We start from the raw sequence: 72089 nt of genomic DNA, 5'->3' as shown, positions 1-72089 counted from the left end.
TGGGAAGGAGATATTGAAAAAAAAAAAAAAAAAGCATTTGCTGGGAGGAGAAACAAAATTTTTTCTGCACATCCTATTTATTTAAGAAGGTCTATGAGCTTAGGAGGACTCCGGGAGACAACATAGGCAACTAGGCCACCTAAAACAGGATCTAGGGTAGGAACATTGGCTCAACTGGTCACTAAAGCCACATCTTGCTGATCTAGGATGACTGACCATCCAGCTCACCCAAGATTAAGGGGTCTCCTGGGGTATAGAACTTTCAGTGATAAAACTGAGTAAGTCCCAGGGAACACCGACACTGATTTCTTTTTTTTTCCTTCCTCCCCTCCCCTCCCCTTCCTTCCTTCCTTCCTTCCTTCCTTCCTTCCTTCCTTCCTTCCTTCCTTTTCTTTCCCCAAGTGTTTCCCCTTGCAAGAGACCCTCTTAAGGTGGGTACACATTGAGTGCCTGCTCTAGTCCATCCACTATTCTGTTCCCAGGAACTCATAGTCTATTGGAAGAAACCAATCAAATTATTATTATTATTATTATACCAGGGATTGAACTCAGGGGCACTCAACCACTGAGCCACATCCCCAGCCCTATTTTGTATTTTATTTAGAGATGAGTCTCACTGAATTGCTTAGCCCCTTACCATGGCTGAGGCTGGCTTTGAATTCACAATCCTCCTATCTCAGCCTCCCAGGTCGCTGGGATTACAGGTGTGTGCCATCATGCCCGGCCCCCAAATTATTACACAATGGGTTGGATGCTGGTACAGAGTTTCTTGCACCCAACATTTGTTCCACCTCTTTTTTAAAAAAATTATTTTTAGATATTGTGCCACATCTTCTGATTTTAGTTGGGAACCTTTGTGAAAAACAAACAAAAAACACCAGTATCTGTGAACTTCTCCTATTAAGGTTGAGTGTAACATTATGAGGGGGGAGGGTTTGTTCCATTGGTTGTTTGATTTTGTTTTTAAACTGTCAGTACTCATATTTCATCCAAACCTGGCGTGGAACCAGATATATATATATACATAGATAGATAGATAGATAGATAGATATAGATATAGATATAGATATAGATATAGATATATAGATAGATATATGGTTTTTTAAAAAATATTTTGTTTATAAATATGGCAGGTATATCTTTAACAATGTCTATTTTTATAAAATAATCATTATAGCTGTGCATGGTGGTGCACATTTGTAATCCCAGCAACTCAGGAAGCTAAGGCAGTAGGATCAGAAGTTTAACCTGGGCACCTTAGCAAAACCCTGTCTCAAAAACAAACAAAAAACAAACACTGTGGTAATAGTACTCCCGAGTTCAATCCCCAACACCACAAAAATAATAATTATTTTTAAAAATAATCATCACTCAATACATAATTCATTCTTTATTACCTATTACCATCTTCCACTAGACCATATTCAAATTTCCCCAATTGTCTCAAAATGTCTACAGTGGATTTGTTAAAATAAGAAACCAAACAAACTCCATTATATTTGGTTAGTTTGTTTCTTAAAATATTTTAAAATATATAATATTTTTAAATGTATAATTACTCCTCTCCTCTTCCTTCCCCCACCCCCATTTTCATTTTGTTGAAGAAACTGGGTTATTTGTTTCATACCGTCTTCCATGTTCTCTGGGTTTGGTTTACATCTCTTGGCATTAACAATGGTGTTTCTCAAGCTTTAACATGCATAAGAATTACCTAGCAATTTTGTTAAACCCTAGGTCCTATTCAGTAAGTCTGTGATGAAGCCTGAGAAACAGCATATCATCTCTAACAAGCTTTCAGATAGTGCTGATACTGCTGATCCAGGGACTATTCTTCAAGCACTTTTCTATCTTCCAAGTATCCTAAAAACTGGCATTAGATTCTAAGGCTTGTTCAGACTCAAGTTCTGGTAGTTCTCATTCAAGGCTACTTGACAAAGAGAGCTATGTACTTCCTACTATATCAAATCAGAAGGCACATGACACCTCATGATGATACTTTGGTGATGTTAAGACTGATCGGTTTGTTATATTATCAGCTTGATCCATTCATTTTAAAGTTTCCTTTTAACCTTTAACCTAACAGTTGGACATTTAATTTTTAAAAAGCTATGTGATTCTAATATATAACCAGGGGTTGAGAACTAGAATAGCCCATACTCAAGCCACATCCACATGAATTAAATCAGAATCTAATAAAAAGCAGGGTGGGGATGTAGCTCAATGGTGGAGTGTCCCAGGATTCAATCTCCAGTACCACAAAAGTAAATATAACAAAGCACTTCAGGTGTTTCATTGTGTGGTCAAGGCTGTAAGCCACTGCCCTAAAACCTAGAGCACTCTCAATTTTAGAAGAAAAAAGCTCCAAGCAAGAGGCAAGCCAAAGTCTTGGCAGGGAAGCAACTATGCAGTACATTCCATGAGAACTGGGCCATATTAGTGTACAGTATTTCCTTTAATTTTTAGCCCTGAAACTGATAAAACCTTGTTAAATATGACAGTTAAGATTTAGCTGGTCCACGTAATTAAAGGTCCAAAATCCTAGCTTGAAGTTGGAATTGGATAGAGGAGAAAAGAGCCTCCTAAAGTTAACTGATGGTGGCTCAGTACTGAAGAAGCTAGAATCCTAGGAGGTGGCAACAGAAATATGAATGCCAACAGGCTGCAAAGCTGGTCTGTGGGCAAAAGTGTCAGTGAAAGATGACAGCTATTCCCCCTCTCCTCAATGAGTCCTTATTACTCTGAGGTTTGCTTATTTGAAGCTAAAATATACTTTATGAATTTATTAATATAACAGATGGTAGTTTAATTCAATATGTTCACTTGCCAAAAGAAAAGGTTGAAAAATCTGTACTGGCCTCCAAAAATAATACAGTGATAGGATCAAACCCAGGACCTCACACAGGCCAGGCAAATGCTCTATCAATTAGCCTCATCCCCAGGCTTCCAAAAAATAGTTTCAGATTTACTGCCTGGGAAATCCCAACATATTGTTGGTGGGATGATTAAATGATTTATTCTCTAAAGAATGCCATAAAAACACCAAGGATGCAATTCTTTAACCATAAATTTCACTTCTAGGAATTATCCTACAAATATCATGCACATGTGTCTAAAGACAAGCATGTTATATATGCAGCATTGCTTATGACAGAAAAATAAAAGGAAGCTATAAACTGTTCATCAGTAGGGAACTAATTAAACAATAATAGTCTATTCATACCATGACATTGGGCAGAGGTAGGGGAAGATCTCTATTGATAAAGAACAATCTCTAAGATGTAAGTGAAAAAGCAAAACAATGGCCATTGTATATCATGCTACAAGGTTTTTTGTTTTGTTTTGTTTTTTAAGAAGGAAATCAAGAGAATACAACAAGCTACCAACTGGAAGAAAATATTTGCAAAAGTCCTCTCTGATACTGGATAATTATACAAAATATACAAAGAAGTCTTAAACTCTTGATGATAAAACAAACAACCCAATTAACAAATGGGTAAAAAGGTGGGTACAGTGGCACATACCTGTAATCTCAGCTGCTGGGAGGCTGAGGCTAGAGGATTGAAATTTCAAGGCAAGCCTGGGCAACTCAGTGAGATCCTGTCTCAAAATAAAATTTAAAAATATTGGGGATGGGGGCTGGGGATGTGGCTCAAGCAGTAGTGTGCTCGCCTGGCATGTGTGCGGCCCGGGTTCGATCCTCAGCACCACATACCAACAAAGATGTTGTGTCCACCGAGAACTAAAAAATAAATATTAAAAATTCTCTCTCTCTCTCTCTCTCCTCTCTCACTCTCTCTTTAAAAAAAAATAAATAAAAAATAAAGATAAAAAAAATATTGGGGATGGGGTTGCGGCTCAGCAGTAGAGCACCCGCCTAGCATGTGTGGGGCCCTGGGTTCAAATCTCAGCACCACATAAAAATAAATGAATAAAGGTATTCTGTCCAGCTACAACTAAGAAAATATTTTTTTTTAAATTTTAAAGGTTTGGGGATGTAGTTCAGTGGTACAGTGTGAAACCAACCAACAAAACTAAAACAAAACTAAAACTACAACTTTCTTATATTTGATAAAGGGGCTAAAAGCATGCAATGGAGGAAGGATAGCATCTTCAACAAATGGTGCTAGGAAAACTGGAAATCCATATGCAACAAAATGAAACTGAATCCCTTTCTCTTGCCATGCACAAAAGTTAACTCAAAATGGATCAAGGAGCTTGATATCAAATCAGAGACACGGCATCTGATAGAAGAAAATGTTGGCTACGACCTACATACTGTGGGGTCGGGCTCCAAATTCCTCAATAGGACACCCATAGCACAAGAGTTAACATCTAGAATCAACAAATGGGACTTACTCAAACTAAAAAGTTTTTTCTCAGCAAAAGAAACAATAAGAGAGATAAATAGGGAGCCTACATCATGGGAACAAATCTTTACTCCTCACACTTCAGATAGAGCCCTAATATCCAGAGTATATAAAGAACTCAAAAAATTAGACAATAAGATAACAAATAACCCAATCAACAAATGGGCCAAGGACCTGAACAGACACTTCTCAGAGGAGGACATACAATCAATCAACAAGTACATGGAAAAATGCTCACCATCTCTAGCAGTCAGAGAAATGCAAATCAAAACCACCCTAAGATGCCATCTCACTCCAGTAAGATTGGCAGCCATTATGAAGTCAAACAACAACAAGTGCTGGCGAGGATGTGGGGAAAAGGGTACACTTGTACATTGTTGGTGGGACTGCAAATTGGTGCAGCCAATTTGGAAAGCAGTATGGAGATTTCTTGGAAAGCTGGGAATGGAACCACCATTTGACCCAGCTATTCCTCTTCTCGGTCTATTCCCTAAAGACCTAAAAAGAGCATGCTACAGGGACACTGCTACATCGATGTTCATAGCAGCACAATTCACAATAGCAAGACTGTGGAAGCAACCTAGATGCCCTTCAATAGACGAATGGATTAAAAAAATGTGGCATTTATACACAATGGAATATTACTCTGCATTAAAAAATGACAAAATCATAGAATTTGGAGGGAAATGGATGGCATTAGAGCAGATTATGCTAAGTGAAGTTAGCCAAGCCCTAAAAAACAAATGCCAAATGTCTTCTTTGATATAAGGAGAGTAACTAAAGAACAGACTAGGGAAGAAGAGCACGAGAAGAAGACCAACATTAAACAAGGATGAGAGGTGGGAGGGAAAGGGAGAGAGAAGGGAAATTGCATGGAGATGGAAGGAGACCCTCAGGCTTATACAAAATTACATACAAGAGGAAGTGAGGGGAAAGGGAAAAATAATACAAGGGGGAGGAATGAATTACAGTAGAGGGGGTAGAGAGAGAAGAGGGGAGGGGAGGGGAGGGGAGGGGAGGGGGGATAGTAGAGGATAGGAAAGGCAGCAGAATACAACAGACATGACTATGTCAATATGTAAATCAATGGAAGTGTAACTGATGTGATTCTGCAATCTGTATATGGGGTAAAAATGGGAGTTCATAACCCACTTGAATCAAAGTGTGAAATATGATATATCAAGAACTATGTAATGTTTTGAACAACCAACAATAAAAAAAAATTTAAAGGTTTGGGGATGTAGTTCAGTGGTACAGTGTTTGCCTGGTTCTAACCCCAGTACTGCCAAAAAGACAAGACAAGACAGGGGGAATAGGCCTGAATAAACATTTAATCAAAAATAAGGTACAGAGGCTAGGATTGTCGATCAGTAGTAAAGTGGTTGCCTAGCACGCATGACACACTAGGTTCAATCCTCAGCACCACCTACAAAAAATAAATAAAGTTATTATATCTATCTACAACTAAAAATATATTTTTAAAAAGATGTTCAATGTGTCTCTAGGGAACTGCAAATTAAAACAAGGAATACCAAAACACTGACACCACAATATGCTGACAAAATGTGAAGCAAGAGAAACACTGACTCATCAATGCAAATGCAAAATGTACACTTTGGAAGACAATTTAGCAGTTTGTTTTTATTCTTGTTTTAAACAAAACTAAACACTTAGCTGGGTGTGGTGGCGCACACCTGAAATCCCAGCAGCTTGGGAGGCTGAGGCAGGAGGATGGCAGCCTCAGCAACTTACTGAACCCTAAGCAATTTAGTGAGACCCTGTCTCAAAATAAAGTAAAAATAAAATAAAAAGGGCTAGAATGTAGCTCAGGAGAAAAACACCCCTAGATTCAATCCCCAATACCAAAAATTAATTATCTAGAAGTTTTTTTTTAAGTGAAGAAAATTCTTACATGCAAAAATGCTTCATATTTAAATTTATATTAATGGCTAACAAGAGCACATGCTATGTGATGGACATTGAAATAAATGGATTAACTAAATTATAAGAAAAAAAATGGTTGAATGTAAATATCAGAGCAGAGAAATAGGTCACTATATTATAAACAAATCAGTGAATTAGAGGGGAGTTATTAAAATGCAATTGATAAAGTCTGTGGTAATACTGTTAAATCCACATGTTAAACCAAATAACAAGATATTTAGTACAATTATCATTGTTATTTTCAAAAGGGAAAAAATGGCTAAACAGAGAAGACTGGAATCAATACACTAGATTAGACTATATTCAAGAGTAAAAGCATATAATTTTAATTTTTCCACACTTCTAATTTCATAAATGTATTTCAATGAGTACACATTAAATTGAAAAAAATATTTTTTAAAAAATGGTTTTCATAATTTGGCTTCCTCACATATTGTTGGGAAGGTTAAACAATGGAAAATTATCTGTATGTCAATTTGGTACTATAAAAAGCAAGACTTGGGGCTGGGGTTGTGGCTTGATGGCAGAGCACTTGCCTGGCATGTGGGAGGCACTGAGTTTAATCCTCAGCACAGCATATAAATAAATAAAAAATAAAGGTACATCAACAATTAAAACATATTTTTAAAAAATCAGGACTACATGTGGAATACTAAGATCTAGATTTCAGATACAACTCTGATACTACCTGCTTGACTCTAAACAAGTTAAATACATTGTTTTTTTTTTTTTACCTTGTCTCTGGAGAATGGATAATAACTTCATTAGAGCTGCTTATTTATATTAATGAGCTTAGTGTTGCATAAAACACCATCAAAAGTATCCCTCGGGTTGGGGTTGTGGCTCAGTGGTAGAGCACTTGCCTAGCACATGTGAAGCATGGGTTTAATCCTCAACATCAGATAAAAATAAATAAACAAAATAAAGGTATTGTGTCCAGCTGGGGATGTGGCTCAAGTGGTAGCGTGCTTGCCTGGCATGCGTGCGGCCCGGGTTCGATCCTCAGCACCACATACAAACAAAGATGTTGTGTCCGCCGATAACTAAAAGAAATAAATATTAAAATTCTCCCTCTCTCTTTAAAAAAATAATAAAAATAAAGGTATTGTGTCCATCTACAACTTAAAAAATATTTTAAAGTATCCCTTGATTTCTCTATATGTATGCCTATGGGAGGGGATGAACTGGAGATGGAACCCCGGGCTGCCTGCATGCCAAGCAAATGCTCTACCACAGAGCTATACAACAAGACTGGGTTATTTGTGATTTTCTGAAATCATTCTTTGTTGTAAGTGAGGCACTCCTGACCCATACACATCACCAAGACATTATTCTCCCTTTTCCTTTGACAAGGTCTCCTGCCCTCCTCTTCCCTTAAAAGACCACTTTCAGTCTTGTGCTCCTAGAATTCACAATTACAGCTACATCCTCACCAACAGGTTCTCTATATTCCAACCCTCTCTGCGTTCTCCTCATGACTTCCCCACCTCTCCCAAACACAAAAGTCCCATAATGTGAGATTTTATTCAGCTACTGTTAGCGAGACTTCCTTCTGCATGAGCAAGAGAAACCTAAGACCTGACATCAAATTAAATCTTATAAGGAGATATCTTTACAAAGTCCACTAAAATCCCAATTATTTCTTTTATCACTAATTAAATTTGAAGTTTCAGCCACCACACTGTAATCCCAGCAACTGGGGAGGCTGAGGCAAGAGGATACCAAATTTGAGGCCAGCCTCAACAATTTAGCAATGCCCTAAGCAACTTAATGAGATTGTGTCTCAAAATAAAAAATAAAAAGGGCAGGGAATGTGGTACAGTGATTAAGTAACCCTAAATTCAATCCTGGTCCCCCACCCCCCAAAATCTGAAATTTCTCAAGGACAAACTGGTCTTAAATTGTAAATGCATACTTATATCTAGACATTATGGTTTAAATAGACTTCTGTAAAATAAAAGGAAATCACAGACCATTACAAAAATGATCTTAATACACAAGCCAGGTGCTATGGTACATGCTTGTAATTACAGTGACTCAGAGGCAGAGGCAGGATGATCACTAGGTTCACAGCCAACCTCAGGAATTTAGCATGACCCTATCTCATAAATAAATTAAAAGGGTTACAGATGTAGCTCAGTGGGTACAGTGCCCCTGGGTTCAATTCTCACTACTTCAAAAAGAAAAAAATTAAAATACCTTATGAGAACCAAAAAAAACTAATGCTGATTTGCTAGTTCTCAATAGACATATTTAGATATTTTTATAGACTTTTAGAACATCTATAAAACAACTAACGGACATTAATTCTCATCTGCAATTTATTTTATTCTTAAGACAACCCTATGAATTATCCGCATTTTTCTTTTCGGGGTAAGAATGGGGAAGCTAAGGCTTGGAGAGGATGAGATCACAATCCATTAAGTGGCAGAGATGGCATCAAATTCAAGACTTGTTCTGAGGTCTATTTTCTTAATTTTTAGGACACAACACCTCTAGTTCAAAATATAAAATATTTATGACAATTACTAAGTCTTAAATTCCCAGGAATTCATAAAGAAAAAAGGCATTTCATATAAATCTTTTCACATTAATTTCATTCCAAGTTTTAATCTCCAGCGTGAAGCCTCTGATGTCGAACAAGTGCTGACCTGTGCCTAAAGGGTTTCCTACATTCAGTGCATTCACAAGGTTTTTCTCCAGTATGAATTCTGTAATGCTCACTGAGGTGTGCTTGTTTGCGAAAAGTTTTTTCACACTCACTACACTTATAAAGTTTCTCTCCAGTGTGAGTTCTTTCATGTACGGCAAGGAAGGAGTTCTGAGTGAAGACTTTTCCACACGTGGTTCATGTGTAGGGCTTCTCCCCTGAATGAACCCTCTGATGCTGCATGAGGCATGTGCTCTGATTGAAAGCTTTCCCACATTCATTACACTTAAGGCTTATCTCCAGAATGGCTTCTCTGATGACGAGTGAGGCATATGCTCTGACTGAAGGCTTTGCCACATTCCATGCATTTATATGGTTTCTCTCCAGTATGAATTCGTTGGTGTTTAATAAGGGATGCTCTGACAAAAGTTTTTCCCACATTCATTGCATTTATAAGGTCTCTCTCCAGTATGAATTCTCAGATGCTGGACAAGGACTGCTTTTATTTGAAAAGCTTTCTCACATTCATTACATTTATAAGGTTTCTCTCCCATATGAATTCTCAAATGTTGAGTGAGATTTGACTGTTTAAGGAAACATATTCCACATTCTCTACACACATAGGGCTTCTCTCCTGTGTGAATCCTATGATGCTGGAAAAGAGATGATCTCTGAGTAAAGAATTTTCCACACTCACTACATTTTGAAGATTTCTTCTGCATGTTAACCCTTCATTGTTTCATTTGGAGTAAAATCTGACTAGAACTTGTGCTGTCTGTAACACATTGAAAGAGCTTCTGTCTAAATAGGTTTAGAGTTAGATGAAACCTCTTAAATTCATACTTAGGAGGTAGCTTCTTAAAGATGGTTGTCACTAGAGGAATATTTTTCCCAGTGAAAGTGGTGTGATTGTGTGTGTGCACACAAACATGTGCACATGTTGTCCTCTCTGTAGTTCCTGTAGGATTTCCACCTTTTCTGTAGCATGTATTTTCAACTTTTCCAAAGTCAGTCCCTGACAACCAGCTTCTCTGAAGAAAGAAAAGAAGTAGTGACAAATATTAGGAATTCAATTAAATTTTCTGTCATAATTGATAGAGCATAACTGATGGAACATAAATTCTGAAGCAATCGAATGCTAGCAACTAATCGAGGTAATCTGGGATCATCTAGGTTTCATCTATAATGATAAGTAGTACAAAATGTGAAATAAATAAGTATCTTGGACTTGGGTAAATTAAATGTGGAGGAAATTTGCTGTCCACCTACTTCTCAAAAATAGGTGAATAGTTACTATAATATTTTGGCAGAATAGTAATAACTAAAGTTTCCTTTCCAAGATTTCAAAGGGCATCCATGCTGTAACTTTCACTAGATCCATCTTACAAATTTTTTCTTATTCGCTTGCCTTGTCAGGTATGTCGTTGAACCCCTTTCAGTGCAAAGTGTTCAGGTAGTTTTTCCTCTATCTCCAATTGAGAAATCTATAGGTTTGAAAATTAGAGTCCTGCTTACTGAAAGAATATAACATTGTTTTCATTCGAGAAAGTGAGACAAAGGTCATTAGGAAGAAGTCAAGACAGTAACCTGAATATAGCAACGGGACACAGGGTCTGGCTCTCACCGTTGTAGCCAAAGAAATGCTCTAGAGTTTGTCACACTAATTACATTTACAAGAGGAAATATGTAGAAAACAAAGTCCCTTTGTTAATTTAAAATGAAAACTTTTTGTGCTCAATGTCCTACTGGTTAACACAGTCACTTCACTCTAGAAAAAAATCATATGGGAACCAAATCATTGTCATTAGAATGCTCCCAGAGAAGCACCGAATTGGAGGAAAAAAGGAGTACTCAGATGAGTGTAATGGCATCAAATGTCAAAACCATGATGTTGGAATAAGGGCACAGAGAACAAGAGAGTGGATACTCGGGGGGTACACATCACAGCATCTGCTTCCCTGGATGCACTGGAGACACTGTCATATTCTTGTTTTCTGAGGCTCCTTCTTATCTTAGTTTTCTAATCACATGTTATGCATGAATATATCCTCATTTTTAATATTTAGGAAGAAATCAAATTATCACTAGTTTAAGATGATATAATCCTATACTTATCAAGATCCCAAAACTTCTACCAAAGGACCTCTAGAACTGATAGACAAATTTAGCAAAGTAGCAGGATACAAAAGCAACATACAAAAATCAATAGCCTTTCTATACACCAGCAATGAATCTGCTGACAAAGAAATCAGGAAAGTAATTCCATTTATACTATAGCTTTAGAACAAACAAACAAACAACGTATGAATATATCTAATTAAAAAGGTAAGAGACCTTTAACAACAAAAATTAGAGAACACTGAAAAAAGAACTGTAAAACACTAGAAGATGCAAAGTCCACCCAGGTTCCTGGATAGGCAGAATTAATATAGTTCAAATGGTCATTAGCAAAAGTGTTCTACAAATTCAATGCAATTCCCATCAAATTATCTATAACATTCTTCAAAAATCTTATAAGAAAACAGTACTAAAATTCATATGGAAGAACAAAAGAGCCAGTTTAGTCAAAGCAATTCTGAGCAAAAAGATCAATGCTGGAGGAATCACAATACCCCATTTCAAATTATAATACACAGTTATTATAACTTAAATAGCATGGCACTGACCTAAAATAGTCTCAGAGACAATAAAAAAATAGAAGACACAAAGACAAACACACATAACTACATTCATATGATCCTTGACGAAGGCACTAAAAACATGCTGGAGAAAAGACAGCTTTTTATCAAATGGTACTGGGAAAACTGGATATCCACATGTACAAGAATGAAACTAGATCCCTGTCTCATACCCTATACAAAAGTCAACTCAAAATGGATTTAAAAACCTAGGAAATAGATTAAAAACTTTGCAACTGCTAGAACAAAACATAAGGAAACACTCCAACATATAGGTTCAGAGAACGACACCTTCCTCATTAGGACTTCTAAAGCTAAGGAAATAATGCCAAAAATTAGAAATGGGTCAGCATTATGTTAAAATGTTTCTGTACAGCAAAGGAAACAATTAATAGCATAAATAGAACCAGGTGTGGTAGCACACACCTGTAATCCCAGTGACTCAGGAGGCCAAGGAAGGAGGATCCAAAGTTCAAGGCCAGACTCAGCAATTTATCAAGGCTCTAAGTCACTTAGTGAGACCATTTCAAAATAAAAAATAAAATTTCAGGGGGATGTGGCTCAATAGTAACATGCCCCTGGGTTTTTTTGATACAGAAAAAAACATGAAGAAAGCCTACAGATGGAAGAAAATCTTTGCTAGCTTCTCCTCTGATAGATGGTTAATATCCAGATTATATAAATAATTTTTAAAACTTACCCTAAAAAGAAAAATAATAAAATAAACAGGCAAATGAACTAAACATACATTTCTCAAAAGAAGTAGTACAAATGGCCAACAAATATAAGAGGAAAATGCAAATCAAAACTGCAACTGAGGCCCGGAATAGTAGCACATGTCTATAATCCTAGACTCAGGAGGCTAAGGTAGGAAGATTGCAAGTTCAAGGGCATCCTCATCTCAGGGAAACCCTGTCTCAACATAAAAATCTACAAAATGGGCTGAGGATATAGCTCAGTGGAAAGGTGCCCCGAATCCACTCTCCAGTACCACAAAAAAGAAAGAAACAAACAAACAAAAAACATATTACATGAGATTTCTTCTCACTCCAATTAGAATGGCAATTATCAAGAATAAAAATAATAACAAATACTATGTGTGGGAAGCCATTCTAACACGTGATTGGGTGACTCCCGTTAAGGGTCTGAGGCACTTTGGCTGTGTCGAAGTTTTCCCGGCCCTTTCCTGATGAGAGAGCCCATCCGTGTGGGGGTGTGCCTGACCACTGACCCCGGGGACCCAATCACTGACCCTGACCTTGGAGTGCAGCCCCCCCTCAACCTTCATTGGATGGAATTCTCCCCTGAATCTCTTGTTCCCCAATAAAAGGCTACTCCTGGCGTGTTCACACTCTCTCTCTCCTGCTAGCCCTGAGTAATCCTTGCTGCCCTGCTGGGCGGTTAGAGGAGCGAACCAGAGAGGGGAGCCGTCTTGGACCTAGCAATAGAAATAAGGTAACTGAGTCTGTGTGTTTTATTTCGATCTCTTCTAACTAACTTTATGCCTAGAACTTCATTAATGAAACCATTGCACAGGCCGCGTGGTAGACTAGGAAGGATGCAGGGGGGAAAAAAACCTTACACACTGTTGGAGGGACTTTAAATTAGTAAAACCACTATGGAGATTGGTGCAGAAATTCCTCAAAAGACTATGGAACCACCATATAACCCAGCTATACCATTATCCCGTATTTATTGAAGAGTTAAAGTCAGCATACTATACTGATACAAGTATGCCCAAGTTTATAGCAATTATAGAATCAGCACAGGTTATCTAATAACAGATGAATGAACACAGAAATTGTGTGTGTGTGTGTGTGTGTGTAAGTGTGTTTTATTCAGCTATCAAGAAGAAAAAAATTTGTCATTTTCAGGAAAATGAAACCAAAAAACATCTTGTTGAACGAAATAAGCCAGATTCAGAAAGTCAAGGGTCATATTTATGTTCTCATATGTAAAAACTATGGAATAAAAATGGGGGAAAGGGGATCCCATAAAATTATAAGGGAGGGCAAAGAAAGGGTATCAGGGAAAGAAAGGAGGTAAGGAAAAGGGGAGTAATACTAGGGAATGAAACTGACCAAATTAAGTACATGTATGAATGTCAGAATGAATCCCAATATTATGTATCAATTAAAAAATACATGTGTACCAGATAAAATAGTCATTTTATAGCTATTACCCCACCCCACCCTACCCAAACAAACCCATTCCCTTTCTCTGATATTATAAAGTTTGGAGTATATTCTTCCATTGCTTTTTCTATATATTTTTCTACACACAAATAGCAATTGGTGCTTTTTACATAAATAAAGTTGTTTCCTAAGTCTTTCTCTACAATTTGCTTCACTACTATCTGAGGAGAGTAGCACAATGATAAAATTTGGGCTAATGAGTGATTTTTCTGGGGTTTTTTTGGTACTGAGGATTGAACTTAGGGGCATTCTACTGAGCCACATGTGCAGCCCTATTTTGCATTTTATTTAGAGACAGGGTCTCACTGAGTTGCTTAGCACCTCACTGTTGCTGAGACTGGTTTTGAACTCGTGGTCCTTCTGCCTCAGATTCCTGAGCCACTGGGAATATAGGCATGCACCCAGCTTGAGTGAACTTTTGAAAGGCAGCAGGAAGAATGCACGAAGGCAGCATGTGCTACTTAAGGACTTAAGCATCCTTGAATAAAAATCCCTCCACAGGAGAAAAGGCTAGAAAACAAAGGCTAACCAAGCATAATGGAAAAGCAGCTGACTTCAGAAGTCATACTGTAGGGCTAAAGTAGAGAGCAGTGGGACATGCAACAGACTCCGTCAAGAGGTCTGGATTTTAGTCTTAACTTAGTTCTGCCCTTGATTTGTTCAATGACTTGGTGCAAGTCACTTAGTCTCATTTGTGATTTTTTTCTTTTCTGTGAAATTAAAAGTTGATAAGAGCTAAAGTAGCTTATAATACCAAAATTCTTTGACTCTAAAACAGAAGGCAAAAGTGAAAAAAACTAAAACCAAGCCCTTCCAATCCATCTTTGATTGAAGCTGCTTGTTCCTTTATTTGAAAACCACTAATCGAGCAAGCAATGATGAGGAAAGTTCTAGGAGTGGCTGGAATCAGCTGAGTGCTGTGGCACAGGCCTGTAACCCTAGGAACTTGAGTCCCTAAGACAAGGGGATCAAAAATTGGAGGCCAATCTCAGCAACTTTGTGGGGAGCCGCTCTGAATGACCACATGCCCCCCAGTCCTGAAGCAGGGGGCTCTGACCAATCACTACATTTCATGATGATTTGGGCAATGTCCCAGCTCTGATAGAGAGGCGGGCCTTCAGGTGGAGGTGTTACCAACGAGGGCTGAGTTACACTCACCTGTCCCTTGTAACCCTGCCCCTTCTGGCATTCTTTGGATACAACTTTCTAAGAACAAGAGTCCCCCCAATAAAAGCTCACTTCCAAACATGGTCACTCTCTCTCGCCAGCCTCTGGTGACTTCCTCTTGCTCTTCCTCTTGGGGAGCCTAAAGCTGAGAGTGGAGAAGCCGTCCTGAAGCTTGTGTAAAAGTAAATTGTGTCTGTGTTTTATTTGGTGTCCCTACAAATACACACAGCGATCTTAAGTTCTACTGCCTGCACAGGTCAGGGGCAGCCCAACTTAGCAAAATAAAAAGCGCTAAGGATGAGGAGGTAGTTCAGTGGTAATGTGCTCTGGGGTTCAATCCCTAATACCACCGCCCCGCCACACACACACACACACACACACACACACACACACACACACACAAGTGGCCTGAGTCAATAGCAGGGAAACTTCCTTTTCCATTATTCTCCCATAATTGCAGAATGCAAAAATTTCTGGAAACAGAAATGTCTCTCTTTCTGACACACAGGAGAGTCTGTTGGAACTCCTCCTAAGAGAAAGGATTTTAAAGCCCTACTAGAAGACCTATTAAAAGACAAGGACCTCATGGGGGTAGGAAAGAAGGTGGAAGGACATGGACATCATTACCCTAAGTACATGTATGGAGACACAAATGGTGTGAGTATACTTTGTACAACCAGAGATATGAAAATTTGTACTCTATGTGTAGTATGAGTTGTAATGCATTCTGCTGCCATATATAACAAATTAGAATAAAAAAATTTAAAAATTTTAAAAAGGTCACAGAAAAAAACCAAACCTATGATCACCTTGATCTTGGATTTCTAGCTTCAATAAAAGTGAAAAAATAATAATAAACAAGACAGGGACCTGATTTTCAGCGTAAAATTCGCCCCAATCCACTAGCACCTCTTATCTGACACTGAAAAAAAGTTAGTTTCAAATTTCTGGTCACACTCTAATATCCAGCTTAAATAACCACAATTCTTTCTCGTCGAAAATTTGACTCTTTGGAGGCCCTCCTTTCTCTGCATTCTCAAATAATTTAATATGTCTCTACTATAATACTTTCTAATCTAACATGGATCACCTCTTTTCAACTAACCTTGAAGAGAAGAACAATATGTGATCTACTTTTTTCAACTATTAAATGAGGATGACTATAACAATACTTCATAGAATTCTGGTGATGAATAAATGAGTTAATACATGGGAAAGAGAATAATGTCGGTTCGTAAGCATTCAGAAAGTGGTAACTGCTCTCCAGTTACTACTGAATCTGTCTTCGTAGAGTACCCATTCCGCTACTCCAAATATTTGACACGCACATCGCTGTGAACTGGCAGAGCAAGTCATGTTTTTACTCAGGGAACTAAGTGTTTACTTAGGGAATTTTTTTTTTTTTTTTAATGTAAGAGCTCGGAAGTTGCCTCGGGTGGGCAGGCTTAAGTACGTACAGATGAAAGCCAGGATCCGACTTCCGGCCCGGAGCTCTGAAGGCCACCTCCCGCCTTCCTCACGGCGAGCGGATTTGGTCATGGTGGGGGAAGCTTATGGTTAGCGGCCCGGGGCTGACCCCACTGCGGCGGACAGCCGAAACTGCTCGCCGCCACCCCGGTCACCCGAACTCCCGAGCTGCCGGAAGTCATCCCACGACCCTCCCCCGGAGCGACGTCATCATCCCGCGCCATTTCCTCTCTGGAAGAACGCGGCGAGTTCCGGCCTATGGTTCTTCCGGAAGGAGCCCCGGGTGCCCTGCTCTGCCCTTGAGGCACGGCTCCGAGAACAGCCCACAAGCCCACTTCAACTTCTCGCGTCCCTGTTTAAGAAGCTGAACGGAGGAGAACACGGAGATGGACCACAAGAGGCTCTTACTGCATCATTTTACCCTGCAGTCCTGTCACATGTCTGCCTACATCACCGTGGTCTTGGGATTCTCATGGCTTTCACCTAGCCGTCTTCAGTTTTCCTCACATGTAGTCTCACCTGCCAGAAAGTAGGAACCCTAAGCATTTTACTGGTTAGTTTATTTAATAAGGGCTCTGCTTTGCTTTGGGCTTAAATCCCAGGTTTTCGGTGTGTGAACAGGAGGCAAGTTAGTTTGTATTTCTTTGCCTGCTTCCTCATTTGTAAAACAACAAAGGCAGCAAATTCAGAGTTGTCGCGAGAAATAAACGATTAATACATGTAAATTACAAGAACATCTGGCACTTAACTACCACCTTTCTCAAGTCCCTTCTCCATTCCGTTGTTCTGCCTTGGCGTCAGTGACCTTTCCAACCCCCCAAAATAGCATTCCCATTTTCTTCAGCAAACCTTCAGATCTTGATGGTGCTCATTCAAAAAATATTTGCACACATGGACTCATCCTCACATGTATCCCAGTGATGGAATTTATGGCTCGCAGAACAACTGATTCACTTCCATGCAAATGCACAGGACAGTGTTGTATCATATCCATAGTGTGCAGAATATGGTATTGAACTTAATAAACACCAAAATAAATGAATGTGATGCAGCGAAGAAGATAGGTTGAAATTCCAGACGCCCAAACAGAGCCCTTTTAGAAGACTGAAATTAAGAGTGGAGGCCGGGCGGGGCGCATGCCTGTAATCCCAGCAGCTGGGGACACTGAGACAGAAGGATTGTGTCTTAGCAATGGCAAGGCACTTAACAACTCAGTGAGACCCAGTCTCTAAATACAATACAAATAGGGCTGGGGATGTGGCTCAGTGGTTGAGTGTCCCTGGGTTCAATCCCCAGCATCAAAAAGAAAAAAAATCGTGGAGGTGCTACAGACTGAGGCCACCACTAATTCTCTCAGGTAAAAGGAGACCCTCTGTAGAACTGTCAAGCACTCCTAGTATTTTATCAAGTGTCACATTCTCATTGGTATCACAGAGCAAGTTCTTCCCCACAGTCCTAATATGCCATAGGCAAGAAAGCCGGGGTCTGGTCACTTTTCACTTATCTTTTAGGCTTCAAAGAATCTAAATCAGCAGGCTCCTCTGTATGGAAATTATGCCTGTAGTGGGGCACACTCAATTGAGGGGTACATTAGAATCAGAATTCTAGGGCTTAAAAGCATTTGGGGCTGAACTTCTTTTAATGAGGTGAGAAAAGGATGGTAAAGATGGACGCCAAAAATATTCCACCCAATTAAAAAAATCCCTGGCCCTGATGTGGCCATAGGATGCAGGGAAATGAAACTGTGTCATCTAGTCAAGGCCAGGAGTTTTGCCTTATGTGGCAAGTAGGGAGGGGTTAAATAGAAAATCAAATTTAGAGGGCAAAAACTGCTGATCTTATAGAGTGGGTTTCTCCCATCTTCCATATGAGGGGATAGCATGGAGCCCTCACTGGCCAGTTCCCTAATGGATAAAATAAAGAGGTATTTGGAACAGAGGTAAGACAGAGAAATGTGAATGAAAAAAGGACACTGCAATTTTACATTTACATGAAACTGCTTATGTAGCTTTGGGGAAGGCCAATTGCATATTTTATCTTCTGTAGTTCAAAGGATTTGATGTAGCCCCATCTCAATGCATCCTTATGAAGTCATTAAATTTCAAAACATTAGGAATAAGCAAGAAAATCTATCTATCATCCTAAAGACCTAGACAGGCCATGAGCTCCAGAAACACTTCTACTTTGGGATTTCTCAATTACAAGTGCTCTCATACCAGACCAGTATTACTCTTCAGTTCCTGTTCACCTTTTTAGTTCATGGATATTACAGATGATGTAGTTGTCTCTCCATCTACATACATTCTTTTTTCTTGTGATAGAACTTTATTTAATTTGTAATAAACTTCCTTGGCTGCAAACTATTCTTATTATGGAGTCCTCTACATAATTCAAAATTCAAATTATATATATATATATATATATATATATATATATATATATATATATATATATATATATATCTTGGAGAGAGGTCAGAATTCTTGCTCATGGCAAACACTTAAAAGACACATACACTCACATTATCTCCTTTCTGCTGATACATAGGGACTTAAGTTACAATGGGCAGACTGGCTGGAGAAATGTCTAACTCAGTATTTTGGTTGAGCTCAACAACTATTTACTGAGTAATTTTCAAGTGCCAGTTACTGTGGATACAAAGATGAATATCACATTTCCCGAGCCCTGGTGGACTGTACAGTTCAGTGGGAAAAGAAAGGTTTGTAAACAACCCATTATCATGTATGATGACAAAACGATAAAAAGTATAGAATACAGAATAAAAATTGTGAGGTTAGAGGCAGTTTTATGCTGTCACTTGAGCACATTGATGAATAATGCATACAAACTCTCCAGGAAAGCCAAAGCAAGAAAGGGAGGCAACAGAAATATTATATGCAAAAATGTACCAGATTACAGTGGCAATGCTGCAGAACTAAAGAAATCTGCACCATCAAGCAGAATGTACTGGACAACAAATGGCAGCTGAGGATGGAGACGTAGTCATGGGATGAATGAGCAGCCTCAGGTGTTTCTTTAGAGGGCTAGGACTTTATTCTAAGAGAAATTAATAAGGCATGCAATTAGGATTAGAAAAATCATCTAGAAGAAAAATGAAAGATGGCTTTGTGGTGGTAGAAATTGAAAGACTATTTAGAAAAACTGAATATAGTCTCAAAAATAATCTGGAGAACTAGACTAAAGGGAGATGGCTTCTAGATTTAGGACATAATGTCAACAGGAGTTGGATTAATATGAAAACTGAATAAAAGAAAAGTTGAAGAGAATGGCAATTTTTAGGTTTAGGGACACACTGAAAAGGCACATTTAAGGGCCAACAACTGAAATAAAATTAGGAGCAGTTATGTGTAAATGTGAGAATATGGGCTGAGGGCAGTGGAAAGCTGATGAAATCTTTTTCTATTTCCCCATGAAATGAAAATGTGCAGACTATAATTGTCCAAAGACTAAATATTCAAGGTCATATCCATTCCATTTTAGAAAATCTTTTTCACCAGAATTTAAGATATAAGAATATATATAATATAATAATCTACCAAATATTTAATAAACTATGTACCAGCATTATTTCTATAGTGTTATTTTTCATTTAGGAAGTATAAACACACTGATATTTACTTTCAGTAAAATATATATTTTCATGAGCATAAAATATTCAGAAATATTTCATAGGGTTATTTTTTTGCAGACAAGGTATTAATTTCCTCAATTATGATTTCATCTGTTGTAGGTCTTCAGAACATAAACTTCACAGCTAGAGAGGGAAAAGCAAATGTGTTACTTGTATCACATTCCTATTAACAGTTATGAATGGTTACACTGATACTTGCAAGACAGAAGATATATCTGCAGTTACAAATAACTAAGCATTCCAGAATCAACTTACTTTAGGTGATTTTTATATTCATATTTTAAAAATAATATAAGCTTCAGAACTTACTAAATTATTTCAAATACTGCTCAAAGTCCATAATCTTATGGAGCTCAATTTCTAGGTGGCAGTTAAGTACATGAAAGGGACTGAGGAAATAATGGGTAAACTGTAATTTCAGCAATAAACTGTTATTTTTATTTACAGGGATTTAGAATTCTTTCCAAATTCATTGACAAATTCCAACACTCTATTAAGGACTAGCCAGGAGTCTGAAACTCCAGCCAGCATAAAAGGCTGTTTTCTTTCATTACTAAAGCTTTCTCCTAAAGGCCAATACCCAAGTCCCTTTTGTTAGTCATAGTGGGTCCCTCTACACTAGTTCCTGTGAACCAGTGGCCTAGCCAAACTTTTAACACAGAGATGTACTCCTTAAGCCAAGCAAGGTTATATATATATATGGCTTCCTCAGACACATTCAGGCTTTCTATTCTGAAGCCTCTTATCACTATTAGTCCACAACAGACCACTTCTCTCCTAAACTAGTATTCTTCTGTGACAGAAGTTGGACTTTCCTTTCCCTTCCCCTGAGCAGACCTGTCTTTCAATAAAATAGCAAACTCTCTTCGTCTCCTATTTTCTTCTTAGCTTCATGTCACCCACAGGCTTAAAAGCATCAGAAAGATCTTTCTCACCCCAATGAATGTCATCTTCCACAGAACATCTGTACAGATCAGCCCAGTTTTGGCCACATCCTGTTATTTGGTTGAATGAATGAATATAGGTTCTTTTTTTTCCCCCACTTGTTTCTGTATCCCACTCACAGGACTACTTCTACAGATCAGGGATCCTCCCTATCATGGAATGGTCACAGCTGCCTCAAACATCTGGAAGTTAAACCTCAGAACTATATCAGAATTGCTGTCACTTCCACATCAGCCACTGTACTTAGGTGACAAAGTCAGAAGGCTATGTGGAGCATGGTAAAGGAAACACAAGTGCTAACTTAACAAATGTCTGCCCTTTCAGTGTAGTCATATGGAGAGAGGAGTGGTAATATGACAGCTTTATCTGAAAAACTGTTTTTTCCTTTTTACCCAGTATTCCAAGATGTCCACCTGGAGTAAGTTCTGCATCCTCCAGGTTCCCACTTCCACGTGAGAAGAGAAGCCAAGTCTCATCTTCTCTATGTGCCCCTCTCCTCCCAGCCAGATTCTTAGGTACTCTTTCTAGAGAAACCATCATAATCTAAATGCCAAGATTAATCACCAGTGTGAAGTTTCTGATGTCTGAAAAGGACTGAACTATGTCTGAAGAATTTTCCACATTTGATGCATTCATACGGCTTCTCACCAGTGTGAATTCTGTAGTGTTCACTAAGGTGTGCATATTTGCGAAAGGTTTTTTCACATTCACTACATTTATAGAGCTTCTCACCAGTGTGAGTCCTATGATGTTCCGTAAGAGATGAGCTATGAGCAAAGGCCTTCCCACATTCTTTACATTTATAGGGCTTCTCCCCAGTATGAATTCTCATATGCTGAGTGAGGCAGGTATTCTGATTAAAGCCCTTGCCACATTCATTACATTTATAGGGTTTTTCTCCAGTGTGACTTCTCTGATGTCGAATAAGGCAAATGCTCTGAATGAAGGCTTTACCACATTCGCTGCATTTGTAGGGTCTTTCCCCTGTATGAATTCTCTGATGCTTAGTGAGAGGGGTGCTCTGAGTAAAAGCTTTGCCACATTCCTTACATTTATAGGGTTTTTCTCCTGTATGAATTCGCTGGTGTTTAATAAGAGATGGGCTCTGGCAAAAGGCTTTACCACACTCCTTACATTTATAGGGTTTTTCTCCAGTATGAATTCTCTGGTGCTGAGAGAGGTTTGCCTTTGTTTGAAAGGTTTTCCCACATTCATCACACTTATGTGGTTTTTCCCCAGTGTGAATTCGCTGATGTTGCATAAGATTTGAGTGTTTACGAAAAGAAGAGCCACATTCATTACATAAATAAGGTTTCTCACCTGTGTGAATTCTCTGATGATGTATAAGGTGTGTATTCTGACTGAATGCCTTTCCACATCTATTACACTTATAGGGTTTTTCTCCGGTGTGAATTCTCTGATGTTCAGTAAGATGTGAATGATTGCGGAAAGAATTCCCACATTGATTACATTTGTAAGGTTTCTCTCCAGTGTGGATTCTCTGATGCTGAGTAAGAAATGATCGACATCGAAAGGCCTTCCCACATTGCTCACATCCATATGGTTTCACTCCAGTGTGAATTCTTTGATGTTGAACAAGGAATGAGCTACGACTAAAAGCTTTCCCACACTCTTCGCATGCATAGGGTCTCTCTCCAGTATGAGTTCTCTGATGTTGGGTAAGGGATGAGCTCTGAGTGAAGTTTTTTCCACATTCCTGACATAGCCAAGATTTTTTCTGTGTGGAGAGAGTTGAACACTTACTATGGTCTGAAATATCACTTGTATGTACATGACATGTTTCCCACTGATGCAGACTCTCTTCTGTAGAAACCCTGAGATGTGTAACAAGGCTTGAGGTCAAAAGCAAGCTTTTCTCAAAATTATATTCTTGACTAAACATTTCAGGGGATGCTTCTCTGTGGATAAAGGTTATTCCCCCAAAACCTCCTGGCCCAGGAGCCTCTTCCCAAGAATTTTCCTTTATGTCCTCACTGGCATATTTTTCTTCCAACATAGAACCCTGCTGTTCATCCTCTTGGAATCTCTTTGCTATTCTCCCTGGTGGATCAATTTGAACAACACCCTGCTTTGCAACAGGTTTGTTCTTCCAACCTAAAAGAAATCACCACAGTAAATATTTCTTGTGTCTGACAGAGCTGGTCACTGAAATTGTGGGACCCCAACTTTCACAGGTCTCAGTAATGGCCTATGAATATAGAATAATAAAAGCAAGCATGGCAAATAAGTCAGAGTTGGTAGAGATCTACATTAGGGTAATGTGATCACCACTGATGAGGAACCTCATGGAATGGGCAGCAAAGCACCTGTGAAATGAGCCAATCACAGGCAAGAGTAAAAATGGAAAATAACAGACACTGCAGAGGCTGAGATTAAACCAAAATGGGTAATACGGATAGTTTTTATTCAAAAAGTGGATAATGGGAGAATTTTAAAAGGCAAAGGCTGGAAACGATAAAGATTTATTGAGTACCAGGAAAAAGATGGCCCTGGAGATGCTCATCCATACCTGTTCCCAACATTCCTGTGAGAGAGAGTAATTTTATCTCCTGAGCATTAATATGTTTCTGTTCTAAAATTTCAAACCCTTCCTACTGGGTGGCTGTGTCTCATACAGTGTCCTATACTCACTCACCTGAACAAGTGTCTCTTTCAGTAGCTTTCTCATCAGCTCCTTGCAAATTCAACATCCACAAATCTTCTCCTTGCTTTGATTAGAAAAGACTTCAGGCTTGGAAAACCACCAACCCTGCTCAAAGGGGGAAAAATGGTTCCGTTGGCAGATATCATTTTCCCAGCAAACAGAAAAATGAATAACAATTGTTGTTTGGGGAAACTAATAACACACACAATACCTCTCAGGATAGCAGTGTGACTATTTCAGCAAAAATTGGGGTTGGCATGCAGCCATCTAGGTTCACAAACACTATTTTTCAGCTGTTCAGGAAGTGGTAGACTCAGACAGACTGTCCAATGCTCAAGCGCTTGATGAATAAATCCAAATGTTATTTTTTACCTTAAATTATAAAGACAAAGATTAGACAGATATGAATATTCATGTCACTTAGTGCACTCTGTTCATTATACAATAATCTTTACTAAAAGTCAGTTAATATAATCATAAGCTGCACAGGAAAATGGCTTCATGCAAAGCCTAATGCATTAGATCTGTTTCATTAATTTCCACCATATGTTAATTAACCTGGATCATGCCTAGGGATCTCTAATACAAACTAAAAATATGATGATTGTCCTTTCTTCTAGATGTTATATCAATGAAACAATTTTTTCTTCAAGCAGGCAGCTCAATATGAGCACATAACATCTTTATTTTATTTTTATGTGGTGCTGAGGATCGAAAACCAGTGCCCCACGCATGCCAGGCGAGTGCGTTACCACTTGAGCCACATCCCCAGCCCCCTCAATATGAGCACATAATTGTGAAATTCCTGTTTTGAGTTTTGAATGTTTAAGAAGATCATGTGTAGGCTTTCCTGGTTCTCTTTCAGAGGAGGAACATAAACAGGGCACACAATCCTAAAGAGGTGTCACACAATCCTAAAGACACTCAAACAGCAGAGTAGAATTTGAGAGTAATCAGTGCTAGACACTGAGGGGTTTGGGGGAGTAGTCAAATAATGCCCTTGCTAGTCTTGAACTTGTTATCATATCTAAACAAAAAAAAATTAAATCAATATCTTCAAATACGGGAATTAACAAAAGTGAAAGTATAGGGTACTATGGAATATAGGAAATATAGGAATATAGGAAACCAAGCCTCTGTTAAGGAGACAAATAGGAACTAGACAGGAGTATACTATATTTACTAATATAGTAAATAAACTATATCTGAAACTAAACGTAAGATTCCTAAGGAATCAAGCACAAAACTTTGAAAGAATGAAAAAGACTCAGTACAGCTAAACTATTATGCACTAGAAATCAGATAGAAAGCCTGAGGGCAAGGAAAGCCCAGATCAAACAGAATCCTGCAAACCATTTAAGGATTTAACCCTAAAGTGAACAGAAAGTCACAAAAGATTTGATAAAATATATGATTCAATCTACTATTGTATAAAAACATTCCTCTGCCCACAGCATGGAAAGAGTGCATGCAAAGGGTAGAGGGTGGTAGTGCATGGCTGCGGGTCTCTGTGAGGATGTTTGAATATGCAGAAAGGGCACTGGACAAACTATAAGACAGAATCATCAGGACTGGATGAGTATTGTGGGAAGGAGGTGAGAAAGATAAGTCAAGAATAATTGGCAAGTTTATGGCTTCAATGATGATAGTGACATACAGTGAAGTGGGAACACTGAACTGGGAAAGAAAAAGATACATTTAGTTTTGAAATGTCTGAAGGAAAAGTAAAACATATCTGGAATAGAGGAGAGAGGTGTGAGCTAAACACTTAACACTGAGAGTATTCTTTGTTTTGTTTGGTGGTGCTGGGGATCAAACTCAGGGCCTTACACACACTAGGCATATACTGCAACACTGAACACCCCCAGCCCTCTAGAGTTTTTGACATAGAGTAACTGAAATCATGAAAGTAAATCACAAAAATGCCTGCATTCTCTCACCTAGTAATTCCATTACTAGAACTTTCTCATAGAGAAGTTCTCAGAGGGAAACAAAAACTGGAATTTTGTTTCATGTAAAAAAAAAAAATATCCCCTGCAATGTTGTTGTAGATAATTTTTCTGTTGGTAGACATTGAAGCTTAGCAAATTATGGTACTTCCACTTAGTGGAAATTATAGAAACATAGCAGTAATTAAAACGAAAATATGGACAATTTGGAAAACTACTTATGCAAATATATAAATTAAAATGCAGAACATTAAAATTTCGTCTTGATTTTATTCACACTGATCTTTTTAACAAACATATTGAAGCAAACATATGAAATATGTTTGTTTGGTGAATGTGAATAAGATCAAGAAGGAAAAATAATCACTGTGGTGATAGTGAATTATAAATAATTTTCCCTAAATTCCTCTACTGTCTATATTTTACTTTACTCTTTTTAAAAAAATCCTAACTTAAATATGAGAATTGACACCAAATTGCTATCTGTGATCATCCCTGAAGTATAAAATTATAATACACTTTTGCTTTAGAGCTGATCTTTTTGTAATATTTGAACATTTTCCCATAGAAATGAACGACATCTATAATCAGATGGAAAAAAGCAAAAAAATACAATCAGATGGTCCCCAAGATTTTTGTGCATAAATCACATTGTTACTATAATTTTAAAAAACAGGCAAAAAGACATTGATAGAATATATATATATATATATATATATATATATAAAATAAGTTACTAAACTGTGAAGATCATATTTTTAAAGAATAGTCATGAGAAAATACTTTTATGTTGAAGCAAATGGATATAAGACACCAATCCAAAAATATATATATGCATGTACTAAGTAGCTCTGAGTAAACAAATTATTATTAATACACCAACTTAGCAGAATTCACATATTTAAAATAGAAAAGAAAAATTCACCAAAATTAATATACTTATCTCCAGATCAGTAAACAAGTCACTTTACTTTGTAACTTTATACTTTTGTATATACTCAATTTTTGCTTTAGTAAACATAAATGTGTTACTTTTATAGTCAGAAAAGTTATTTTTTAAAATTTTTTAGTTATTGTTGGACCTTTATTTTATTCACTTATTTATATGTAGTGCTGAAAATCAAACCCAGTGCCTCACACATGCTAGTCAAGCACTCTACCACTGAGCCACCGCCCCAGCCCCAGAAAAGTTATTTTTAAAACATGGGTTTCAACACCAAAGAAAAAAGAAAAACCCTGAAACAAAATTTAAAAATATCAGATTCAATGGATATGGTAGTGGTCTTTCATTCAGAATAAGATGGAAGTGGACTGGACAGGGAGTCAGAACTTTATCCTGCCATGTGAGTGGGTCTACCTGACCCACAAGCTTCTTAAATGAAAATATAATTGGATAATTTCCATTAAGACATTCCAACTCCAAAATTCTCTGAATCATGGACTAAATGAATTAGTTCTTGTAAAGAATTCATAGAAATATCTGTGACATGTTATGCACACAAGAGGTGTTGGATGTTATTTTGATCAAAAAACCTATATAGAAGGAAAGATGTCTTGGTGATGACCCCCTCTCTCTAAGCATGGATCATCTGAGCTGTTACTATATTGTCTAACTGAGGGGGCAGGGAACTTTTTCTGTAAAGGGCCAGAAAGCATACTAGGCTTCATCAACTAAACTCTCTTTCTACTGCAATTTCAAAGTTGCCTTTGTAATTTTAAGACAGCAATAGACTATATGTAAATATTTGAGCTTGGCAGTATTTCAATAAAAGTTTTACCAAAAAATATGATAGGCCAAATTTGGCCCATGTTCCACGGTTGGCTGACCCATAGTCTTATATACTACCTATAAAGGAAAGTACAGATGCTTCCCTAAGTGCCTATTGTGGAGTAATCTGATTGTTAGTGATTTTTTAAAAATATTTTTATTTTTTAGTTATAGTTGGACACAATACCTTTATTTTATTTATTTTTATGGGGTGCTGAGGATTGAACCCAATGCCTTGCATGTGCTAGGTGAGTGGTCCACCGCTGAACTACAACCTCGGCCCCAAATTTGTTAGTGATTTTAAGATGCTAAAACGATCTATCTGCAGATCTAAGGGAAGATGGATATTATAATAAAGGGCAAAAGGAAAAAGGATCTTTTGGGGAGGGGTAGCAGGGAATGAATTCAGGGGCACTCAATGACTAAGCCACATCCCCAGCCCTATTTTGTATTTTATTTAGAGACAGGGTCTCACTGAGTTGCTTCACATCTCGCTTTTGCTGAGGACTGGTTTGAACTCATGGTCCTCCTGCCTCAATCTCCGGAGCTGCTGGGAATTCAGGCATGCGCCACCACTCCCATGATGAGAAAGGATCTTTAATACATCATCTTGCTAACCTAATAGGAAGCTGGCTTCCTCCTCATTTCTCTTAAACTATTTCTTCACTGCTACTTCCTTACCCTTCAATAATTACCTGAAGTGGTCTAAGTCAGGTGCAGTTATGTGGTGCTGAGGATCAAACCCAGGGCCTCCCACATGCAAGGCGAGCGCTCTACCGCTGAGCCACAACCCCAGCCCCCAGGTGCGGTTTTTCAAGAATTTAAAACTGCAATTTCTTCAGTAAGACCATAGTGAAATGTACTAGTCTCTGAAACCCTGCTTAATCTGCCTGTTGGCACTAAATAACACACAGCTGTAGCAGCAATTTTCTACCTTTTCTACAACCTTGGGTCACTTAGTAGCAATGTGTTCTTGGGCAAATAACCTACTGTCTCTGTTTCTGTTTTCTTGCTTAAAAAATTACAGATAATATGCAGTTGCGAAGATCAAATAAATTAGAACTGGCTTTTATACAGTACTAAATAAATGTGGTTTAAAAATATTATCCAAGTGTAATTATAATGCTTCAATTTTAAAAAGAACCAAAAAATAAAATATCACTTAAACCCACTCATATACATATCTTCCAGCACTAGATTAGAAGCATTTTTCCTTTGGGGAAGCTACAATTCCACTTACGGAGTAATCTGATTGATTATTCCTTGTTCCTGAATTCCATGAATGTTTGGTGATAATGGATTGTAACATTTTGCTGGAAAACAAACGTTGCACACAAGCTGTCACATAACTCCCTGTCAACTCTGAGCCTGATGAAGAAAACAGGGCACCGACTGACTACTTGACAGTCCAACGTTAGAGATCAAAAGACAGCCTCGGTACTCTCCAGGATTAGAACTTAGGTCCTGACACTTCCCACTTAAGTGTGGTTTAGACTACGAAGACAGTCCCTAAACAAGATTCTTAGTTGTAGAATAGGCTGGGGTTAGTGTCTGGTATTGGGACCTAGAATTCTGAGCCCCAGGCCTTCGTTTTCCGACATGGTTATGAGCCCTCCATCATTCACATCCCATTCATTCATCATTTATTCATACATTCACTGTCATCTTCTTAGGTTTATCATCTGTATTGGACACTTAGCTGGGCTCTGGGCTTTGTGGTGCTAGTGGTCAGACTGTAGGCTGGACCCGGCCAAGAAGCCCAGGGTGCCCCGGGTTCCAGGCTGCACGCGCAGACAGCAGTCCCGAGAGGAAGCTCCGGACGGCCGTCCCCAGCCACTGCGCGCCGAGACCTCTCCGTTCCCCTCTCCGGACCCGTGCCGCACGCTCACCGTGAGATCCCGGGGCTCCCGCTGGGCGGTGTCTACGATCTCAGGGGCTTGTGCAGACCCGGGAAACGGGGTTCCAGTCTCGGACCAGAAGAACGGTGGCGCGGTCGGTAGTGCGTTAGTCGAGTTCTTGCACATCTTCGACTGCCTTTCTAGGAATTGGGAGGATCATCTCTATGGTATCCTGGAGAAGGCGCGCTCTCAGAGCCTAGCCTGCAAGCTCAGCTTGTTTCCCTTCAAGCCCAGCCACGTTCCTGATGTCTCCCTAAAGATTAAGTCCGGCTGGAACACATACTGCAAAACAATTATAAAGGGCGGTGTTAGGGGGCTGGGGATGAAGCTCAGTGGTAAAGTGCTTGCTTTGCATGCAGAGGTCCTGGGTTTGATCCTCAGCACCACCAAGTACATAAATAAATAAATATAATTTTTTTTTTTTTAAATCAAAGGGCGGTGGGAAGGATGAAAGGGTTCCTGGATAGAAGTTGGATGGGGCACTCTCAGCATTGAACTATTTTAAGGAGCATATTATTTTATCTGCTTAAAATAACGCCTCCAGAGGGCTGGCCTAGCATGCACAAGGCGCTAGATTCAATCACCAGCATCACAGTACACATACACATATACACACACACACACACACACACACACACACACACACACACCAGTTAAGAACTGCGAATGCTCCTGGTATGTTAGAATAAAGGACAAACTCCGAAATTGGGACTACAAATAAAGACCTCAGATCAACATCTCTTATAAATGTATTCTGCTCTAACATTGAATTCCCTTTGGCACCCTGAAATCCCTATCCTGTTCCTGATCCTCAATTGTTTTTCCAGGGGTTGCCTTCTGGAATATTCTCCCTCTCTTCTAATTTCCTCCACTTCAGCCATCCAACTCATATTGCTTCTTTAAAACCCAATGCTAATCTTGACATGACCACCTTGGCTGTTGCCTTCACTGGTATTCACAGTCCAGTCTAGTTTGTATGGAATTAGTGGGTGATAACTGTAGGCAGGTGGGGTGTAACTGAAGGAGATTGGTCACAAGGCATGTGCTCTGAAAGGATGAATTTAAAAATATAAAAATTTTCATATTCTTTATAGTATAAAATATATTGTATTTCCTATGAGAGGGATTTCTAATGGTAATTTAGTTTTCCTTCTTATATAAAGAAGCAACATACAGCTTTATGTACACCATATTTAGATGTTATTACCAAACTGAGCATACACTTCCTCCCCTTTTACTTCCTGTTGAAAGCTCATTTGGTTTAGGTATTTGCATCTCTTCCATTCAGCCATGAACACCATAGAAATCTCAACTTAGTTGGTCTCTTGATTTATGTAAGAATAGTAGAATTCCTCTTGCCTATGACTATCTCAAGAATGGGCATGATAATTAGATTTTGCATTTTGAAAAAACGCCCCAAGATTTATGGACTAAACAATGAACACTTTTGCTTCTACTAATTCAGTGAGTCAACTAAAGGGTGGGTTTTTCTAGTCTGGAGTGTTTTAGGATGCGTTGTTTAGGATGAAATGGCCTGGATTACATGTCTTGTCACTGACAATCTGGTTGGTTGGGGGGATTCCTCAGTTGGGAACGCTTGTCAGTGCTCCATTCTGGGCTTTGTAATATGATAGGTAGCCTCAAGAGTTCCTAGAGTGGCAGAAGAGAGCAAGCCCCAGTGGCACTTTGTCAGCCTCTACTTGCAACAGTTTTGCTAAGAGTTCCCTGGACAAAACAGTTCACATGCTGAGCCTATGTTCAAGGGCTAGAGAGGAGAGTCTGGTATTATGCTAGCTTTTTGTCACTCTGACCAAAAAACCAACGAGGCCAAAAGCAACTTAGAGCTCTGAGTTTTATTTTGGCTCATAGTTTCAGAGATTTATTCCTTAGTCATTTGAGTCCATTACTCTAGGCCCAAGGTGAGGCAGAAGAGCAGGGTGGAAGGACACGGGGGAGAAGTGCTGTTCACCTCATGGTGGCCAGGAAGCAAAGAGACAGGAAGGGGCGCAGGAAAGATGCATCATTCCAGGTGCATGTCCCCACTTCCTTCAGCTACATCCCACCTGCCTACAGTTATCATCTAGTGAGTTCATTCAAACTAGGATGGTCCTTGGGACAATTCTGCATTAACACAGAAGCTTTTGGAGGACTTTTTGTATCCAAATCCAACTACTTATTGTGAAGAACTACAAGTCTGTGAACATTAGTACACAGAGGTGTAAAGAATGTGTAGCCATTTTTAAAATCTTTCAAGGACATAATATATATTGCATTTTGTACTTAGGAAAGGGAAAGGAGATTTCTTCCTTTTTTTTCTTTTTTTGGTAGCAGGTATTGAACTCAGGGGCACTCAACCACTGAACCACATCCCCAGCCCTATTTTGTACTTATTTAAAGATAGGGTCTCACTGAGTTGCTTAGTGCCTCACTGTTGCTGAGGCTGGCTTTAAACCTGTGATCCACCTATATCAGCCTCCAAAGCCTTTGGGATTACAGGCATGCACTACCAAGCATAGCTGAGAAAGGAGACTTCTGGCAACGATGTTCAGCATTCTGAAATAATATTCTAAAAGCAATTGTCTCTTGCAGCAAAGTTATTATTGGCTGTAAGAACCAGAACACTGTCACCATGTGAAAAAGTGTATATACTGAAAAAGTACAAACAAACAAGGATTTTGAGACCATCATGCATTTCTCCCTCTTGAGGACACCCACAGTCTATTTTTGAGTTTGTACCCCTTTGCTGTCCTTAAAATCTTTGTTTGTACCTTGATTACTGACAACTCCTGAAATTATTTTCTGTGGCAAACATGGAGAACTTTCCTTGGGCCAGACACAGTACCTCATATCTATAATTCGAGAAGCTCAGGAGGCTGAGGCAGGAGGATCTCAGCAACTTATCAAGGCCCTAAGCAACTCAGCAAAACCATTCAAAATAAAAAATATAACAAGGGCTGGGAATGTGGCTCAATGGTTGAGTGCCTCAGTTCAATTCCTGGTGCCAAAAAAAAAAAAAAAGAAAAAAAAAAAGAACTGCCTAGGGGCTGAGGACATAACTCATTGATAGAGTGCTTGCCTACCAAGTACAAGGCCCTGGGTTCAAAACAACACAAACCTGCCTGGGGCCCAGTTGAGATCCCCTTCTCTTTGGAGGAATCTCAGAGCCCTGTCTGGTGACAAATTGGTAATTTTGGTGATCTTCAGGAACTCAGAAATCTAGCCCACTTTCTTAGTTAACCTGGGATGTCACAAAAAATAGACTGGGATGCTTACTGCTCAACCCCAGGACTGCAACGGCCCCAAAGTGTTTTCCAATCCCAAAGAAAGGACATGGAACACTCAATGGAGAGGTTTTAGACATTTTATTACTCACTCCTCAGTGGTGGCAGGCCACAATGTGCCTACAAGCTGAGGGAATACATATATGATAGGTGGCATGCCCACCTTGCAGGTGGACTTCCTTCAGACGTTTTATGAGTTCATTCCTTGGTCACTCTCTTTCCTAATGATTGGAAGTAAAGGAAGTGGCCCCCTCCCGACTTCCCTTTTTACCACATTCTTTTAGAGACCTAACTCCGTGCAAGCTTTCCAGACACTGATTAGTGTTTAACCCAACACTTAGGATATTAGAAATGTCTTTTCTCATAATTCTGGATGCTGGAAAGTCCAAGATTAAGGTGCTGGCCGATTTTGTTTCCTGGGTTGTAAATGGCAGGGAAAGAGAAACAGAAAAGAAAGGAGGAAATACAAGCTCTCTGGTATCTCTTCTCATGAGAACACTATTTCCATCATCAGCCCCCTGCCCTGATAACCTCAACTAACCTAAATTTCATTCCAAAGGACTTGTCTCCCAAGTAACCTCACACTGAATTGAGGGAAGAGACACAATTCAGTCCCCAGCACCATCTAAAATGCTGTGAAGTGTCATATCTAAGGTTTGGCAGGGTGGTGAGCTTGAATAAGCCTGTTTCCCTGAGGAATCTGTGGAGCAGAGCTACTGTGCCAACCCTGGGTTGCCTTTACATTTTTCAGAATGAAGAGACATAAATTTCCACCTTCATGTGCCATGGTTATTTCTTATTCTCAAACTAACTTAATCTTAAACTGATACCACTACATGAGAAAACAAATTGCCTGAAGAGCCTGGAACCGTAGAGCACAGGTAGCTGATGTTCATGATGAAGGTCTCCAAGCCATGAACGTCGATGCACTGTTTCCTACTACACCAGCCAGGAGGACCAGTTATTTATATCATTTGGTTAGGGGACAAGATGCTCTGGCCTGGATGAAAGACCCTCTGACAAATACTGGCTATTTAAGCTACATTGTTCCAGGACCCTCTCCAAACCAGGGACACCCAAAGGTTTTTACATTTGCCCCACCTGATACTTACCCACTGAGGGCTGAGCCCCTCTTCAGTAACCCTCTTAAAAGTACTGCCAAGTCCATCCGTGTTGTGGACTGTGGTGCCAAGGCCAGACTCTGCAGTCCCTCATTTTGCCTGTGTTCCAACCCCTTTTCCACCATTTAATGCCTATCTGTGGGCCATCTTCCTAACCTCTGCCTTATTGACCCTGTCTGTAAAACTGAAAATCTTCCTTAGGGGCATTGTGTGGGTTAAGTGAGTAAAACATATAAAACAGCCACATAGAGTAAGTGTGCCCTGTAACTGCCATGTGACATAAACAGCTATAGCTTGGTATGGTAGCATGTACCTGTAGTCCCAGCTTGTCGGGAAGCTGAAGTAAGAATGCTTGAACCCAGGAATCTGAGACCAGCCTGGGCAACCTAAAACCCTTTCTTAAAATAAATAAATAAAATCGCTTTAATTATTAATTTGCTTTCCTGCTGAGACATGGCCCAATAGCATTTCTGACAGAAACTCCAGGGATAACCTATAAGGCCAGAGAAACTGCTTTTCTTTATAGAAGGCTGTGGGAACTGTGCCATTTCAAGCCATAACAGCCTCCAGTTTCAGGCCTGTCAGGGGAGGCTCAGCAAGCACTGCAGCACCTCTCAGCTCTGGAAGGCTGGTGCAGGGCAGGGCTGGGCCAAGTGGAGAAGCCACACAGCATCCAACCTGCTCTTTAGAAAGGTCATGGCAGTGTTATTAAGAGGGGTCCACCTTCTCCTAGAATTACATTTCCTGAGACATCTTCTCATGGCCCTGGACCAAGAGGTCACAGATTCATTTGTCTCCTTCCTCAGCACCATGACCCTTTAGACCATACTCTAAAATAGATCCTACCCCTTGGGACCCAAACTATGCCTTCACCTTCCCCTCCATGACCTCTTTCTTATCCCCTCATCAGCCAAGGCCTCTGCTTAGGCTCTAGAAGGAGTAGCAGCTCAGTAGCCCTCTCAAGGACATGGAGGCCCAAATCTAAGACAATTGGCAGTAACTGCACTCACATTACACTTTGGAAGTAAAAAATGTTCTCCCAGTCAGGTAAGGCTTGGTTTCTTTATCCATGCTTACCCTGACTCCAGCAGGCAAATGGCAAGCCTGTGCAACAGGGAGCCTTATAATGGCTGTGAAAGTTTACAGCCCTTATTGCATCCCAAACAGGTTAGGGATTTTTCCTGATTGGAGGTAAGGAGCAGGGCTATCCCACACTGCCCTAGTTCCCACCATGAGGTTTGAAAGAACAATCTTGCCCTCAGCAGGATGGCCTGGTTCATGCCCCGCTGACCCAAAGCCAGAGAAAGCAGCTGGATAGGACCCAGGTCCCAGAGGAAGCTGCCCTTTTCCCTTCTTCCTCTTCCCATCGCCTAGCCACTCCTCCAAGCTGCTATATCTTATCCCAAGTCTCTATTCTTCCCCTACATGGCCCCATCCCCAACACTCCTCCCCACTCTATCCCCAACCTCTGCAAGGTGCAGCCTCCTCCCTCCCCTTCCCTCTCCTCCGCACCTCAGGCTCACCTGTGCTGCACGTGGCCTGCAAGTGCATCCATGGCTCCATGAGCCCGTGTGGGAGGGCAACTGTAAGCTTCTGGCTGGCAGCTCTAGGGAGCCAGCTGCATCTTTTTGGTCCTACTCTTTCTCTTGTTGCATCCCTGAGAGGTGGGAGGAGGCTGAGAATACCTCAGTTCTTACTCCACTGATTTCCTGGTGGACTTATTAAAGGATCAGACGAAGTCTCGGTGGAATGTATCACCCTGAGAAGGTAAGTCTTTGATTTGACATTAAACCTTTTTTGTGTGTGTGCAGTGCTGGGATGCAACCCAGGGCTTGGATGTGCTAGGCAAGTCCCCTAAGATTGAGCTACACCATCTGCCCAATAATCCAGAGAAAAATATCAGTGACACATACACCAAGTAAGAGTAATTTCTTTACTATATAGAGAACTTGTACAAAGCAGTCTTTAAAAGGACCAACAAGAAAAACTGCTAAAGAGCAGAAGTAAGCAATTCATAGAAAAAGAAATACACATATGGGTTTCAAACATGGGATATGATAACTTCACTTGTAACTAAATGCAAACTAAAACACAAGAGCATCTTTCATTTATGATAAGACAATACTCTCATAGAGGACTCAGAAACTGGGGATTTTCATATACTTAATTGGGAACTGCATTCCCAATTTCTACTGAAATATCAAATGCACCTGCCCTTCTAACAATTTATCCTGTAGATAAGTCCCACACATACCAATGACAGTATGCAGGGATATTCAGCACAGTATTGTTTGTAAGAGCAAAAGACAGAAAAGAACCTACCAACAACAGAGCACTCTATATGAATAATGGGATATCCAAATCATAATTGGAGCATCACATAACAATGAAAATAAGAATGAGGTAGATTATATAGGCCAATAACAAACCATCTCCAAGACATGTTAAATGTAAAAAGCAAATTATAGACATTATGCAACCTAAGCTCCCATTTGCGATCTTTAAAGAAGGGAATACTAAACACAGTAAACACATGGTCCTGCCAATCCCTGGAGGGATGCTCAAGAAATTTAACAATGGTTATCTCTGGGATAGGAGACCAATTGTCTGGACTGGTAAGGAATCTTACTTTTCTTTTGTACCATTGATCTTTTTACCATAGGAAAGCATTACACTTTCATTTGTTTTAATTTTTTTGGTGCTGGGGATTGAAGCCAGAACACTTTTCCACCAAGTTATGTCCCCAGCACTTTTCATTTTTTTTAATATTTATTTTTAGTTTTGGGTAGACACAATATCTTTATTTTTATGTGGTGCTGAGGACTGAACCCAGTGCCTCATGCATGCTAGGTGAGCGCTCTACCACTGAGCTACAACTCTACACTCCACTTTTCACTTTTAAGTCAGGGTTTCACTAGGACACTGACCTTAAACTTGTGATCCTCCTGCCTCAGTCACTGGAGTTGCTGGGTTTACAGGTGAGTGCCACCATGCCCAGCTGTACTTATGACAGAGGACTACTAGTTCAGGACTGGAGACCCTGGCGAACTTCTAAGTCAGTGTGGGAAAGGGGCACAGGCTTCGGTGTCAGAGTCGTTCTAATTCTGACTAATGGCTTTGAAATGAGGATGGTAAGACAACTTCCCTCCTCAGGTGAGGATTAGATGAAATAAAGCACATTTAACATTGAGAATGGTGTCTGGCACACAGGACCCCCCCCCTCACCTAATTGATGCTTACAAACTTTCTTTTGGTTCAGCAGGCTGACTTACCTCAAGGGTGCCCAAGTCCCTGGAGGGAAAATACCAATGAGATCAAAGGCAACCAAGAAGACAGGACATTTGAGGTGGGTTGGGGTAGCCAGGTGGCCTGCCAGGACTTGGGTTACCTCTTCCTTTATTCCTAAGTCCTTCTCTGTAAACACAGGGCAGCTCCAGAGAGACCAACCATGGCTTCTCAGACCTGGGCATGGCCCCATTTTTGTTTATGTCCTAGGTCTGCACCCAGGTTCTAATTTGGAAATTGGATGCTGGATCTTCTATGCCTCCTAAGTTCTGCTCATTTTATCTTCAAAACATCAATCTGTCCCTTTCCCTTTTGTCTCTAGGACAAAAGTAGCTAGGTCAGAATTCAATGGTTTTTCTTGAAATGTGAGGGCCCGGGGAGAAAAAAAAAATCCTGCCAATACAGTTTATAGGAATCCCTTCCCCTTTCTCAGGCCAGTTTCTATGCCCAAGCCAGAATGTCACAAACATATTCCTTGCTGAGCTTCCCCAGGCATTAGGTACTTGGTATTTGGGGACCTTATGAATCCAGACTTTTTATTATTCTGTTGTTCTTCACACTCCAGCCCATGCTCAAGAAAATCTCACCACTCTGAAGAAGCCATGTTCTTTACCTTTTATTAAACCTTTTCCTTCCCAATAATGAAAGTCATTCAGGCTCACTATAGGAAAGACCATGCAGGAAAAAATCTAACCATCTAACCAATCTATCCTTTCAGTCTTTTCTATGCATGTACATTTTAGAAAACAGCTCTGTAGAATTTTATACCTTGTATTATTCATTTACTGTTACTGTGACCATCTTCTCGTTATCATTATTCTTGCTGAGGGTGATAAAATGAAGGAGATAGGTGATCAAGCCTGCCAAACCTCAGAGAAGGAAGACCACAAGGAAGAAGTGGGATTACCTGGAAGTTTGTTATAATAACATGACTCCCTTTTCTCCCATTTCAAGAGAAACACTTAGTAACATTTGAATCACACACAAAAAATATCAGAGGATTTTTTGCCAAGGAAATGTTAAGTACTCCAAGCAAAAGATTCTGCATTCTGGTATTTAGAGGTCTCCAGGGAAATAGTTTGCTCTTTATCAGTCACTCTAAAAGAAAGCCTTTATTTAGTGGATAAATCCTACTTCTACAGAGGTCTTAATTGTTTTTTTTTTTTTCTTTTTTTAATGCTTAGATGGGGTCTTGCCCAGGCTGGCTTTGAATTTCTGGACTCAAGCAATTTTCCTGTCTCAGCCTCCCAGGTACCTGATTACAGATGTGTGTCACCATGCCTAGCTTTTAACTGAACTTTTTTTTTTTTTTTTGGTTATAGATAGACACAATATCTTTATTTATCTTTATGTCATGCTGAAGATCATGCCTCACAGGTGCAAGGCAGGCACTCTACCACTGAGCCCCAGCCCCAACTCTTCAACTGAACTTCTGACACATGCAAATGAGAGAATATGTGTATATCAGTAAGTACCAGAACATACATACGAAAATCCCCAATGAGAGTAAACTAAACAAAAAAAGGACTCAGGGGAAGATACATAAAGTGGGACTAGGGGGTATATCTTAGTGGTAGAGCACTTGCCTGGCATGACCAAGAAATGGGTTTAATCCCTAATGCTGCCAAAAAAAAAACAAAAAAACCTTAGAGAAATTTGAAAGGTTCTCTAAAATGAGATCAGTATGTTACCAAAAAACAAAGGAAAGAAAGAGAAAAGGCTCTTAGGAATTTAACTTATTGACATAAACATTTTAAAAAAATCTTAAATGCTGGGGCTGGGGTTGTGGCTCAGCAGTAGAGCACTCGTCTAGCACGTACGAGGCACTGGGTTCAATCCTATCACCACATAAAAATAAATACAATAAAGGCATTGTGTCCAACTTAAAAAAAATCTTAAATGCTGAAAAATACTCAAGGTATGCCACCAGAAAGTGGCACAAGACAAGGATGTGGAAACAAAGGAAGCAGTGAGGATCAATCCAAAAGGTCCAACATTTTATTGACAGGAATCCACAAGGAGTAAAAACAGGAAAAAAAAATGTGAAGAAGGAATTATCATGTAAATAACAAGAAGTCTTCTAAGAGAAGTACCCAAGTTACTATATTAAAATTTCTCAATGCATTAGGGAACTGAATACACCAAGGAAAAGACAAGACTAAAATTTTGAGGCATGGGAGTATGGGAACAGATCACTGTATTATAAATACCATTGATTCTCCAGGGAATGAGAATCAGGCTGGACTCAGACCTCTCATTAGCAATAGTGGATGCTCTAAGTCAGTGATGTTTTGACCACTTCTGAGGAATTTTTCTACCTAAAATCCAAGATTCAGTCAAACTACCAATCAAGCATGAGGTCTTAGAAGTCTGATATGGACAAGGACTCAACAGCTTTGCCTTCCGTATACTCTTTGCCAAATTATTTGAAGATGTGCTGCAATGAAATGAGGGAGTAAAGACAGGATGATAAGGAATTCAAGAAACAATGGAGCCTAGTAGAAGATGGTAAGCAGAGAGAACATCCATGCCAAACTACAGCAGGAGGTATGAGGTACTTAGAAGGGAAATAAACAGGAGGAATGTGGGGGGGGGTACTTAAGAGATATATCTAATTGATTGGAAAATTTGTAAATGACTGAAGATGTGCTGAAAGCAAACAGAACAAAGTAAAAAGAAAGTCAACTAGAAATTTCAGTGAAAACAAAAAGTTGCCCCAAAAAGAAATACAAAGGTCTAGATTGAATAATATTCACATGATCATAGTAACATTCATACTTCTTATTTTTAACTTTTAGACAAATCAAAGCATAAAAGAATATAGTTACAGAACAGTACTTTAGAATTATCAGACTTGACAATGTCAGAAGTAAGGAGGAAGAGGGAAGAAGGGAAAGAGTACATCCAACATTGAATGCAATGGGGAACTGAGATAGTTCACAATTAATGCAATAAAATTAAATATGTAAATATAATAACTTATTTTTCTTGACTATAAAGTTGTTTCTTATAGAAATTATGGAAATTACTTTTTAAAAAACTGTTTAATTACCCATACTTCTGTTATCCCGGGACCTATGTTTGAGTCTACCCTCTAAAATTTACCATCTGTATGGCTGTGAAAAAAGTCACTGAACCACTTATGTTTTCTTGTATTTCATTCAGGTAATGTGTCTAAATACTTTTAATAGTATTTAGTCAGTATAAGTAATAACAGAAGTTGAGAAGTGTACTACACATACAATTTTAAATCAAAAAAAAAAATTTTTTTTAAACCAGGGATTGAACCCAGGAACACTAACCCTTAACCACTGAGCCACATCCTCAGCCCTTTTTAATTTTTATTTTGAGACAGGGTTTTGCCAAGTTGCTTAGGGCCTTTCTAAATTTTTGAAACTGACTATGAGATTGCAATCCTACTGCCTCACACTCTTTTTTAAAAAATATTTTTTAGTTGTTGATAGACCTTTTATTTTATTTATTTGTATGTGGTGCTGAGGATGGAACCCAGTGCCTCCCACATGCTAGGCAAGCGGGCTACCACTGAGCCACAGTCCCAGCCTCAGACTCTTGATCCGCTGAGCAGAGTTTTTTTTTCTCTTTAAAACTTAAAATTTGGGCTATCGTTGTGGCTCAGTGGTGGAGCGCTCAACTCACACGTTTGGGACCCTGGGTTTGATACTCAGCACCACATAAAACAATAAATAAGTGAAATAAAGGTATGAAAAAAAAACGTAAAATCTGGACACATACCACCATATCATGTTTTTTTGTACTTCTAAATATATTTCACATGCCCTTGTCCACAGACAGTCAAAGGTTTCCCAGTGATGGGGAACTGAACCAAATCTTAGGGAAGCAGGAGGAATTGGATAGGAAGAAGAGGTGGTAGGGTGTTAGAGGCACTGTGGAAGGTGTGAGCAAAGGCACAGAGAAGAGCAAGCAAATGCCTCTAGGCTTTAATAAAAGGTATGAGGGACATACAGAGATAAGGCTGGAAAGAGATTATGAGGGGCTCAATAAATGATGTCACAGTAACCTGACATTTTTCACATGAGACACACCAGGATTAGTAGACCTTATTTGCTTTGGCACTCCGGGATCTTCTGAAGGTATGTCAAAGGACACACACTATTTTCTTAATGAACAAGTGATACATAGGAAACCAGAATGTCTCCTGAGAATTTCATCTGGGTGCTCCAAGTAGCGGGTGTAATGCCACAGGGAAGAAATTGGGAGAAGCAAGATTTAAAGGCTGTATTTGGCAATAGTCTTAAGAGATAACCATAATCTGACCTCCGTTTTAAAAAGCCACACAGGTGATTATGCAGTGCAACTTCAGGTGATATGTTAAGCCCTACAGATCCATGGATTTCCTTCAGGGAGCCTGCATGACACTACAAAAGAACATGAAGTTCAACAAGCATTTCTTAAGGGAAAGTATTCACAACCTTCATGAGATTCTCAAAGGAGCTGCAACTGCAGGAAGGTTAGGCACACTGGATGAGGGAGCAAGTGAACTGTCAGATGTAAGAGAGGGATAACTGTCTAGGTAGGGAAGGAGACTCAGAACAAAGACCTCTTCTGGAGCCTGGAAGAATCCATGGTTAATGATCCTGAGAGTAAATGTACGTGCATATGCTTATGCATGTTAGGGGCTGTTGAAGTCTTTCTCCTGGGCTCTCAAACTACCTTTAGTGATTTCATTATCAGTCTTTCATCATTGTGCTCCACTTAAGACACATCTATTGGTCTCCTTTGTGACAGATTTCCTGGCTTTTTGTTTGTTTTTGCAGTATTGGGATTGAACCCAGGAGTGCTCCAGCACTAACTTACAGCCCCAGCTCTTTTTATTTTTTATTTTGAGACAAGTCTCATTAAATTGCCTGGGCTAGCTATGAACTTGCAATCCTCTTGCCTCTAAGTTTCCAAGTAGTGGGACTACATGTGTGTGCCTCCATGAAGAGCCTCTTGCTCAATCTTCATGCCAATCACCAGACAAGGAACAGAGCTTTTAAATAATTAAAGTATGATAACTCTTAACAACTTTGGGAAATGGAACTTTGGAATTCTCAACCACTTCTAACAAGACCAGCTAATGGAGAAGGGAACAGAAAAACCTAAGCCAACTTCAACAACAAAGGGTGATCATTCTTCCCCTATTAGAAACCGTAAGGAAAATTGCAGGTTATAATTTATTTTGAAAGTTATAAGTAAATTGGGAAGAGTTGTTGTTAGTAATCTACTTGGCTCACACCATTTGGGTAGGATTGAAGGTCTTGAATCTGGACGTGGGATTGTGTAAAGCCAGATCTGAACATGAAATTTAAGCAGAAGCATAAGAAGTCATAATATATACATAAAAATGTGTTTTGCAACGCTTGGTTTTCACATATAAATAAAAAAGTTTGGTATATTCTCTTAAATACAAATAAGGTCACATAATCCAAGCAACTGAAGTTTGGCAGGGGCACTGAAGGACACCTAATCGAGCTAATGCAGAGTAACTGTTCTGTTTTGCTAAAACTGTACATGCAGATCCTTACACTGGAGCCTCCTTCCCACCTTTGATCATACATTATATGCCTGTAGTAGCTCCTAACTTTGGCAGCACACTGCATTCCCCTCCGGGGTTTTAAAAAATAATGAGGCATGGACATGGCAAGTTTTTAAAGTATGCTGGGTGATTCTAACATGCGACCAAGGTTGAAAACCATTGCTTTATTTCAAGCTGAGTCAGTGATTCCCAAACCTACCTTTGCATCAGAATCACTTGGGTGACTTTCCACCTAAGAATGGAAATCTTTAGCCAGGATATTACCATCATCCATGAATAGAGGATTTGAACTTGTCTTAATGGTCATAAAGTATGGTCATAAAGTACCCTTTGGTCTCTTGGGTCAAGTTCACAAAGCCATCTCAAACCCACAGACTGGCTTTCTTGACATTCTGAGCTTCCTGATCAGGCAGGGGGAAAAAACTAACTTGTTCCTAATCTCAGCAAAGAAACTTGGTTTATCCTTGGGGGTCTGCTCCTAGACAGAGAGCAGGAACAGTCACCGTTAGGGTCAGTGAGGACATGAGTATTTTTTATTCCTATTTTTGAATTCTTTTTATTTCTTGTATTTGTATCTCTAGAGTGAAAGTGGGAAACAACAGTGCATGTACTTTCACAAAAGATTTCTTGAAAGAGGAAAACAATAAGCTTTCTTCTGTATATGAAAATGCTCTGTAAATTAGAAAACACTATGTGATTTATATTATTTAGTCTTATAGAAAAAAGACAATAAAAGCATGGAACTTCTTCAGAGAGTTGCACCAGACTGCTTATCACCAGGCTCAGTGTTTATAATATACACTACTGGAATGTCACTGGAATGGGGTCAGGAGACAGACCCAGAAATCAAGAGACCAAAATTCTAGTACTAGATTCGCTACTCTTGGTCACATCACCAAAAACACACCCCAAAATCTATCACTTCAGTTTCTTCACCCAAAAATGAGACTACATACCCTTTCTCAGGCTCCCTCACAGGTCTGGATGAAGGTTAAGATGGTTAGGAGAGCAGCAGGTCCCAGGATTGGTTACAGGTGGTCACTCCTTACTTGGCCTCATGTTATATGACCACTTTCAAGTAAATGAGAAAACACTGCTGCAGTGTTCTAAGGATGATAATGGTCTATGGGAAAACATGAAATCACTGACAGGTATCATACTATACATGAAGGCAAACAACAATGAAGTTTTATATAAATACAAGGCAATGATATTACAGAACTCTATTGCATAGTTTTATAAATCATTTTTCCAGGAATCGAGGCTGAACAGCAACAAAGATATCTTACCTGAGCCAGTTTCTTCAACCTTCTAGAAGTTTTCACATTCCAACACTTCTGAACTTCTTAAGAACCAAATTAACATTTTAGGAATCCCACTCTGCCTCCTCCCTCTCCTTTCACTCCCCTCTTTGGTCTTGTCAGAATTAGAAGAGTTTACCATTTCTTCTAAATACCATCCAGAATGTGAGAATGAAACCCATACTGAGATCCTGGCTGGGCTTGAGCAGAATAAAAGCAGAAGCAACTGGGACATATCTCTAGGCAAGCTTTATTCTTTGACTCCTCTATCAGAGAAAGGGCATGCTAGTTGCATCTCACCTAAAAGGAATACAATGGAAATTAGAGGGCTGGTGGAACTGTTTGAAAGGAGTTGTCAACCTTAGCAAATGAATGTAGCTGTGTGTTGTCTCCATCATTCCTTGAGCACCTGGCCTTGCAGACTGGGGAATGGTCAGAACAGACTCATAGGAAGTCCCCAGAGCTTTACTATACCAAGGTTCAGGAGGAGGAGGCATCGACAACAAATGTTTTATATTTCTGTTCATTTTAGGAGCTGTAGATTGTTTTTTTTTAATTACCTAGAGAGCGTAAAGCTTATATTCATAGATGAGTTGTTGTTGAATGCCTACCCCAAATGGTTTCCTTAACTAGTTTTCACTTAACCCAGAATACTATAATACAAAGGTCAAAGCTCCAGAATTCAAAAAAGGAAAACCACCTTCCTGTTGCTCAAGCAAATACCAGTTTTAAAAAACAAAATTAAGCAAAAAAGACCTTTCCCCAAATAGGCTTGTTATCAACTAGCTTTGTACAACCCATTCCTAAAAAAGCCATATTCCATTTCAGAAAACATGACTGCTTAGGATAGAGCCCTTGCCTTTAGGTGCTTAGTTTCTGTAAAGTAACCTCCGAAATGCTTATTTGTGCTGCCTTCCTGAAAACTGTAACTTGTTTTTACAAAGGAGAAAGAAAATCGCAAAGAGGTGTCTAACTTGGCAGGTAGCATGTTATGACCAGCCACTAAATGTCTTCTTCACCCTTTCTTATTCAACAAGATGGGTTCTGTGGTGTCGCATGAGGTGTGAGTTCGAAATGAAAGCCGCACCGCACTTCTCACATTCGTAGGGCTTCTCCCCAGTGTGGGTTCTCTGATGCACAGTAAGGCTTGACCTCTGCCTGAAGGCCTTGCCACACTCGTTACATGTGTAAGGTTTTTCCCCATTATGTATTCTCTGATGAATAAGTAGATAGGAACTACACGTGAAGGCCTTCCCACACTCATTACACACATAAGGAAGATCTCCACTGTGAATTCTCTGGTGGACAATAAGGCAAGAGAGCTGACTGAAGGCTTTCCCACATTCACTGCAGTCATAAGGTTTCTCTGCAGTGTGAATTCTCTGGTGCACAATAAGGTGTGAAAAACAACTGAAGGCTTTCCCACACTCTTTACACTCATATGGCTTCTCACCAGTATGGCTTCGCTGATGGACAATAAGATTTGCACTCTGGGTGAAGGCTTTGCCACAGTCATTACAAGCAAAGGGCTTCTCCCCAGTGTGGATCCTCTGGTGGACAATGAGGTTTGAGCTCCGAGTAAATGTCTTTCCACATTCATTGCATTCATAGCACTTTTCCGTAATGTGGACTTTCTGGTGCCGGGCAAGCTGCGAGCTGTAACTGAAGGCTTTCTCACATTCACTGCACTTAAAGGTTTTTTCTAAAGAGTGAATTTTTTGGTGGACAGTCAGATTTGAACTCTGAGTGAAAGCTTTTCCACATTTTGCACAAACGTAAGGTTTCTGTCCAGTGTGGATTCTCTGATGTACAACAAGGTTTGCACTCTGGATGAAGGCCTTCCCACACTCATGGCACTCAAAGGGCTTCTCCCCAGTGTGGATTCGCTGATGCACGACAAGGTTTGCACTCTGACTAAAGCCTTTCCCACATACACTACATGTAAAAGGCTTCTGCCCGGGCTGGATTTTCTGATTTTTCATACAGCCAGAACTAAGGCTATATTTACCCCCAGATTTCTTACATTTTTGGTCTTTCTCTTCTTTGAAGTTTTTAGGTAAGTGACAATCCTCCACTGTCACTTGTCTGAAATCTTTCTTTTCCTTCTTTATTTTCTGCCTCTTTTCCATGTTTCCTGTTTCACATGATTCTCTGAATTCAGGTCCTTGAGTGTCAACTTTCTGGATTCTTCCTGACATTACAAGGGGTTTTTCAGTTTCATCACATATCTCAGATTTTGGAACAAATAACTGTAGATTCTTTGTTTCAGCATCTGAAATGAAAAAAGAAAAATACAAGTGTTAGCTTAGTCTGGCCTAGATAAAAAAATATCAAGTCAAGAAGGCCAGGAAGCATATGACTTCAGAACCTTTACAAATTTGCTTCATTAAAGGAAGGAATACCTTCATGTTACTCCTCCGCTGTAGATTCTTCTTCAGGGACCATGTTCTGCCCCATACCTGGCACTGAATGTGCTCACTCATGCTCTTTTTGGCTTTTCCACTTACCTCCATGAGATATTAACCCACTGCCTCATAACAGAGAAGCCCATGCACTTCAGACCCCTTTATACACCGGCATGAAGGTAATTTTGTATGGATCTCACACTAAGACTAGTTATGAAGGACACCAGCCTCTCCCTAAGCTTGCCTTTTACCTGAGCTACTGGTGTGGATTTGCTCCCAATTCACCATTTGATTAGATACAATCTCCCCCTGTGAACAAAAAAACTACCAAGTTGAGCCTTACCGTGTGAAGATGGTGAATATCATAGACAGAGTAAACATGGACAGAAAGGTCATGCTGGATGTCAAGAAGTCCAAAGAAGTCAATAGCATCTGAAACATTAAGAGGCTGTATAGCTCAGAGGTTAAAAACATGGACTCTGGAGCCAGACCGCCTAGTTTCAAATCCCTACTCTACTATTAACTAGCTACGACTTTGGGCTAGTTAACTTCTTTGTTCCTCAGTGTCCTAATATCTAAAACAGGGATAATAATACTATCTACCTCAAAAGGCTATGATTGGATTAATGCAATTACTCTGTCAACTGCTCAGAACAGTACATGGGACACATCAAGTATTCTGATGTCTGCAGTGACTTTCAGTCTGATGGATGGTGCTGATAGGGGCCAGGAGGAAAGATGAACCCTTAAGGGATGGGAGCTGCTATGATGACAATCAGCTACAGTAGGAGGGATTAAAGAAGAAATTGAACATAGTAAACCTTTACTATGTTCCTTGTATCAAGGAACAGCTTAGTATTTCATCAAGGAAAGCTGACATTCAGGTGGAGTTAACTGTTTAGAAAAATATAATCTATAAAACTTGAAGCTTAACTGAACATGAATTAAGGAAAAAGTATAAGTGTTCTCACTTTTATAAAAGTACTTTAAAATGTGCAGATGAAAGTACAGTAAGTTATGTTTAAAGGTGTAAAAAATGGTTTTTAAGGGAATAAACTTTAATTCAACATTAATTAAAACTGAGACATTTAAAACCCAGTGATCACTTCCAAAATATTTTCATGTATATCATAGGTTGAACATTCCTTATCCAAAATGCTTATGACCCAAAGTGATTTGGTTTTTCAGATGTTAGATTATTTAGAGACATGCACGTGTGTACACACACACACACACACACACACACACACACACAAAACGAGATATCTTAGATGGGACCAACATATAAACTTGGAATTCACTTATGGCTCATATACACCTTATACACATGGTATGAAGGTAATTTTGTACATTTTTAACCATACCTGTGTTTTGACTAGAACCAGTCATAGGAGGAAAGTGTAAATTTTCCATTTGCCATGCTAGTACTCAAAAAGTTTTGGATTTTGGAGCATTTTGGAATTTTGGATTAGGGAAGCTCAGCTTTATCATTGAGATGCAAATGGTCTTTTTCAATCGTGTGGGAACTAAAAAGGGATAAGACTGCGTCTTATTTAATTCTGTTTCCCCAGCCCTTATTTTACTGCCCATCACCCAGGAAGTAGGCCTTTAACAAACCCTGTACCTTATTCAATCAATGTACCCTAGTTTGTAGAATAGGAAACAAAGGTCCCAAGGGGACTTAATCAAGATCAGAATTACTAGAGGCAGGGCAACAACTACATTCAGGTCTCTCTAACAATTCCTAGAGCTTGGTGTTCCTGCTATTACCTGCAGCTCTGGAAATGGTCTGTAGCACAAAATGGTAAGTCTTGGGTGGGAATAGTCTTGGGGTAAAGAGGCAGAGAAGGAAAACTGGCTGTTCCTGATGAATGAATGCAGCTCTTGGAGCCCACTATGAACAGATAATAAAGCAAGACAGAAGAGACATATGGGGAATACACCAGAAAGAATGGAACAGAAAGCAGGAAGTATGGATAATGCTGAGAGTGTAGGGAATAATTGAAGACAAGAAAAAGAAAGGTGGAGATTTGAACTGTTTCCACAGCCTTGGTTTAAGAAAACAACTTGGTCTGCAAATGCCTGAGGAATTGTCTAGGGAGGAGAATGGGTTTGAAATGTTCAGATATTGGTCTCTATCAGACAGACACATAAAACATGAGCATCTAGGGACCTGAAAGCCATCCAGGTGATTGCTTATGCAACTCTGGGTCAAAACTGTGGTAGCCATGAGCCCTTAGTTACACATCACTCCTCCACAGGCTAGCTTCTGTCACAATCATGACATTTATTTGATAAATGAAGGCAATGTCTCATTGTTTTAATTAGTCTTTTCTTTTTACAATCAGCAAAGTTAAATGTTTTCATCTACTTCTTAAATATTTTTGTTATTTTGGAAGAATAATATCCATATGCATTATAACTATTTTTAATTAATTATTTTTCCTTTTGGGGAGGACAGGGGTACTGGTACTGAACCCAGAGGCACTTTACCACTGACCTACATCCTCAGGCCTTTTTCAATTTTTATTTTGAGATCGGTTTGCACTAAATTACCCAGAATGGCCTCAAACTTGCCATCTTCCTGAATCAGCTTCCCAAATTGCTGGGATTAGAAGCATGTGCCACTGTGCCCAGCACAGCTATTTTTAAATAGGGCAGTTTTTTTCATTCTTTTTGGGGGACGGAAAAAAGAATGAAAAAAACTTAATCACTGAGCCACATCTACAGCCCTATTTTGTATTTTATTTAGAGACAGGGTCTCACTGAGTTGCTTAGTGCCTTGCTTTTGCTGAGAGTGGCTTTGAACTCGCAATACTCCTGCTTCAGCCTCCCTAGATGCTGGGATTACAGACGTGTACCACTGTGCCCAGCAGTTTTATTTATTTATTTTTCATACTAATGGTTTATAATAGCTCTTCATATGTTAAAGGTTATGTTTTTAGCGAGCACGCACACACACACATACACACACAACACACAAAGACATTTAGAAAATACTACCCTTTGCTGAGTCCAGCTTGGAGAGAACCAGGTGATAAGCCATCAGTATCCTCCACAAAGACCTAGTTTTGACCATAATTATGGCTGACACAGCTGTTCAAAATCCTCCAGAATTTGCACAAAGATCTATGAAAACAGAACATCTCCAGGACATTTTTTCAAAATCAGCACAAAAGTTGACCTTTTCTACCTTTGCTAGCTTCTTCTGCAGGCTCACCAACCTATAATAACCATAAAAATATGAAGAAAACACGTGTCTATGCATATGCATAGATATGAAACTCACTGAGCAATAAATATAATTAAAAGGAGAATTCAGAATTTATGTCTGTCTGGTATCTTCAGATTGTGTGCAAATAAGACATTTCCTAAGATAACTGCACAGGCATCTCTCAGCTATCCTCTCCAGCTCTCCTTAGCACTTTCAACACCTCAATACTCTTGTTGCTCACACAGAGAAACCAGATACCCACCCACACTCTTGAAAAGATTCTAAACCCCAATGGTCAGAATCTGAATAAGGGAGTTTAAACCTTACCCAGAGAGTTCATGTTCTCATGAGTCTCCAGTATCTCCCTCTTGGCCAGAGTCCTTGGTAATGAGTAACTGCCAAGTGGTGCAGCAGCAGGGGCCTCTTGTGTTGCTTTTAGGACTACTGCCATGTCCCAGAACATATTCGGATCCTATAGACAAGCAGGCATTTATGAAGGGATTGATGGTAGGAATACTGTGATTGTAGCTTCGAGGATGCATACACAATCATTTATTTCTGGAGGTCAAAAAACACTTTAAAAAAAAAAAAAAAAAACGGAAAAGGAAGCCAGAATCTTCCTCTTCCCCAAGGTGAGAGACAAAGAAACAAATCTGCTACTTTGATTTCATCCCATCACTCACTCCAGCAGCCAAACCTAACTTACCAATGAGTATGTGACAAGAGAGCACATGAGGGTGTTTTTCAAAGGAGACTTTTCTGGGTCCTAAAGATCAAAGAAGCAAGGTTCTAATCATAATTTTGTTTTTCTTTTCTTTTTTTTTACAGTACTGGGGGTGGAATCCAGGGCCTCATACATGCTAGGAAAGTGCTCCATCACTGAGCTATTTCCTCAGCCGGCCCCCCCTTTTTTTTTTGAAACAAGGTCTCACTGACCTACTCTAACTGGCCTCAAACTTGCAATCCTACTGCATTGAGAAATGCAGAAACCAGAATTACAGGTGTACACCACTGTGTCCAGCCTGTTTGTGTTCTCATACAACTTTTCTGGGACCAGCCCTGCCCTGCTTTGCCTAGTGCTGGTAACGGGTGTATTTAAAAACATTAAGAACACAGTGTCATTTATAGCCTCATTACTGAAAACGAGGTCTATAGGGGCTTGTGAGAAATACAGAATCTCAGATCATACCCCAGGCCTCCTGAATCAGGATTAGCATTTTAGTAAGACCCCAAGTGATTCCTATGCATACTAAAGTTTGAGAAGCACTGAGAGCTTTCAAAATACAACTGGAATTACCTGAGGAGTGTTCTTAAATACACAGAAACCCAGAACTTATCCCCAGATTCTGATTTCCTTAGAATAGTCTACAACATGGCCAGAAAGATTTTATAAAAGTTCCCCATGTTCTTTATAGGAAAGTTTGAGAACTACATGGTAATAAAAAATACTGAATAATGCATCAATCAGAAGGGAACATCTCAATTATGTTCCAAAGGACTTACGGTCAGAGACCTAGCTAGGAAATAAGATGCTAGGAAATAAGAAGCAGAGAAGCAGTTTTCCTGGAACTACTTGAGGTTTTCAGGTCTCTCCTTCTTTCCTCCCAGGTCATCATTTACCTTTTCCTCCTCTTCGGATATATCAAGGCCTGTCTGAGGCCCCTCATGTGGGGCCCAGACTTTGAAGTTCTCAGAATGTGCTTGTTGGCTGGATTCCTGATTTAGGAAATTGTCCTCCTCTTCCTCCTCCTTTTTCACCTTCACTGGGCCCCAAGGGTCTGGAATCATGGCCTCTCTCAGTTCCGTAGTCATCTTCTCTGCACAGCCAAACAACTCCTATTAACTAGGGTTGCCCAATAGAGGTCAAGCCCCATCTAATCTCTTAAGTTTCAAAAGCTTCTTCTTGATTTTATTCTCAGGGCCAAGATGAGTACGTCAACTGAGAAATGAAAAACATTGTTAGCAATGAGGACAGATTTGTCAGGATGCCACTCAGTCTCCAAGCCAATTTCACCAATGACTGGCCAGTGATCACTATAGTGCAAAGAATATTCTACTTCTATAGATGGAAAGAGTTAAAATATAAATATGTTGGGGCTCGGGATGTGGCTCAAGTGGTGGTGCACTGGCCTGGCATGCATGAGACACTGCGTTCGATCCTCAGCACCACATAAAAATAAAATAAAGATATTGTGTCCACCTAAAACTAAAAAATAAACATTTAAAAAAATATATATATATATGTAAATGCAAATTGCTGAATACATCAATCATTGATTTTTTTTTAACTAAAGGTTAACTTTTTAATTATAAAAACTTTTAAACTATAGAATGATTAGGAAAACTCACTCGACTACCTCCAAAGGAATAATCACCATGTGTTGTAAACTGAAAATTTTTTTAAGGGAAAATCTTCAAACATACTAACAATAATTATGACTTTATAAACATTTTGACAGGTATGTTCACAATTATTATCAGTGGTCTTAAAAATAGGAATATTACAACACAAATGTTTCTATATTGTCAAGGATGAAAAATTAGCATGAGAAAGAAGTGCCAAGCAAAAGACTGGAAGTATATAGACATGATATCATGTTAGGAATAAGTGGGTGGATAGCTCCAGGTGGTGGAATTACAAATTGTTTCAAGGTTCTTTTTGTTTTTTTTACATTTTCCAAATGTCAGTAAGATCAAGTATTAGTCTTAAGATTTAAAAAAAGAAATCATTTTCCATTGTCATTGTTCATGCTTATTTTGATTTGCTACACAATATCCTACAGTATTGAGATTGGGGACTTAGTTCAGTGGCCAGAGCACTTGCCTAGCACACACAGGGGTGGGGTTGAATCCCCTGCACTGCAGGACAAAAAGCGAGCAACAACTGCCTCTCCCCCCCCCCCCCAAAAAAAAAGACAAGGCAAAAATAATCTATGGTATTGACAAATTTTCACTCTCATTGAAAAGGACCTATTCACAAACATAAAACATTAAATGTATTTCTTTTTTTTTATACTGGGGATTAAACCCACAGGGGCTTAATCACTGAACTCCCTATCCTCCAGCCCTTTTTTATATTTTATTTAGAGACAGGGTCTCCCTGAGTTCTTAGGGCCTCCATCTTTTTAAAATTCTTTTAGTTGTAGATAGACACAATATCTTTATTTATTTTTCTGTGGTGCTAAGGATCAAATCCAGTACCTCACCCATATGACGTAAGTGCTCCACCACTGAGCCACAACCCCAGCCCTAAATATATTCCTTATACATACGTACACACAGAAACTAGTCATTAGTTGAATGGACATCCTAGTCCTTTTTCTGTTATTTACATTCATATGTGCATTCACTGCTTATTTTTCTAAATCATACTTTAAAACTCACTGTACACTGTTCAGCAAGTTGCACTATTTGTCTTTTGAACTAATCTCCTTATTTCATAAGTATTGGTGATCCTTCAATACACAGTACACACATGCCTCATTCTGGCAGAATATTCTGAATCAGTGCTATACTATAATTTACCCCATTAATGAACCATTCCTTTAGTAAAAGGAGTCTTAACTGTTTTCAGTGTATTCTCTTACAAAAACGTTTGAAATGTTTACGGCAAAGTTTTTTCTTCTGCTCCATTATTCCTTTAGAATAAAGAGAGGGATCACTATCTTGAGGACTGTGTAGTTGGAACATTTTTTCAATGTTTTCCAGAAGCACCACATCAACTCAAGTCATACCGAGACTAATTAGCAGGACCCCTTGACCACAGATGAGCCAGCAGGGTTTTTGTTTCTGCGAGTCAAATAAGGAACTATTTTAGATAAATATGAGAATGATATTTTTCTATTTCTCTTTGGAAGTTTTACTAAAAAAAAAAAAGATTTGCTGAATTTTACTAAATCCCCTTTTGCAGCTGAAATGATCACATTCGTTTTTCTGTTAATTACTGGCAATTTTTTGCACAATTGAATTCCTAGAGTAATGAAATATACTTACATTCCTACGAAAATTCTTAACTGTGAAGCTTAAGGTATCCATGACTAGTAGATTTGGAGGTTTTCATGACTAGCTTAATTCTACCTCATAATTTTCCCCAAAACATTCAAGGACGGCTTTGAAGACCGTTCCATCTTTTGTAGACAGAATTGTCTACTTCGCTTACTGTCATCAGACTTCTGGTAAGATTCAAATGGATCCCCCAACCCCAGGCGACAGAGAGCCCTCTATCAAAGGCTTCCTTTTTAATGTCCTTTTTCCAATTCCGAACGTGGCAATCTGTTCCCTCCACCTGTATGCCCTGGCTCCGGGTCTCCGGGATCCTCCTGGCCCCTGGGCGGTGCGCCTCGGTCCTCTGCCTGCCCAGGCGCCCGTCAGATGGCCACCCGGACGGCGAAGCGAAGGGGCGCGGAGCCGCTCTGGGACTGCCGGGGCTAAGTCCCGAGGCAAAGACTCCTGGGCCGCTTCGGGACCGCCGTTCCGGGCACCGCCCTGCTCCCCGTGGTCCCTGGCCACCCCGTAAATCCGCTCACCGTACGCAGTGAAGAGGCCTGGCCCGGGGCACCGACTCAGAGTAAGAAGCTGGCGCTGCAGGACCCCTGCCCTTCCAGGCGCCAGAACAATGACCGGACAGGAAGTGCCTCGGGATGGGCTTCCGGCTCCCAGATCACCAGGCCGGCCTCTCTAGGAATCTCGGAGGAGCCTTCTTCTCGATGGGCGTCCAACTCAGTCCTGGACCAGGGAAAGGGTGCTCTAAAGCCCTTTGTTTTGGGACGAAACGATGGGACCTTCCCAGGATGGGCAAGTGGCTCGTGCAAGGATGGCACCCGGGAGTCTGATGCTTAAAGATTAATCTAGAAATACCGGATCATTTTCCCCAAAACATTTTATTTTGAAAATATCAAACGGTACAGAAAAGTTGAGAATGATATAAAGAATACCCGTATCGTCCATCTGAGCTCAACAATTAACATTATGCTATGTTTGCCTTATCTCTATTTAAGGTTATCTTTTCAGAAAGCTGTAAATATCAAAGCGCTTCATTCCAAATAGCATGCATCCCTTAAGAATATTCTCCAAACTAACACCACCATCATCACACGTAAGAAAACAGTAATATTCTAAAACCACTTAATATACAGTCAGTATTCAAATTTCTCCTAAGGTACTGAAACACATTTCAAAGGTTTTTTTTTTTTTTCCAATTCAGTTTCACAACACTGTATTTTAGTTATGGCTCTTTTGTGTATTCCTATTTTATGTTAAAATGACAATTCCACAGGAAGTTGCAAAGATTTTCCCACCAATGGTTACATCTTATGTAATTAGAATGACAAAATCGGCAAGCATATATTGGTACAGTGCGTGCCTATGCGTTTGTCATTGTATTGCATGAGATTTGTGTAATTGCCACTATTACACAACTATTCCATCACCAACCTCCCTGGTGCTACCCTTTTTATAGTTACATCCCAATCCTCTCCCTCGCACCATCCCTAATATATGGGATTCCCTAGAAATCCATTCTAGTTGTGACAAGCTGTAGGTCATCTGTCTTATTGCCAAGTACTAAGTACTCCATGGTATAGACATACCATAGTTTATTTTAACCACCTGATACCTAAAGGTTTTGAATATTAATATAGATTGTATGAACATTATGTACAAGTCTTTGTGAACATAAGCTTTCATTTCCTGGGACAAATGCTAGGGAATGGAATTACTGAGGCATATAGTTAAGTGCATGTTTGGTTTTATAAGAAACTGCCAAACTGTTTTCCAAAGTGATTGTGCCATTTTGCATTTCCAAAAATGTATGAAATCCAGTTTCTCGGCATCCTTGTCAGAACTGGTGTAATCACTTTATTTTAAAAAGTTAGCTAATTCTGATAGGTGCACAGAAGTATCTCAAGATTTTAATTTACATTTCCCTAATGGATAATGTCGAATATCTTTTCATTTGCTTATCTGTCAACTACAGTGAAATGTCTGTTGGTATCTTGTGCATTTCTAATTTTTTTTTATCAATAAGTTTTCAGAGTTCTTTATGTAGTCTAGATACAAATCCTTTGATGGATATGTGATTTGCAAATGGTTCTCTCCCAGTCTGTAGTGTCTTTTCATCCCCTTAAAAGTATCTTTGTAGAGAAAAGTTATCTTAATTTTGATGAGGTCCGATTGATCATTTTCCCGTTTTACAAAACATGCTTTTGATGACATCTGCAAGTTCTTTCCTTAATCCTACTTCTCAAAGTTGTGAGGGGTTTTCCCCTTATGGATAGCTTCATTAATGATCACTCTTCTTTCCTTTATATCATGAGTTTTTGAATAATCCAGGGCAATTTTCTAATATCCCATGTTCTAAAATTTTCTGTTTCTTATGGCATCTTTTATATTATCCCTATGCTTTCTGTATTTCCTACAAACTGCCAATTAGGTTTAAGAAACTTGATTAAAATCAGGCTAAAGATCTTTTGGCTTATTACACTACAAGAGGAGGCACATCATATGGGCTCAGTTAGCTATATTGTATTTTTACTTGGTTACAAGGTAAATGCTAGCTCTCTCCTTTGTTAAAATATGTCCTTTTGCAATTATTATATAACCTATGGTGATTCTTGTATAGCATTAATAGGAAGAATTTTCATACTCATTACCTCATAACAACTTTGGGAGGTAGATATTTTTCCTCCTGTTTGACAGATGTGGAAATCATGTCCCCAAGAAGTGAAGAGATTTGTCCAAGGCAAGTGGCAGAACCTGACTCATCCAGATCTTAAAGAGTTCAAACTATGGGTCCCTTCCAGTTTTCGGTATACATTTCAGTATAATGAGGAACCAGCCCTCAAAGGAGCTTTGGGGTTGAATTAATAACATGTCATAATCAACATACCACTTTGATATTGCTTGTATTAGAAAACACCATCCTGATATACATTTACATTCTACCTGCAAAACTGGAATTTGGAGAATTAGAAGATAAAATATAGGAATACAGAATGAATTAACCCAAATAAATGTACAATAGGGCACGAGCTGAATGAACAACTGGTTCACAGGGAGTAAAGCACAGTGGCTGCCTAGAAGTGGATTCTGCATTGGCTTAATCAGAACTTGAAGGCTTGGCTGTGTAAAAATTTAGATAGTAAATTAAGTGCTGGGACAGAAAGTCTTTTTGTAAGTGACAATCTATCACATGACAGCAACAATTAAATGTTGACTACAATGGAAAATGGCTGTGGCAAGGATCATCAGTTCAGCTAATGGGGTTATGTATTTCTCCCAATAAAAAGAAAAAGCAACATAGGACTGACCTTCAATTTTGATGTTCTATTAAGTTCCATATTCAAAGATCAAAAAACAAATAGCTTTCCTTGGCATCACTGTTAATGGCTGGCCATAATATATTTTCCATAAAAACAAAGTAGACATTTTATACATTAACTCCCTTAGACATTTTAAAATTATATTTTTCAAAAGTCTTTAGAGTACTAAATCCCAAAGTTAGCTATCCATCATACTTCACCTCATAAAAATGACTATCTTTGAGGTTCATGGAATCCTCTTCATTCTAATATTGATTTAATGAACAAACTTAGATTATACCATGTCCTAGACTCTGGCCATACCTCTCTCTCTCATCTAACTTTATTGTAAAATGGTTTCACAAACATCCTTTCATTACTCCTCACAACAACCCTGTGAGGTAGGCATTCTGAGGCTTAGAGGTGGGCTTAACATTAACATAGTAAGGGAAACAGAATCCAAACCTAGCTCTTCTAATTTTACATCTAGTCTTAAGGATGAGCCAGGTAATCTCTTGCCCACTGAATTCCACATCTCAGTGTCTGGATTTTACTGTCTATACAGACATTCTGCACAGAGATGCTATCTTTAAACTGTATAATATACATATTTTCAGAAACAATGTCCACTTTAATAAAGACATTTTTGCTATCACTTACAACTGCACCATTATCTCTTATAAGACCCAAATCCAGTTTCTTCTGTCTTCAATTGCTCCAAGGTCTGTTTCCAAGGTCATAATAAATGATCTGGAATACAGTATCCTTGAACTAGAATTTGGATTATGTTTTTCTACACTTGAAGGTCTAGATTAACTTTCTTTCACTTGTCCATAAGAAATGGTCATGATTTTTTTCTTATAGAAACTATATGTCATTCATCTAACGGTTAAATAGGATTCTATTCCATTTTACAAATGACACTATTTTTTTCTTTTTTGCAGTGCTGGGGGTTGTACATGCAAGACAGTACTCTACCACTTGGCCACAATGCCAGATCTCCACTAGATTTTTTGAATCTCTATCTTAGACTCACTGGCATTTTTTAGCCAAGAGAATTCCTCCACAGTATGGACTTTTTGTTGAAAATGAAGTTTTGAAGTCTGAGAAAATTCCTTTTCAGCCTCACCACATTCACAGGGTTTTTCTTCTGTATGAACTTTCTGATGTACAGTGAGGTTTTTTCTTTGTCTAAAAACTTTGCTACAATCATTACACCCATAGGGTTTCTCCCCTGTGTGGATTCTCTGGTGACCAACTAAATTCCTCTTGGAGGTAAAAGATTTCCTACATTTCTCACACTCATAAGGCTTCTCTCCAGTATGCATTCTCTGATGTACAACAAGGTTTTTATTCTGACTAAAGTCTTTTCCACACTCATTACATTTATAAGGTTTCTCTCCAGTGTGTATTCTTTGATGTACCATAAGATTTCTACTAGAGGTAAGAACTTTTCTACAGATATGACATTCATATGTTTTTTCCCCACTGTGAATTCTTTGATGTTCAATAAGATTTCTGTTGTAGGTGAAGCCTTTCCCACACTCATTACATGCATAGGGCTTCTCACCAGTGTGGATTCTCTGATGAGCTATCAGGTTTGAGCGGTAACTAAAGACTTTCCCACAGTCATTGCATTTATAAGACTTTTCCCTTGTGTGAATCCTCTGATGTCCAATGAGGCTTTTTTTCAAGATGAAGCACTTGCCACACTCATTACACTCATAGGGTTTTTCACCACTGTGGATTCTCTTATGTTCAATGAGGTTTCTGTTGGAACTGAAAGCTCTTCCACACTCACTACATTCAAAAGGCTTTTCTCCAGTGTGGATTCTTCGATGTACGAGCAGGCTTGAATTGTAACTGAAAGCCTTACCACAATCCTCACATTTGTAAGCTTTCTCCTGTGTATGAAGTTTCTGGTGGACCATGAAACTCTTGCTCATAATAAAGGTTTTCCCACATTCTCGACATTCATATGGCTTCTCCCCATTGTGGAGTCTCTCATGGTCAATGAGATTCCTGTTAGAACCAAAGACCTTACCACAGTCTTTACATTCATAGAGATTCTCTCCAGTGTGGAACCTTTGATGTAATATGAGGCTCTTCTTCAGAATAAAAACTTTTCCACATTCATTACATTCATAGGGCTTCTCTCCGTTGTGGAGTCTCTGATGATCAAAAAGGTAAGCACTCTGAGTGAAGGCTTTCCCACATTCAGTGCATTTGTAAGGTTTCTCTCTGCTGTGCATCCGCTTGTGGTCGATGAGGTTTGACTTAGAACTAAAAATTTTCCCACATTTTTTACAACCAAAGGTTTTCTTTTCTGTGTGGACTCGCTGATGTAAAAGGAGGCTTTTACTTCGAATGAAAACTTTCCCACATTCTTTACACTTGTAAGGGTTCTCTGCACTGTGGAGTCGCTGATGGTCGACAAGGTAGGTGGTCTGAGCAAAGGTTTTTCCACATTCATCACATTTATAGGGTTTTTCCCCAGAGTGAATTCTCTGGTGCAGAATGAGGCTCTTCTTCAGAATGAAAGCTTTCTGGCATTTATTACATTTATAAGGTTCTTCTCCTTTATGGAGCCTCTGGTGGTCAATGAGGTAAGCGTTTTGAGAGAAAACTTTCCCACACTCATTACATTTGTAAGGTCTCTCCCCTGAATGGCGTCTTAGATGTATAATGAGGCCTGAATGCCTATAGAAGCCCTTTCCACATTCCTTACATTTATAAGGTTTCTCCCCAGTGTGAATCCTCTGATGGTTTAAAAGGTAAGCACTTTGAGAGAATGCTTTCCCACATTCATTACATTTATATGGTTTCTCCCCAGAATGGTTTCGAAGGTGCATTAGAAGGCTTGAGCGCTGAATAAAGCCCTTTCCACACTCCTTACATTTATGAGGTTTCTCACCAGTATGGATTCTCCGATGGTTTATGAGATGTGAAATTTTATTTAAATGTTTACAACATATGTCACACTTATAGTACTTCTTTCCCTCAGTACCTATTAAACTTTCAGAAACAGCTGAACCTAAAGTCAAGCTTTCTCCAAATTCCTTCCACTTCTGGCCCCGTTTTTCTGGTAAAGTCCTTTTCTTCTTGTCTTGTTCACACAGGGAACCTTTTTTCATTGCATCTACCCTTTCTCCTGTTTCATTTCCCCACTGACTTTCCAAAACTTGCCATTCACATTCTTCCTCAAAACCAGGGACCTGGGAAACACTGCCTTGAAGTCTTTTTGATATTCCTTTCTGAGCATCTGCTCTTTGAGAAATACTTGGCTTTGATGTCACCTCCTCATTTTCAGTCATGGTCTCCCATTCTGGTAAAAGAAATTCAAACATAAATGTTATCAGGTTCCTAAATTTGTGAGAATAGGATCTTCAAGTTTCTTAAAACCATGTTTCTAGTGATAGAGTGAGTGTCTAGAAAGTGTGAAACCCTGGCCTTGATTCCCAATACTGGGGCAAAGAAAGTATCCATCTAGGGGTTAGGGGTGTAGCTCTGTGGTAGGCATGTCACCCATGGGGTTGAGCTACACTCACCTATTCTTTTGTAATACTACCCCTTTGCCCTGTTTAGGATAGAATGTTCCATGGAAGCTCCCTTTGTGTGTCCCCTTCTCTTGCTCTGCCTTTGGGGATGGCCTTTCTAGATGTTCAGTCAGCCTGCTGACAGCAGACATCAAGAAGCTAGACTCAACCCCTGAAACCTGACCCATTGCCTCATTTGAATGGCTTCTCCCCTTGGAGCCATTAAGACCCAAAGAAAAAGGTATTTCTGTCTCTTGTATGATTATTTCATGCATCATAGTTCACTTGGAGTGACCTTGAGTGTTTTAGTTGTTAGAAATGCAACACCCCTGAGTTCAATCTCTGGTACCACCACCCAAAAAAGAATGTTTTCAGGGCTGGAGTTGTAGCTCAGCGGTAGTGCACTTGCCTAGCCTATGTGAGGTACTGGGTTTGATCCTCAGCACCACATAAAGATAAATAAATAAAGATATTGTGCCCATCTAAAACTCAAAAATATTTTTTTAAAAAGAATATGGGAGAAAGGATAGCATCTTCAACAAATGGTGCTGGGAGAACTGGAAATCCATATGCAACAAAATGAGATTGAATCCCTTTCTCTCACCATGAACAAAAGTCAACTCAAAATGGTTCAAGGAGCTAGGAATCAGACCAGAGACTCTGCGTCTAATAGAATATAAAGTTGGTCCTAATCTTCATCACGTGGGGGCAGGCCCCAAATTTCTCAATAAGACACCTATAGCACAAGAGTTAAAACCAAGCATCAACAAATGGGATGAATTCAAACTAAAAAGTTTTTTCTCAGAAAGAGAAATAATATGCAAGGTGAATAGGGAGTCTACATCCTGGGAACAAATTTTTACCCCTCAAACATCAGATAGAACTCTAATCTCTAGAATATACAAAGAACTCAAAAAGTTAAACAACAAAAAAGCAAATAACCCAATCAACAAATGGGCCAAGGACTTGAACAGAAACTTCTCTGAAGAGGACATACAGTCAATTAACAAATACATGAAAAAAAATGCTCACCATCTCTAGCAATCAGAGAAATGCAAATTAAAACTACTCTAAGATAACATCTCACTCCAATAAAAATGGCAGCCATTATGAAGTCAAACAACAATAAGTGCTGGCAAGGATGCGGGGTGGGGTGGGGGGTACACTCATACATTGCTGGTAGGACTGCAAATTGGTGCAGCCAATTTGGAGAGTACTATGGAGATTCCTTGGAAAGCTGGGAATGGAACCACCATTTGACCCAGCTATTCCCCTTCTCGGACTATACCCAAAAGACCTAAGAAGAGCATACTACAGGGACACAGCCACATCAATGTTTATAGCAGCACAATTCACAATAGCTAGAATGGAACCAACCTAGATGCCCTTCAATAGATGAATGGATTAAAAATGTGGCATTTATACACAATGGAATATTACTCAGCACTAAAAAATAATAAAATCATGGCATTTGCAGGCAAATGGATGGCATTAGAGCAGATTATGCTAACTGAAGTTAGCCAATCCCTAAAAAACAAATGCCGAATGTCTTCTCTGATATAAAGGGGTTGACTCAAAATGGGATAGGGAGGAAGAGCATGAGAAGAAAACTACCACTAAATAGGGAAGAGAGGTAGGAGGGGAAAAGAGGGAGAAAGGGAGTTACACAGAAGATGGAAGGAGAACCTCATTGTTATACAGAATACATATATGATGTTGTAATGGGAAAAAGAAAAAAAAAGTGTGTCACATTAGATTGGATAGAGAAAGGATGGGAGAGGAGGGGAGGAGTAGGGAGGATAGGAAGGGCAGCAGAATAGAATAGACAATATGACTGATGTATGTACATTCCATGTATGTATTATATATCAAAATGCATTCTACTGTCATGTATGACTAAAAAAATAAATAAATAAAAATTAAAAAAAATAAAAAAGAATATGTTTTCATAAGTGTAAAAGTACACAGTATAAGTTACTATGGACAATAAAATAATAAGGCTGCTAGATACAAAATTAATATACAAAAACATCAGCACTTTCTATATGTAAATGAAGTCAATTATAAAATATTAAAGACTAATTCTAAAGAATAAATATCACTAGAAGTATATAAGATCTAGACAAATGTGATTTTAAAATATGCCTGAAACAGAGAGAAAAATGCAGTACAGAAAAAACGAAAGAGTATGTAAGGTTCCTGAATGGAAACACTCAGAATAAAACTGTCAATGTAAAGCATGATCACACATAATGAAATATTATGCAGCCATTTAAACTAGTACTACAGATAATGTATATTCCAGTCAAAATTCAATTGTGTGGCTGATTCTCAGTTCTCAATGTCTACTTCTCTGTACAATCCTACTTTTCCAGTAACACCTCACATGCTACCTCCTTTATGGCCTTTCCTGATCTCCAGGAATGAGTTTGGTTGCTCTATCTTCTGTATTTCCACATATCAGATTTATGTCACTATTGCATCAATTATTTTATTCTGCCTTGTATTTGTTTATTCTTTCTATAATCATCTCCCAAACCATGATAAATTATTTGTGGGCAGAATCATATCATTTTCACAGGAACACCACAAGATACATGTTTTTAAAGTTTGTTGGAAGCACAAATGGCTGAATTTTTTTTCTTTCAAGTCAGGATTTCTTTGTTACCTAGGCTGATCTCAAACAATCCTCTTGGCTCTGTCTCCCAAGTAGTTAGCACTATAGATATGTATCACCGCACCCAGCAAAAAAGTTTTTAAATATTTTTATTTTATTATTACTTAAAGAAATCTACTTTATATTTTTTAACCTTAAAAAATTAGCAATAGTTTAAAACAATGGGATTACTAAGTACAAACGAGAGCAGAATAAAAGGAGTATTTGTAAGAACTGCTGAGAAGAGTAGAGAGGGTATGGGTCACTATGGAAAGCAATTTGGTAGTATGAAGCAAAAGCCTTAAAGCAAATCAATCACATAGGCCCAGTTGTACTTCTAAAAAATAAGGAGGAATAAAGAAAGGTTTTAGCCACAGAGATGAGGATTATGACAGCAATTATCCAAAATTTGAAAAAAATAAGAAAATGGCTAACTAAATTTAAATTATGGTACAAATTATGTAGCCAATATAGTGACTGCAAAGAAAGAAAGCTATAAATATATACACATGTATGTGTGTGTGTATTTTTTTTTCAATATATACTGAACAACATATTTAAAAACCCTCTAAACACATAGGAAAAAACACATGGGATATATCAAAATGTTGACAGCAGTTGTCTGCAAATAATGAGGTTGAAGTGAATATTCTTTCTAATAGTCTGTTTTCTTTTTGTTTTTTTTGAAGGGGTACTAGAGATTGAACTTAGGGCACTTGGCCACTGAGTCACATCCCCAGCCCTATTTTATATTTTATTGAGAGACAAGGTCTCACTGAGTTGCTTAGTGTCTCGCTTTTGCTGAGGTTGGCTTTGAACTTTCGATCCTGCTGACTCAGCTTCCCCAGCTGCTGGACTAATAGTTTGTTTTCTTAAATAAGCATAAACTACTTTTATAATCAAAACAGATAAGATAAAGGTAAGATTTATGGGAAGACGTCCTTACCTAGAGAGGTCACATTTCCATAATTCTCCAGCATAACATCCCAGTACAAGGCTCTCTGAATTGGGCCCAGACATGCCCATTCCTCTGAAGTGAAGCATACAGACACCTCCTCAAACATTACCAACTCCTGAAATAACAGGTTTGTGTTATGGGTATGAGTAGATTCCAATGTTTAGGAGCTCCCCTATCAAAAGGTTCCTTTCACTTCTGGGGAAGAAATACATTGTCAGGTCACGAGGAGAGCTGTGGATATCAGGGAGACATAAAGCGACCCCACAAGGTCGGTTTTCCAAAAGCATGGACCTTGATTTGGATATGGGACACTCCAGCACCAGGATGAGAGAGGACCCTTCAGCAACAATTAACGCAGTTCAGACAAGAAGGAAAGAGGATGCAAACCTTACCTGGGGCTGGGCAGTTAGGAGCATAAGTGCCATTAACTGATTTCTTGGGTTCTCTTCCTGGGATAGGACAGAAGCCTCAGGGGCAGGAGAATCTGAGAAAGAACAAATTGCATGTGAGAATATTGCTGTTGTGGCTTACCACCCCAGTCTAATATCTTCTACAAATTAGGAATTCAGAATGATCCAGAGGGGTGGGGATACAGCTCAGTGGTAAAGTGCTTGCCTGGCATGCATGAGGCCCTTGGTTCAATCCCCAGCACCACAAAAGAAACAAACAAACAGAAACAAACAAACAAACAAACAAAAAAAAAAACAATAAAAACCAGAATGATCTAGAACTCCAAGTCTAAGCAATGATGTCTACAAAATGACCTACAACCCTTTTCTGAGTGACTCTCATGTCCAGGACTGGAAAAACAGAATTATAGCAATAAGAATGGATACAACTCAGAAGAACCTAGGAAGGGACAAGAGAGAGAACCATCAGAACAACAGAAAGAGACTGTCACTATAAGGGATTCCCTTATAGGGTAGGAATTCTGTTTAGGAAACACTTAAAAATATTCTCCTCTTTACAGAGTTCAACCAAACTCAGCATTAGCATCATCCAGAGAGATATTCTGGAAGCAGGGAGATGAGCCACACAAAGGGTTCCAGAAAAATGAGTACCATGTGGAGGATCCTGGAGGTTGAACACCACTGTGTCAGAAAGAGGATTCAGATGAATTTCAGCTGATAAATGGCTGCTGGGAGATGCAGGAACAAATGCTGTTCCTGGAGCACTCAACCCCTCCTGGAGAATGTCCTGGTCCTGGACAAGGAATGGACCCTGAAAAAAGCAAAATAAAATAAGCCGGCTCTTCTTGTATCTCTAGAAAAGGGACTCACCTAACCATTATGGACCTCTTTCTGCCCTCAATCTAGAACTGCAAGATCACAAAGACCCACCTCAAATATGGAGCATCAAACCAGCAGTAAAGCTTTGCATTGAGAACAATGGAGCTGCCCTCTAGCCCCCTCACGGCACTGGTGACCTCTCCCACAGGAGACTGTACAGAACGGTGGCAACAGAAGCCAGACCTGGGTGTGGGTTAAGGAGGGAATGGAAGTAACAAGCAGTAATTAAGAGCATGGATTTAGCTTCAGACCTAATTTTTTATCAGAATTGGATTCAATCACATCTCTTCTATTTATTTACCCCTTTACTTATTCCTTCCTGCTCCAACACAAGTAACATTGGAGTAGGCAGCTAGATACTTAGCTTTGCTGCTAGCTCAATGTCTGACCTAAGGCAATCCACAGAATCTTTTTGTTTCAGTTTTCTTGTCTCTCAAATGAAAAAGGATGGGTTAATAATTTGTAAAGATATAAGCTCTAAACTTCTTCATTTTTATGATTAAAACAAATAAGCCTATCCTTGTGGCCAATGCCAAGTTTGAGTTATGGTTCAGACTTCTTCACAGAAATATTTTTAGTGGGCTACAGATTTATAGAAAAAAAATTATGCACATGAGGGGCTATCTTAAAAGTCCCAATCTAAAGGTCAAGAATGTAAAATCTTATCAGAAACAAATATCTCAACCTAACCCCTTGTCTTGCAGAATTCTCAGTAAGGGGGACACAAGGGGAGGTTTGGTTAGATCTGGAAAGCTTCGTTCTGCCTATGCCTTTTATGCTCCAAGCTTTTACCACCATTTCAATCGGAATTATAGAAATAGCACATATGCTCATATGCTTCTGTTTAGGGGAATACTTATAACTAACATCTTCTTCAAGGTGTTCAACTAGACTCAGCATGAGCAGGTTTCATCTAGGGTAGCAAAGTGGAAACAATGCTTTTGTTTTGATTGAATTGGGCCCAAAAACCTTAATCATAAATCCACTTCTCTGCAAATATGTTCTGTAATCTGAATAGCATATGAACCTGCTTTAATTTGCATTAAGTTGCTAATTATTAATGAAAATTACAGGGTCACCCACCAGCCCCACTCAATTCTTTTCTTCCCTCCATTCACTCCCTACTCCCAGCCTTTCTCACTTTTAGTGCTGGTCCATCAAGGTCTTTCTGCAGCTCCTCTACCAGGGCCACAGCCTCCTCGCCACTGCCAGGACGATGGAGCTGCACCCAGGAACGAATCTCCCCAGGCAGGATGCTCAGAAACTGCTCCAGCACCAGCAGCTCTAGGATCTGAGCCTTGGTGCGTGCTTCTGGCCTCAGCCACCGGCGACAGAGCTCTCGGAGCCGGCTCAGAGCCTCCTGGGGTCCAGATGTCTCATGGTAACGTAACTGTCTAAAGTGCATGTGAGAGGTCTCCCAAACAGAGGAGCTGCTCCCTTGGAAGCTGGTTCCCCATTTCCAGGTATCATCCTTCCCTTTCACAAGACCCTCTTGTCTCAGAGCATTGTGGGCCCAATTTTCTCTCGTCATTGTTGCCTTTTTAGAAAGGTTCCTCTCCACGTCCCCTTAATTCTTGCTTGATTTCTTCCTTAGAACTTGGAGAACTTCATCTATAAGACCTCAAAAAATCATTGTTAAAGTTAGCCCACAGAAACAACCAAGTTTTCCAGACCAGTCAACTGCCAGTAATAAACAGAATCCTGAAAGCAAGTGTCTACGCTCCAGAAAGTGCTTCCTCTAATAGAAACCCTCTGCCTAAGGCCAGAGGACACAATACTCCTGAAACCAAACACATGGAATTCCTTTGGTCTTTATTCATAAGAGCTCTTCCATTTAATTACAATAAACTATTTACCATTTTAGATATTTCTGTAATATCTTTTTAGATATTTCTGTAATCTGATATGAGCTTTTTAGATATTTCTGTAATCTGAACACATTACCTCACTCCTAAACCTTAGTTTCTTTTAAAAAATTTAAAAATATTTTTTAGTAGTAGATGAACACAATACCTTTATTTGTCTTTATGCAGTGCTGGGGATTGAACCCAGTGCCTCACATGTGCTAGGCAAGAGCTCTACCACTGAGTTACACCCCCAGCCCAAGCCTTAGTTTCTTGACTTGTAACACAGGGATAATAGCGGTTCTTACTTTACAGCATTGCAGGGTTGTTGTGAGAATATGATGTCTAAATACATTTCAAGTTGTTTTTTTAATTGGTGCATAATTGGACAGAATAGTAGTTTCACTGTGGCATACTCATACATGCAGATAACATAATTTGATCAATTTCATTCCCTAATCTTACGAGCTCGCTCTCTCTCTCTCTCTCTCTCTCTCTCTCTCTCTCCACTTCCTTCCCTCCCTTTCTCCCTCCCTCCCTATCTCTCTCTCTGGTGATACTAGAGACAGAAGCCAGAGAAACACTTTATCACTGAGACATACCCAGCCCTCATTTCAAGTTTTGAACAATACCTGATACATAGATTCAAATGTTAGTTATCTTTCTATAACAAGCACTCTTTCCTATGTTATACAGTCAACAAGTAATCATGATTTTAACTCTTATAATGGAAAAAAAAATTCTAAAATTCAATTAACAAAAAAGGCTGAATTGATTTCTGTGTAGTTTGCTGTATATACTATCTAATTAATTATCTGATAATCATTTATTCTGTTAAAATGTTTGGATAACTATGAATAAAGTTTCATTATATAGAACTTAGGCTTACTGCTCTCTAGAAGTCACCTGATCTTTAAAACTATTATTTATTTTTCTGATTATAAAACAGAAAGTTTGTAAAACTGGGAAACATGCAAAAAAAGAAACCCGAAAATAATAATTGCTATTGTTCTGGAGTATGTCCTTTTTCAACACACCAATTTGTATCACAAGACTGGATCTGACTATATAACTCTGTAACTTGCTTTTCTTGCACAGTATGTTGTGAAAAAGACATTAAGTATAGCTTGTTGCTTTTGAGAGCTGTATGAGTCCAATCATATTTAAGTAGTTCCCTGATCACTAGATATTTAAGATTATTTGTAATTCTCCCCTATTACAAATAAGGATACAAAGAGTATCCTTGCTGATGAATTTGGGGTTTCATAGCTGATTAATTCTTCAGGAAAAATTTCTAGATACAAATGTTTTTAATCTTTTAAGGTGATAACAGTTACATCACCACCAGTGACATATGAAAGCATTTTCATCAATTTTATTTAACAGAGACATTTAAAAATAACTAAACAAGGGAGGCAGAAATATAAACACAATTTTAATTAAATATGTAAATACAACTAATAGAATAAAGACAGAAAGTATTTGTGAAAGGTAATTTTAGATTGGGCTTTAATGAAAAAAAATCAGGGAAGCCATTCCAGGAAGAAAGATACTGCATTTTCAAAAACAAGGAGTAACAGCACATATCCCTCTATTAAAAATGGGTTTTCCAGAGCTGAGCATTGTACCACATGCCTGTAATCCCATCTACTGGGGAAGCTGGTGCAGGATGATTGCCTATTTCAAGGCCAACCTGGCAAATGTGTCAAAATAAAAATTTTAAAAGGGCTTAGGAATAGCTTAGTGGTAGAGCACTTGCCTAGCATGTGTGAGGCCATGGGTTCAATCATTAGTACCAGCAAAAAAAAAAAAAAAAAAAAGGAAGAAATGGACTTTGCAGTGCTTACTTAGCATATATTTGATCAAGCTCTGGATTTGATCCCCAGAACCACACACAAACACACAAAAAAGAGAGAGGTGGGGGAAAAAAAAAAGAAAGAAGAGGAAAAAAGATAGAAAAAAATGGGCTTTGCAAACCAGAAGAGTAAAGTAAACTTCAGAGGCAAGATTATAGATATAGACTGGGGTTGTGGCTCAGCTGTAGAGCGCTCGCCTAGCATGTGCGAGGCCCTGGGTTCGATCCTCAGCACCACATAAAAAAAATAAAATGAAGGTATTGTGTCCAACTACAACTAAAAAATAAACTAAAAAAAAAAAGATTACAGGTATAGAGCAGGAAAAAAAGATTACAGGTATTGAGAGACAGAATAAGGAGAGATCATGTCCTATGAGCAATGGGCAACTATTAGAATTTGTCCCGCATTTTCCCCTTTTATTCTTAAAAACATAACAAATTTACTTGGTTAAACATTTACTTGGTTTAAAATTACAAAACACATGCTGTGTTATTTCCCTCTCCCTGTTAGTTTTTTATGTAGTTTTTCTAGTTAATTTTGTCATACACATATACACATAAGGTTTTGTATTTCCCTCTTTTCACAATGGTAGAATACCATGAATAATGTGCTGTTTTCCTTTTCTCAATTTTCCTGTCCATACATATCCCCTCCCCCTCATTTTTGTAGATGCACTATAATTTATTTATCCACTTATGGGACATTTAGGCAGTTTTTAATTTTTTCCTAATACCAATAATATTATCATTAATAACCCTGGGCATACATCAATTTGCACGTGTGTAGGCACACATAGAAAAATTACTTAAAGCAGAATTACTGGGTCCAAAATTGTGTGCATTTTAAATTCTGATCTTACCACTAGGCCTCATAAGGATTGTACCAAATCACAATTTACAATTCACAGCATGAACTGTGAGGGAATGCCTGCTTCCTCACTCTCTCACCAATGTTACTGTCAAAGATTGGGATCTCTGCCAAATTTTTAACTGGCACTTTGAGTGAAAAGTCATTTTGTTAACTATTCACATATTTTGCCCATGATTCTATTGAGTGCTGGATCTTGTTAATTTGTGTACTCTTTGTATCATAGGAAAATCATTTATTTGCTTACTATGGGAATTGCAAATTGTGTCTTTGCAACTTTGTCACAGATCATGTGACTTTACTTATTATGTTTTTGCCATGCAACTAATCTTTTCTTTTTATTGCTTCTGGGTTTTATGCCATGGTTACACAGACTTTTCCCACTCTGGGCCCTGAAGGGAGTCTTATATGGAGTCAGGAATTGATAAGGGAGGAATGATGGGGGAGGGAGGTTCATATATCAGGAAGGCCAGTTAGGTTTTTGCAACAGTCTAAACAAATGATTAAATTCTAAAAGCAGCAGCAGCAGGGATAAAACAATTGAGAAAACTTAGCAGTGTTTGGTGATCAACCTAAGAGTGATGGAGTGGAGTCTTTTAAAAGAATGTTAAATAATTTCCTACAGTAAGTTATCAGTACTCTATCCACATGTACTTTACCAATAAAAATAATATATTTTAAACACAGATTTCCGTTGCTTCTCACAAAAGGTTTATGAAGCAGAAATTACAAGTAAAAGATACAGAGGATTCACACAAGTCCTCTCAGTTAAGTTTTGGGAGCAAATTGTGAATTCAGGAACCTAACTCCAAAGTCCAAAATAATTCTATCTACTTATGAAACCCAAACAACAGCTGTTCTAAAACAATGGTTTCCAAACATGAATCCATGATAAAACTTTAATCTGGCAAGCTGCAAAAAGAGAAAAGCAATGGCCATACATAGTCACTGACAGGTTGGCAGTGACTTTTTGTTTTTCTCTGCAAAGGTCAGCATGTATTCTGAGTTTACAGTCTTAGTATGTGTGTTCTCTGAAGGAACAGCAGTACACACGGTTCCGCTCTTCCAATACCGATATATTACAAAAGTAAAAGATGGCAACTGGTCCAGCCTAAAAATCAAAACAAAAGCGTCTCCAGCAGTGGCCGGCCACTGCTCCAGGGAAGTTTCAAATTGTTAATGAGCATCAGCCTCAGAGAAGACTGAGCAAGAGCAGAAAGGCCTGAGCTGGGGAACCTGGCTATTGAGGCAGCTGTCCTGTTTGACTCCACACCAGTCCATCACCACGTACAGACCCAGGTCCGGTCGTCAACACCTCTCCCGCGCCGGCCGTGTGCCCAAGCCAGGCCACGGCGCTGACCCCGGCGATGACCCGGCATCCAGCTGAGGAGCGTCTGCGAGGAGGGTCAGCGCCCCGGAGGGCCGGCAAGGGCGCGAACCTCCCTCCGCGCATGCCCACCCGCCGACCCCACCCCGCTCACCAGGGTTCCTCTCGCAGTCTAGCCCTGGGTACTGTCGCCTCGGTGGCAGGCAGCTAGGAGATGACACTAGAACCCAACGCGGCACCGGACCAGTCCCAAAATAATGGCCGAGCCGGGGACATCCCGACTTCCGGTTGCTCACCGCCCCAATCGCCGACTCTCTATGAAGACACGTCTCTATGGTCCGTGGTTTTCCCCAGAGGAGGCGAGGAGGGGCGGAGCTCCTAGGCCCGTGGATCTTCAGATTGTTGGTCTGTAGGCCAATTTTCTGATATAAGGCTGGGGATACCTCGAGGAATCACAAGATGTTTGACCCTTGAAAGATGTCTATTGCTGGTCCTCAAAATTAGCCGACTGCGCGTCCTGCATCTCCACCCCCGAGACACACACACACACACACACACACACACACACACACACACTCTTTTCAGTTGTGTATGGCCAGCAAATGCAGAACACTTAAATTGAATGAAGCTAAAGTTCAAACCAGAACTGGGATATTACTAAAAGAATATAACATAACTTGTGGGTCACCCTCTTTCACATTTCATTTACTTCCGACATGAGTCCTTTGAAATAGATAATATTGTCATAGCTTTAATGATACGGAAAGTGTTTCATAATTCTCTGCCTAATAACTAGCAAGTTATTGAAATTCAAGGAAAGTGCTCTTTCCACCAACATATGTAAGCTTTTGTCCACACTGAGGCAAGCAAACCACTCAGGATTGGAAGGCAAGAAGCAGATGGGGAGAAAAGTCAGGAAAACCAGTGTGAAGAGTGTCTTCAACCTCCT

At 39.3% G+C, this 72089-nt stretch overlaps 4 protein-coding genes across 8 annotated transcripts; all 4 read right to left on the bottom strand.

Annotated features, from left to right (window-relative positions):
- Positions 1-8919: 8919 nt before the first annotated feature.
- Positions 8920-16540, bottom strand: Znf501 (zinc finger protein 501). Its single transcript, XM_026408106.2, is given in 4 exon segments — positions 8920-9250; positions 9252-9377; positions 9379-9736; positions 16459-16540. Coding segments are annotated over 4 exon segments (897 nt in total).
- Positions 16541-21621: 5081 nt separating this feature from the next.
- Positions 21622-23776, bottom strand: Znf502 (zinc finger protein 502). Its single transcript, XM_026408115.2, has 2 exons — positions 23722-23776; positions 21622-23180 (listed from the first exon to the last, which is right to left on the bottom strand). The coding sequence occupies exons 1-2, from the start codon at positions 23774-23776 to the stop codon at positions 21622-21624; spliced, it is 1614 nt and encodes a 537-aa protein (XP_026263900.2).
- A 15081-nt stretch (positions 23777-38857) lies between these two features.
- Positions 38858-54121, bottom strand: Znf35 (zinc finger protein 35). 4 transcript variants are annotated; one of them, XM_077796288.1, is made up of 5 exons: positions 54036-54121; positions 51130-51326; positions 50216-50275; positions 49837-49981; positions 38858-46162 (listed from the first exon to the last, which is right to left on the bottom strand). In XM_077796288.1, the coding sequence occupies exons 2-5, from the start codon at positions 51319-51321 to the stop codon at positions 44916-44918; spliced, it is 1644 nt and encodes a 547-aa protein (XP_077652414.1). In that variant the 5' UTR covers positions 51322-51326; positions 54036-54121; the 3' UTR covers positions 38858-44915. The 4 variants fall into 4 exon arrangements, with proteins under 4 accessions (XP_077652414.1, XP_026263899.2, XP_077652415.1 ...); XM_026408114.2 differs by lacking the exons at positions 50216-50275; positions 54036-54121 and having other exon boundaries at positions 51130-51437; XM_077796289.1 differs by lacking the exons at positions 50216-50275; positions 51130-51326; positions 54036-54121 and adding an exon at positions 49299-49519 and having other exon boundaries at positions 49837-49922.
- Positions 54122-54457: 336 nt separating this feature from the next.
- Positions 54458-71414, bottom strand: Znf197 (zinc finger protein 197). 2 transcript variants are annotated; one of them, XM_026408108.2, is made up of 6 exons: positions 71295-71414; positions 66388-66866; positions 65019-65178; positions 64350-64441; positions 63946-64072; positions 54458-60132 (listed from the first exon to the last, which is right to left on the bottom strand). In XM_026408108.2, the coding sequence occupies exons 2-6, from the start codon at positions 66775-66777 to the stop codon at positions 57812-57814; spliced, it is 3090 nt and encodes a 1029-aa protein (XP_026263893.2). In that variant the 5' UTR covers positions 66778-66866; positions 71295-71414; the 3' UTR covers positions 54458-57811. The 2 variants fall into 2 exon arrangements, with proteins under 2 accessions (XP_026263893.2, XP_026263894.2); XM_026408109.2 differs by having other exon boundaries at positions 66388-66857.
- Between the last annotated feature and the right edge of the window lie 675 nt (positions 71415-72089).

Source organism: Urocitellus parryii, chromosome 3 (genome assembly GCF_045843805.1).
Source record: "Urocitellus parryii isolate mUroPar1 chromosome 3, mUroPar1.hap1, whole genome shotgun sequence".
Taxonomy (NCBI): domain Eukaryota; kingdom Metazoa; phylum Chordata; class Mammalia; order Rodentia; family Sciuridae; genus Urocitellus; species Urocitellus parryii.
Note: the sequence above shows the minus strand (reverse complement) of the source record. Positions and strands in the feature narration are given on the sequence as shown.

Excerpts from the sequence above, each read along its gene's own strand:
- Znf502 (XM_026408115.2), bottom strand. The coding sequence starts at position 23,776 with ATGTTGAATTTGCAAGGAGCTGATGAGAAAGCTACTGAAAGAGACACT. Across the intron at positions 23,181-23,721 it reads TGAAAGAGACACTTGTTCAG|GTTGGAAGAACAAACCTGTT; the intron begins GTGAGTGAGTAT and ends GATTTCTTTTAG.
- Znf35 (XM_077796288.1), bottom strand. The coding sequence starts at position 51,321 with ATGACTACGGAACTGAGAGAGGCCATGATTCCAGACCCTTGGGGCCCA. Across the intron at positions 49,982-50,215 it reads CTCTTGTCACATACTCATTG|GATCCGAATATGTTCTGGGA; the intron begins GTAAGTTAGGTT and ends GCTTGTCTATAG. Across the intron at positions 46,163-49,836 it reads TGAGAACATGAACTCTCTGG|ATGCTGAAACAAAGAATCTA; the intron begins GTAAGGTTTAAA and ends TTTTCATTTCAG.
- Znf197 (XM_026408108.2), bottom strand. The coding sequence starts at position 66,777 with ATGACGAGAGAAAATTGGGCCCACAATGCTCTGAGACAAGAGGGTCTT. Across the intron at positions 64,442-65,018 it reads CCTCCAGGATCCTCCACATG|ATTCTCCTGCCCCTGAGGCT; the intron begins GTACTCATTTTT and ends GTTCTTTCTCAG. Across the intron at positions 64,073-64,349 it reads TCCTAACTGCCCAGCCCCAG|GAGTTGGTAATGTTTGAGGA; the intron begins GTAAGGTTTGCA and ends CTGTTATTTCAG.